The following is a 72,089-nucleotide window of genomic DNA, read 5'->3' on the forward strand; positions in this document are numbered from 1 at the left end:
CACATCCCCAGTGGGAGATGTGCAGGAGGCAGCTGATCAATGTTTCTCTCTCATCGATGTTTCTAACTCTCTATCTCTCTCCCTTCCTCTCTGTAAAAAATCAATAAAATATATTAAAAAAAAAAAAAAAGAAAAACAAAGAGCAGCAGTAAGAGAATTGTGTAACTATAAAAGACAGTATAAATACAGACTTCCTCTCCTTTCTCCTCTTAACTGGTTTAAGGAGCAATTTATATATATATTTAATTTGTTCATTAGATTCCACATATAAGTAAAATCATATGCTATTTGTCTTCCTCTGACTGGCTTACTTAACTTAGCATAATACTCTCCAGGACTTCAGAGGGGAAGGGGGATATATATATTTGTATTGCAGGGCCTATTTCAGGTCAGTGGTTGCACAGCCTTTTGAAATAAAGATATGACACATGATATTAACAAAGACAAATAAGAATACAGAGAAGCAGAAATTGTCAGAAAGTTAGTATAACAAGTCCTATAAATTTATTATTTTTCCTGCATTCTCTTTAAAAGACATAAAATCATATAAATTAATAATTATCAAAATGTATTGTTGGGATTGTTACATATATAGATGTAATTTGTAATATATATGTGAAAATAATAGCAATAGGAGAACCAAGATGGCGGCGTAAGGTACAGACCTGTGCGTGCTGCCTCCCACAACATTGAAACTACCAACTATAAGACAAACAGCTATCATTCAGAACCATGGGAAAGCTGGCCCAGTGGAAGTTCTACAACTGGAAGGAAAGAAAGAAGAGTATTGAGACTGAGTAGGATGTGCAGAGGTGCCAAGAACAGAGGTATGGAGTCGTGCGCCAGGCAGGCTGCAACTGGATGTGCAGTCTTTTTCAATCGGAAGGGGTTACAAACTCTAGAATCTACTGAGCTTGCTTGGGGCGGGATTCTGAGGTCCCAGACCCCTATGGGGAGAGGCGGGACGGCCTTGCAGTGGGTTGGAAAGCAAGTATGGCTCTCTCGCGGAGCTGCTAACTGCACTCGGGGACGCGGAGTCGCGGAGAGGCAGGGAGTCTCGGAGACGCCATTGCTGTTTGCTCTGCCCTGGTGATCCCCTGAGATCCCGCCCTACTCAATTTACATCCCCACCCAAGCTGTGCCAGTGGCACAAAAGGAACCACCTGTGCTTTTGCAGCTTAACCCAACAAACTGCAGATTTCAACTCCTCCCATCCACAACAGACACACTCAAGAAGCAGAATCAGGTTTGGAGGAAGCCAGAGCCGGACTTGGCTGGGCCGGCGACATGGAACCACTACACCAGCAAATGTACAAGCAGGTCCACCAGATCCAGTCTCACATGGACGCTGGGAGATGGCAGACAAGCAGTCTGTGCACTTAGTAGAAAACAAAATCCAAGCAAGCATACCAGATATTCAGCCAGCAAGAACTCCTGGAGATTTTGTCCAGCAAGGAGCCACCCAACAAAAGACAGAATGCCAAACTTCGTGTTGACCAGTTAAAGTATGATGTCCAGCACCTGCAGACTACTCTCAGAAACTTCCAGCACCGGAGATATGCAAGGGAGCAGCAGGAGAGACAGCGAGAGGAGTTTCTGTCTCGCACCTTCACCCCCAACATGGGATGTGGAGTCCCCTGTGAGGCTGCGACAGCCCCTGCGAGGCTGTTCCAGCCCTTGCAAGGCTGAGACGGCCCCCGTGAGGCTGTGACAGCCCCAGTGAGGTCGCAACAGCCCCTGTGAGGCCGAGACGCCACTGTGAGGCCAAGACGCCACTGTGAGGCTGAGACGGCCCCTGCAAGGCCGAGATGGTCCCAGTGAGGCCGAGACAGTCCCTGTGAGTCTGAGACGGTCCCTGTGAGGCTGAGACGGCCCCTGTGAGGCTGAGACGGTCCCTGTGGGGCTGAGACAGCACCTGTGAGGCTGCAAAGGCCCCTGTGAGGCTGCACAACTATCAACCGAAGGGGAAGAGGGGTGAGAGCAGCTGTAGTGTTGCTTTCTCCTCACTTTTGGTAGCGAAACCCTCATTTTAAACATAAGAGGACACATTATTTTAAAAAGCCATTACGTGTCTCCATACCCTTCGGAGCAGAGCGTGAATAAGTTGTGAGAGAACTTTCTGAACACAGGGACACATCTCAGATAGAAATAGCTACATTTTCCATGTGTATGACCTTTGACCTGGCAACAAAAAGCGTACACCTATGGATGAGGAGAGTGGGGGGGGGGGGGGGGGCGGTAAGGGCAGAGGGTGGGGTGGGAACTGGGTGGAGGGGAGCTATAGGGGAAAAAGGGGAAAAAAGGGGAACAACTGTAATAATCTGAACAATAAAGATTTATTTAAAAAACACATACACACAACTCTAACTTATATACAATAAAATCCACATATTGTAAAAAAAATAAAAATAAAATAATAGCAATAAATGGAGGTAAGAGGGAATAGAGTTATAGGAGTAATAGTTCTGTATCTCACTGGAATTAATATAGCATAAATTTGAGGTATATTCTTTTTCTTTTTAATTTTATTGAATTCATTGGAGTGACATTGATTAATAAAGTTATATGTGTTTCAAGTGTACAATTCTATAACACATCATCTCTATTTTGTATGTTTACCACCCAAAGTCAAGTCTCCTTCTGTCACCATTGATCCCCCTTTTTTCTCTTCTACCTTCCCACACCCTTTTGCCTCTAGTTATCAACAGACTGTTGTCTATATATGTGAGTAATTTTTTTTTTTTTGCTTAATCTTTTCACCTTTTTTACCCAATTTCTCAATCCCCCTTCCCCTCTGAGATCCTGGAGAGTTTTATGCTAAGTTAAGTAAGCCAGTCAGAGGAAGCATATGATTTTACTTATATGTGGAATCTAATGAACAAATTAAACTAAAAAACAAAAGAAACACTCGTAGATACAGAAAATTGATTGAAGTACATTCTGAGAAATATATATATATATATATGGATGCCCTGGTGCACCACTAAGAAAAGAACATATTTCAATTAATATCATTTCACCTTAAGTCACTGTAAAATAAGAGCAAACTAAATCTAAAGCAAGAAGAAGGAAAAGATAGAGATTTATGTAAATGATATTAATGAAATAGATAATGGGAAAATATAGAAAAAAATCAGTGACAGCAAAAGCTGGTTCTTTGAAAAGTTCATCAATTTTGACAAACTTTTAGCTAAACTAGATAAGAAGAAAAGAAAGGAGACTCAAATTACTAAAATTAGGAATGAAAAAGAGGACATTACTAATGACAGAAATAAAAAATAAAAAAGATTATAAGTCAATACTATGAACAACTGTATGGTAACAAATTAGATTAAAAATGTACTAATTCCTAGAAAGACACAAACTACTGAAACTGCCTCAAGAATATCTCATCTGAATGGACTTGTAACAAATAAAGTTAAAAACTGCCACCAAGAAAAGCTCAGGCCCAAATGACCTCATTGGTGATTTCTACTAAACCCTCAAAGAAGAATTGATATCCATTCCTCACAAACTTGGCCAAAAATTTAAAATCCCTTAATGTTATTTTATTTATTTATTTTATTTTTTTAAATTAAATCTTTATTGTTCAGATTATTACAGTTGTTCCTCTTCCCCCCACCCCCATAGCTCCCCTCCACCCAGTTCCAACCCGACCCTCTGCCCTTACCCCCGCCACCCACTGTTCTCATCCATAGGTGTACAATTTTTGTCCAGTCTCTTCCCACACCCCTCACACCCCTTTAACCCCCGAGAATAGTCAGTCCACTCCCTTTCTATGCCCCTGATTCTATTATAATCACCAGTTTATTCTGTTCATCAGATTATTTATTCACTTGGTTTTTAGATTCACTTGTTGATAGATGTGTATTTGTTGTTCATAATTTGTATCTTTACCTTTTCCTTCTTCTTCTTCTTCTTCTTCTTCTTCTTCTTCTTCTTCTTCTTCTTCTTCTTCTTCTTCTTCTTAAAGAATACCTTTCAGCATTTCATATACTGGTTTGGTGGTGATGAACTCCTTTAGCTTTTTCTTACCTGTGAAGCTCTTTGTCTGACCTTCAATTTTGAATGACAGCTTTGCTGGATAAAGTAATCTAGGTTGTAGGTTCTTGCTATTCATCACTTTGAATATTTCTTGCCACTCCCTTCTGGCCTGCATAGTTTCTGTTGAGAAATCAGCTGACAGTCGTATGGGTACTCCCTTGTAGGTAACTGACTGTTTTTCTCTTGCTGCTTTTAAGATTCTCTCTTTGTCTTTTGCTCTTGGCATTTTAATTATGATGTGTCTCGGTGTGGTCCTCTTTGGATTCCTTTTGTTTGGGATTCTCTGTGCTTCCTGGACTTGTAAGTCTATTTCTTTCACCAGGTAGGGGAAGTTTTCTGTCATGATTTCTTCAAATAGGTTTTGAATATCTTGCTCTCTCTCTTCTTCTGGCACCCCCATAATTTGCATGTTGGTAGGCTTGAAATTGTCCCAGAGGATCCTTACACTATCTTCATATTTTTGGATTCTTTTTACTTTTTGTTTTTCCGGTTGGGTGATTTTTGCTTCTTCATATTTCAAATCTTTGACTTGATACTTGCGATCCTCTAATCTGCTGTTGGAACTCTGCATAATATCCTTTATTTCAGTCAGTGTATGCTTAATTTCTAGTTGGTCTTTTTTCATAACCTCGTGGGTCTCACTAGATTTCTTGAAGGTCTCACTAAATTTATTGGCGGTTTCTAGAAAATTGTTGAAAAACCTTAAAAGTGTGGTTTTGAACTCCATATCCAGTAGTTTGCTTTCCTCAATTTCTGTCATTTGTGACCTGTTTCTTTGTCTCCACATTTTTTATGCTTCCTTGTGTTGATAGAGTGGCTTTCTGTGTTAGGTGTCCTATAGGGCCCAGTGGCTCAGCCTCCCCAATTACCTGAGGTGGACACGCTTGGTGCACCCCTTTGTGGGCTGTGTGCACAGTCTTGTTTTAGTTAAGCCTTGATTGTTGTAGGTATCACTGGGAGGAATTGACCTCCAGGCCAATTGGCTGTGAGAATCAGCTGTGTCTGCAGTGGGAAAACTTCTGAGCTGGAGACACCCTTCTGGGGCAAGACTTGCTTCAGTGAGGCTTTGGTGCTCACTGAGTCTGCCCCCTGAGTGTGTCCCTTATGGATCTGAGGAGTTGTAATCTGGATGGTCCTACTCTGATCACTGGGTACACTTGCTTTTGGATCTCTAAGGAGATGCTAATTCAGCCTCTGTCTGAGGCTACCCAGTTGGAGCTATGGAGAGATTCCTCTTCTTTGTTTGGGGTTTGAAGGTGCCCAGCTGAGGCCCAGCTGTGAAGCCATGCAAGTTGCTGTGGGGCCTTGGACATTCTTTTGGAAGTTCTGGGTCTCTCTGATTCAGCTGCAGTTTGTTAGGTAATTTTCAGGTTGCAAAGGGCCAGGCCTTTCATATACAAAAGCCTCTGGGCACAGCTTGGGTGGGGCGGGGTCTCAGGGGATCAACAGGGCGGAGCAAGCAGCTATGGTTGCTCCCCAGTCCTACCCTAAGAGGCCCCGTGTCTCAGTGTCCCGGTAATCAATAATTGCTGCAAGCACCTCTGAGAGAAAGCCGCCCTTGAGTTCTGCCTGATGCCAGTCTAGTTTCTCCCTGTATTAGTCTGGGTCCCCAGAGACTCACCTGGAACTGGAGTTCAGAGAAGTCGGGAGCTTGAGACTCCCTCCCGATTGAAAAAGATAACCGTGTCCTCAGTTTCCAGCCCTCTCCACGTGTGCCGCGTCCGCAGCTGCCAGCCCTTTTGGCGTGAGCTTCCGTACCTCTCACTTTACTTCCGCACCTCCTCTGAGTCTCGGTGTGCTTTTCTCTTTCCTTCTAGTTGTAGAATTTCCACTCAGTCAGCCTTCCTGTGGTTCTGGATGATGTCTGTTTTGTCTTTTAGTTGTATTTTTGAAGTGGTTGTGCGAGGCAGCAATTTCCGGTGTTTACCTATGCCGCCATCTTGGTTTCTCTCCCTTAATGTTATTTTAACACATACTTTTTTTCTGTCTGAACTACTTGAGAGTTAATTACAGACAGAATGCCTCAATAATCCACTGTATATTTCTTTAAAAAATTACCTTGAAGAGTAATTCTTTAAGGAAATACATCTTCTGCTTCCAATTTCATAGTCCATTTCCTTCTATATTAGCCATTTGCTGATGTCTGTGTAGATAGTTGTCTGTTTGGTTGTATGAAACACATATTTGTGATGGACAAGTTGTTTGTCTCACAGAACTTCATGAGCTGTTTTCCTGCTTTGTGTCTGACCCCCAGTCCATATTTTCCAGTGACATTTGATTCTGCTTTATTTCCTACTTGTGCATTCTAGTCACTGATTGTTATTGGCATGTCTTGTTTTGATGTGTGGTCAATTTCTTCTTGAATACTTGCATAAAAGCATTCAATTTCATTTTATTCAGCTCAGTAAAACAAAAAGGGGAGAGAGGGAGAAAAATAAATAGGTAAATGCAGCAATGGTCTAGCACAGTGATGGCCAAACTTTTGAGCTCGGCATGTCAGCATTTTGAAAAACCCTAACAACTCTGGTGCCATGTCACATATAGAAATTTTTTGATATTTGCAACCATAGTAAAACAAAGACTTATATTTTTGATATTTATTTTATATATTTAAATGCCATTTAACAAAGAAAAATCAACCAAAAAAATGAGTTTGCGTGTCACCTCTGACACGCGTATCATAGCTTCACCATCACTGGCTTGCATTTCCTTCTGCTGTGCAGTGTGTGGGGCCAGACCCCATGTGTGCCCTGGTGTCACAATCACCAAACATGTAATAAATGCAAACACTGCTGTGGTTCTATCTAAACACTTACAGGTGTTATTAACTAAATTCAATTCATTCTTCAACACATGCATATAATGTAGGTTTTATTATTTGCATTTTACACACCAGTAAATACAGTTTAAAGATATTTAATGTTTTTGTTTGTTTGCTTGTTTTTGATTTTTAGAAAGAGAGGAGGGGAGGAGGAGAGAGAAAGAAACATTGACGTGAGTGCAAAACAACCTCCCACAGACCCCATACCAGGGGTCAAGCGCACATCCTGGGCCAATGTCCTGACCTGGAACTGACCCTCAACTTTTTGCTGCACAGGACAATACCTGACCAACTGAGTCACAGTGGCCAGGGCTAATGATTTGTTTATAGCAGTTCCTTGGGGTACAAGGCCCTGATGATTGATTTGGGATTTCTTCAAATGATGAGTCAATGTGTTAAGAGGAAGGTCAAATTAGGTTCATCCATGGCTCTGTGTTTGCAAATGTGGACTGAAATACTGGTGCTGTGTGTCTCCCTTTATCCTCACTGCCTAGGACAGTCTGATCAGCCCTTTAATCAATTCAAAGTCTCTGGCTCTTGTTTTTCCATGAATGAGGAATATCTTGCACTGCGGGCAGGGAGCTGGGCCATGTGTCTCCATTTTGTCTTGCTCTGTTCTCCTGTGTGGGCCAGGCCAGAGGGAAGAAGAGAGCTTCCCAGTTCTTGATTCAAGATCCTTCCCTGTGCAAGCTGCCTAGAGCCGTGGTTGGCAAACTGCGGTTCGTGAGCCACATGTGGCTTTTTGGCCCCTTGAGTGTGGCTCTTCCTAAGCCTTAGGGGTACCCTAATTAAGTTAATAACAATGTACCTACCTATACAGTGTAAGTTTAAAAAATTTGGCTCTCAAAAGAATTTCAATCGTTGTACTGTTGATATTTGTCTCTGTTGACTAATGAGTTTGCCTACCACTGGCCTAGAGCCACCTGCTGGGCAGGACAGCTGGCCAGGGTCACAGCACAACTCATGGAACAGCCAGTTCTCAAGACATTTATCCACTAGAGTCCCCTCAGCTGGATCCCTGAAGATGTGGGCCACCCACACAAGCCTGGCCGTGGTATGTGGAGGGGTCCTTGCAGCTGTGGCTCTACGTCACAGCTGTTTTCTCTTCTGTCTGGCTGGACTCGTCCTTTTGCTCCCCGGGAGATTCTTTGAGGATATCTGTGGAACGCTCTGTTCCTTGTGGCCAGCCAGAGCACCTGCAGATAGGTGCATTTATTGGCTCAGGACCAGGCAGCCTGTGGTTAAGAGGGGTCAGAGGCGACAGGTACACTTTTTCATGTTTACCACTGGCTTTATTTAAAGTGGTAGCTCCAAGATACGGGCTCTGACCCCTACAGACTTTATATAACACTAGAGGCCTGGTGCACAAAAATTTGTGCACTCGTAGGGAAGGGGTTGGGGGGGTCCCTCAGCCCGGCCTGTGCCCTCTCAAAGTCTGGGACCCCTCGGGAGATAACGACCTGCTGGCTTAGGCCTGCTCCCAGGTGGCAGAGGGCAGGCCCAATCCCTAGGTGCAGCCCCTGGTTGGGCTCAGAGCAGGGCCGATTGGGGAGTTGGGGCATCGCCCCCTGTCATGCACAGAGCAGGGCGGATCGGAAGGTTGCGATGCCACCCCTAGTCACGCTCAGGGTACAGCCGATTGGGGCTTTGGGGCACCGCCCCCTGTCACACTCAAGGCAGGGTTGATAGGGAGGTTGCATCGCCACCCCCTGTCACGCACAGAGCAGGGCCCATCATGGGGGTTGGGACTCCGTACCCCGTCACACACAGATCAGGACGGTTTAGGGGGTTGAGGAGCTCCCCCCTGTCATGCACAGAGCAGGGCCAATAGGGGAGTTGGGGACCGCTCCCTGTCACACACAGAGCAGGGCAGATCAGGGGGTTGGGGCGCTGTCCCCTGTCATGCACAGAGCAGGGCCCATCACGGGGGTTGGGGCTCTGTACCCTGTCACACACAGAGCAGGGCCAATCAGGGGGTTGAGGAGCTCCCCCCTGTACACACAGAGCGGGGCAGATCAGGGGGTTGGGGCGCCGCCCTCTATTACCCACAGAGCAGGGCTGATCAGGGGGTTGGGGTGCCGCTACTGTCACACTCAGGGCAGGGCCGATGGGGAGGTTATGACTCTACCCCATCACACACAGAGCAGGGCCCGTGGGGGGGGGGGGGAGTTGGGGTGCCACACCCTGTCACACTCAGGGCAGGGCCAATCAGGGGGTTAGGGCACTGCACCCTGTCACACACAGAACAGGGACAATCAGGAGGTTGGGAAGCTCCCCCCTATCAGGCACAGAGCAGGGCTGATCAGGGGGTTGGGGCGCCTTCCCCTGTCACAAACAGAGCAGGGTGGATAGGGAGGTTGTGGCCCCGCCCCCTGTCACACATAGAGCTGCAGGGCGATCAGGGGGTTTGGGCGCTGCCCCCTGTCATGCTGATCCCAGTGCCGGGAGGCATATTACCCTTTTACTATATAGGACAGAGGCCTGGTGCATGGGTGGGGGCCCACTGGTTTGCCCTGAAGGGTGTCCTGGATCAGGGTGTGGGTCCCCACTGGGGTGCTTGGCCAGTCTGCCTGAGGGGCTGAGGGACTTTTTCAGGCTGGCGGGTGACTGAAGTTCCCAACCGTTCCTTTTTTTCTTTTTTTTTTTTATTCTGGGCCAGCTTTAGCTCTGAGGCCTCAGCTGCTGAAAGCAGGTTTCTGGCCTTTGTTTACCTTCTGTATTTGATACAATGTTGTAGTCTGGCTGGCTGAAGCCTTGCTGACTAAAGCAGGTTTCTGGGTTTTTTTTTAGCTTCTATATTTGCAACATAGTTGCTTAGAGTTGCAGCTGAGAGGCCGGCAAGTCAGGTGGGGAAGTTGGAGTCCTCCATCACTGGAGCAAGCAAGCCTCCCTGTTCAATTCAGTGCATGGTTGCCAGCCGCCATCTTGGTTGGCAGTTAATTTGCATATCTCCCTGATTAGCCAATGGGAAGGGTAGCGGATGTATGGCTAATTACCATGTTTCTCTTTTATTAGATATGATGTTATGATCCGGGGACAGCATCCACTGGCCGTGGACCGTAGCCAGGGGAATGCCATGGTCCTCCAGGGACCTATATATCCACCTCTCCTGGGGACTTGACAAGGGTGCCTCATGCCAAGGGAGGTCACTGACTCCCTATAGGACCCTGACTTTTATTTTGTGGTTCTATAAAAACCATGTTCACACTTTTCACTCTATTGTTACCACAACAGGGCATTTGCATCCGGCATGTCAGTGTCCTGCCCTGGGCAGCTCACCCACCTGGGCACTCGCCCTCTGGTCTGGCGACCCACCAAGAGGGAAGTTCTCATTTTGTTATTAGTGGAAGAGCTTCCAGGGTAAAATCTCTTCATTTTCTTTGGCCAGAAAGTGTATGGTTTGTGTGTTTGTTTGTTTTTAAAAGAATGGAGACTTAATCTCTGAATGGTGTCCATGTTCTGATCCCCATGGGTGGGATAATGGCCTGACATCTCCTCTTTGTCCCACCTTCTGCCTGTTCAGCCCTCCCCTCCTTCCCCCCAGGCAGTGGGCGGCTGGTTCCTTCCCAAAGTGCTTACTTGGAAAGAATGTGGCTGCTGGCCTCTTCTAGAAGAGCCCTTTGAGTCAGGGCCTAGCAGAGACAGGAAGGAGATCTCCATGAAGGTGGACATGTGGGGAAAGGAGTGCTCAGGGAAGTGTGTCTCCTTCCCAGGTCCATGAATCAAGTCCTTTCAGGGGAGGGTTGGTGCCTGCTAGTTTCCATCATGGAATTGGGAGTCTCCTTGACTCTCTCCTGGCCCCTCTCCATTTTGGGGCTGACAGCCAAATACTGAGACTCCTTTGCTCAAATCTTTGACATCTCCAAAAAAAAAAAAACAAAAAACAAAAAAAACTGGAGGCCAGAGGAGCCAAAGTAAATGGCTTTCCGGTGTTTGTGATGGGTTGGGAAGCCCGATCCCTTCCTAAGCGCCCTGTCCTCAGTTTCCTGGCAGCTTTGTTGCAACCTCAGAATAGACAAATCATGAAATAGCTAGAATGATGCAAGAATGTAATACATGTATATCTAGAAACAGAAATACACACACACACACACGCACACACACAGACACACACACTAGTAGCCCGGTCCACAAAATCCGTGTACTGGGATAGGGGGGAAAGGGGCCCCTCAGTCTGGCCTGCACCCTCTCCAATCTGAGACCCCTCAGGGAATGTTCAACTACCTGTTTGTACCCACACTTTTAACAGATAACAGCTCCATTGTTGTTTCTTTCTTCTCATGCTTAAAACCATTGGAATTAGTAGGTATTCAAAGTGTGTATACATTTTGGGGAGAAACCCTGTATATCTCTAGTCAGCAGTGAAAGAAACCAACAGCAGATTTGGAACCCCCAGACAGGGAACCTGGCTCACTCCCCACATGTCTCCCCACTTCACTTTCCACCTTCGTGGGCAGCGGGAGAATCAATGTTTTCTCTCATTAATTCTGAAAAGCACGTCCTGTCATCCATTGCCCGGCAGGAGTGCACTAGGCCCCAAGCAAGCGAGGCTCAGTCAGGGCAGCCTTCGCTCATGGGTGCTGGCACCCAAAGTGCACATTCCTCCTCTACAGTCGCCCCTACTATTCCACTGTTTCACTGAGAGGATGGAATTCCTCTCCGCCTCTGGGTTCTTGACCTTGAACGCTGACTGAAGGCACCTCAGTGAGGGCTGCCTGTGCCCACCAGGTGTGTCTGTCTGCACCTGCTCCCGCCTCAGCACCTGCATTAGCCCCACAGAGGTGATCTCGTTGCTGCACTGGCCTCCTTTGGGAACAGGGCGTCACCACTCCGCCCTCTCACTGTCGTCTCACAGGCACCCAATCTCAGCACCCAGAACACCAAGACACTCTCCAAAGGACGTGAGCATATCAGAGGGGACGTGTGCACATCCTGTGGGGGTGTTAGGCATGCTGGGGTTGATGGAAGTAAGGTGGAGAAGCGGGGGGAACTTGTGTACGCCTGCCTTGGTCTTCGACTCTTGCAGGCGCCCGAGAGTGACAGTGTGCTGGAGGATATTCGCAGGCAAGGAGGGTATGCACACTGGAGGCCTGTGGCTTTGCAGATCTGCAAACCCCCGTGATGTGGCCAGGAGGACGTCAATCTGGCCTGCCACGGTGGCTGTCCCTGGATCCTGCACCTTCTGGGCCAGGAGGTGGGACTTGCACAGCCACTCCTGGGCACTGATGGCCTGCAGGTGCTACTTCAGCTTAGCCTGCAGACTCTGCTTGGCAGGCTCATGGCTGCCACCGCAGCTATGTGGGGAGTATAGCCCGCCCTCAGGTGGCCCGCCTCCCCTGTCCAGAGGCTCTCTACGCGCTGCCTACAGGCCTGGAGCGACCTGGGAAGGGCCAAAAGCCAGTGCACGCTGCTCAACTGCCAGGAGTGACGGGCTGGGTGGTAGCCAGGCGTCCTGCCCTGCCCAACCCCGGCCGCTCCACCCCTGTGCACGCTGCTGCCCACCTCGCTGAGTCAGGGATCCGGGTCCTTGGTCTGGCGGGCAGCCTTGTGCGCTGCCGGCCCTGCCTCTCCAGGTCAGGGATCCGGGTCCCTGGTCCCGTGGGCAGCCTTGCGTGCTGCCGCCCGGCCTCACCAGGTCGCAGATCTGGCCTGAGTCCTGCCAGCAGCTTGGTGGGCTGCAGGCCCCGCCTTCAGTATGCAAATTAGCTGCCATCTTTGTTGGCGGTTAATTTGCATATCGAGATGATTAGCCAATGTGAGGCATAGCAAAGGTATGGTCAATTACGTTTTTTGTCTATTATTAGATAGGATTGAGAGAGCTTTCACAATGGACAGCAACCTGTGAGGACCTTGGTAACTGTTACCCTTGGCCAAAGGTAGGTAGGGGTTTGCTTGTCTGGATCCTGAGTTTGGAGAGGGCACTTAGCAGTGAACCTTGACTGGTAAGTGTCACCCTGCTGAGCGGCTGCTGGGGTGGCTGCAGTCCTCCATCCTGAGGCTGGGTGGTAGGCCTGGGAGCCCACAGAAGAGGGCCTCTTTGTGCTGGGTAGCTCCCTACCCAGGCCCTGCGAGCTCTGCTTCACGTAACACAAAAGGCCAAAAGCTCCTTTATCATCTGTTAATTAAGTGCAATAAATTTTTCTGGAAAATGGCAAAGATGACATCCAGGTGGATGTTGCTATTTTGTGGTGTTGGGGATGCCAGATCACCACTTGGTTTTATTTTTCTAAGTGCATGTGATGTGACAGAGTGTGTGGGGCTCTGCATCCTCCCTTGGGAGCTGGGATTCCAGCGAGACCTTTTTTCTTACCTGTGTTGGGGGAAGGAGGCAAGGAGAAAATTCCTTCTTCCCAGCTGGCAACAGCAGTAGCAGACCACAGCCCATTGGCCTTATATGCATATGTGCATGCGAGTGTGTCACTGCTGGTGGGCAGAGTGATGTGGCAGGGAGGGGAGCTGGGAATGTAACCTTTTCAAAACAAAATTAAATATTTTGAGATGAGAAAAAAAAATATTTTTATTGATTTCAGAAAGGAAGGGAGAGAGAGAAAAAAAAAATAACAATAATGATGAGAGAGAATCATTGATTGGCCATCTCCTGCATGCCCTCCACTGGGGATCAAGACTGGAACCCCAGCATGTGCCCGGACTGGGAACAATCTACCACCTCCTGGTTCATAGGTTGATGCTCCACCTCTAAGCCACACCAGCCAGTCAAGGAAGTTTTTTATATAATCTTTGATTGATATTTGCATTGGAATTATTTTCTCTTAGTTGATGTCTTGCTTTTTGCTTTTCATAAGGGTAGCTAGCTAGCTTAATTAGGCAGACAGGAAGGGAGGGGGTCCAGAGAGGATAGAGGCATCTTGTCCTGAACAATTAAAGCAGCCATAATTTAGATCAAAAGAAGCCCTGGCCTGAGCAGGTGGGAGAGCCATAGTGGTAATAAAACATCTCTGGCCAGGAAAAAAGAGGCTGTTTTACTCTTTGAGCAGAGAAACCAGCGGTTTCAGTCTCAAGGCTTGGCAAGATATTGTTACTAGGTTTTAAAGCAACCATTAGGCAGATCAAAAGCAGCTCCAACCTGAACAGACAAGAGACAGTCTTAGCAATAGAAACTTAGAATTAGGGACTGCTGGAACCTGGAGGTGCTCACTGTCGCTTTAAGACAGATTCTGCCTGTGCCCTCCTGAGCCCTCATTGGGGCCAGGCGGCTAAAGCCAGAGAGGCGGTAGAGGAGCGCGAAGCCAGGCGCAGGGTCGCAAGAAACCGCTGCTGCTGCCACCCTCCTGGCCCCGCAGCCCCAGGCGGTCCATGGGGCAGGCGCAGCAACCTTGCGGGCTCGGGCAGTCCCAGGGGGCGGCCGCTTATCGCAGCCAGGGAGGCCGGGCGCGTCCAGCCCGGCCCCCGAGCGCCAGCCACGGTCCCCACCTCCATGGACGCTTTCAAGTGGGGCATGAGCCTGGAGCGGCTGCTGGAGGGGCTCCGGCCACCGCAGCCACCGCCGCATGACATGGGGCCCGCCTTCCACTTAGCCCGAGCCACGGACCCCCGGGAGCCGCTCGAGAACTCCGCCAGTGAGTCGACAGGGAGCTGCCAGATCTGGTTCAAGAATCCGCGAGCCAAGTGGCCTAAGTGTGAGCGTAACCAGCAGCTGGACCTGGGCAAGGGCGGCTACGTGCTGCAGTTCAGCGGCTTGGTGCAGCCTTACGAGGACGTGTATGCTGCCGGCTACTCCTACAACAACTGGGCTACCAAGAGCCTGGCGCCAGCGCCACTCTCCACCAAGAGCTTCACCTTCTTCAACTCCATGAGCCCGCTGTCGTCGCAGCCCATGTTCTCGGCACCCAGCTCCATCTCCTCCATGACCATGCCATTGAGCATGGTCCCGGATGCCGTGCCTGGCATGCCGAACTTGGGTCTCAACAACATCAACAACCTCACTGGCTCCTCGCTTAACTCGGCCATGTCCCCAGGCGCCTATCCTTACGGCACACCCGCCTCACACTACAGTGTCTACCAGGACACGTGCAACTGGAGCCTAGCCAGCCGGCGGCTCAAGTCCAAGCAGCACTCCTCATTCCGCTACAATGGCCTGCAGGGCCCGGCCTCCAGCCTCAATGCCTGTCAGTACTGTGCTGGGCTGCATATCTGGTGCTTTGGCCAGACGGGTCATCCTGTGCTGTCTGTTCCTAAAACACATAGATAGGAAGGTACTGACATCAGGCCAGGCCTTGAGATATGATCTCATGGCCCCTTCCCAGCAGGCAGGCCTTCTTTCTCAGAAGGCCCGGAAGTCTCATTCCAAATTTGGGAGACAAAGGACTGGGAAAAGTATAAATAAAGAGAGTTTCCTCCATATTGGGAGGCCCAGAATTTGAAAGACACATTTTCTCTGGGCCTCCACAAAATTTAATAATATGTAACTCCTGTAGTCTGCGCTGCAGTTCAGCTTCTGCTTCGGTAGGGTGCTGTAACTGCAGTCAGCTGGCCAGCTTAATAAAGGCTCTTAAATTTAAATTCTGAGTCGGTGGTCTATCTCGCTGAGTGAACCCATAACAAGTACAACAGTTGACCGCCCAGCCGGCCATGAGGGTCGCTGATGCGAAGGGGAGGGGGGGCAGAGGACTCACGCAGGGCCTTGCTCTGTGAGCCAGCCATGTCCCTGCTCAGCCCCTCCTCCCTCGCCCCCCTCCGGGTTGGTTTTGTGTTTGCTTTTCCGGACCCCACTCTGCCCTCCAAAACCAGACAAAACAAAAAGACGTCGGAGCGAAGTGCTGCAAAAAACGGATGAGTTGCAATTTCCCTCAGGATGGCGCGGGTGGCGTCTGTGCACTTTCTCAGGCCTCGGCGGGCGGCCAGGCCCAGTGACACCAAGAGGATGCCCTCGTTGCCCATGTTCCCGCCGCCCTGACCCGGACTGTGCCCCCGTGCCTGTGAACTGGACGCGCTGGAGCCTGGCCTAGGCCCCTACAAACCAAGACGCCCCCTCCGAGCTGGGCCCGGCAGAGCGAACCTTAGCTAGATCCGGATCCGAGTTGGAGCGAGCATTGGGCCGGAGATGAAGGTGTCTAGCCCAGGACCAAGGACTTGCTGAGGAGCTGCATGTGGCCCCGGCGTGCCCCCAGGAACCCTCGCCGGCCTGGCGCCTGGGAAAACTATTTAAAGGCTACAGAGCCACAGATGCGGCAAGAGGATAGGGTGGGCTTGTCTCTGAGCACCCCAGCTTCCCTGCAGGCCCAGGTCCTCTGCTCCACTCCGGGCTAGAAGTTGGCCCCCTGGTCCAGGCTCAGAGCTGCGGTGCAAGAAGAGTGGAGCCAAGCCGGGGAGCTCCGGGCATGGCCACGGCCTCTCGCTGCTCCCACTTTGCACACCAGCTCTCCTGCCTGCGCCCCTGTTTACAGTGTCCTTGTGTATGTCAGACTGACTGTATAGAATTATAAATATGTCTATATTGACTTGTCCATGTATGTCTATTAAAACCATAGTATGAGCATGCTAACCAAAAAAAAAAAAGAAAGAAACTTAGAATTAGGAATTTTAGAGAGTATCTGTTTGCAATAAAGTTTCTGTACTTCTCACCTACTACTTTTGTCCTTGGCTTTATTAATCAAATCCATCTTTACAAGAATCTGGGAAAGAAATCACCCTTGCACACTGTTCACCAAAACACCCCCTGAATCATATTATTATGACATTTTAATGAGTGAAATATTTTAATTCCTTTTTATCGTTATAATTAACATCCTATATAATAAAACCCTAATATGCAAATTGACTGAATGGCTAAATAACCCATCACTATGATGCACACTGACCACTGGGGGCAGACGCTCAACACAGGAGCTACCCCCTGGTGGTCAGTGTGCTCCCACAGGGGGAGCACTGCTCAGCCAGAAGGCTGGGTTCACTGCTGGCAAGCGCAGCAAGGGTGGCAGGAGCCCCTACTGCCTCAGCGGGAGCGCTAAGCATGTCCAACTGCCGACTTAGGCCCACTCCCCATGGGGAGCAGGGCTAAGCTATCATTCAGATATTCCCCCAAGTGCTCCAGGACTGCGAGAAGACACAGGCTGGGCTGAGGGACCCCCCCTGAGTGCACAAATTTTGTGCACCGGGCCTCTAGTATAACATATTAGTCTTAGGTGTACAACATAGTTATTTGATATTTATACAAGGTATATATTGCAAATGATCACTATAACTAAGTCTAGTTAACATTCATCACCATACATGGTTACAGAATATTTTTCTTGTGATCAAAACTTTTAAGATTTGCTATCTTAGCAACTTTAATTGACTAAAGGTGCAATGCTGTATATTACATCCTAATGACTTATTTATTTTATACCTATAAGACTGTACCTTTTGATTTTCCTTTACCAATTTCTGCTACTCCTCTTCCAGTGCCTCTTGCAACCCCCAATCTATCTATAATAATTAAAGTGTAACATGCAAATTGACTGAACAACTGAGCAGCAGAATGACCATCTGGACGACCTTCCGGATGACCATGTTATGAGACTCACTGGTGCCAGGCCAGCCAAGGCAGGTGCAATGCAATTGGTTGGGTGGCCTGGCCATCACCCCATGATCACCCTGCAGAGGAAGGCCGAGGCCACTGGCCGGTGGAGCAATTGATCTGGGCGGGGAGCCCTTCCATGGTCGCCTCAAAGAGGGAGGCCCAGGCTACCTGGCCAGTAGTGCTGCGGTGGGTGGGCAAGGCCTTCCTCTGCAGAGCCATTGATAACAGAGCCCCATGATTGATCACCCCACAAAGGGAGGCCCAAGCCAGTGATACTCTGGTGGATGTGCAGGGCTAGCCAGTGATCGCCCCACAGAGAGAGGTCCAGGCCAGCCAATCGATCACACCATACGCCTGTAGCCCGAAGAGGGAGGTGACCAGTGGTGGGGGAGGGGGAGCAATGCCTCACAAATGGCAAGCACTGAGAGATTTGGGAGGATGCCAGATGCCAGCAGCTGGGGGATGGAAAGCCCTGATAGATCCTGAGCACCGGCCAAGCCTAGGGACCCTACTTGAGGGGTCCCTGATTACAAGAGGGCACAGGCCAAGCTGAGGGACGCCCTCCTCCCCTCATGCACAAATTTTGCGTACAAGGCCTCTAGTTCTGTTTATAAATGGGTGTTTTTTTTAGTTCACATATGACACCATATGGTATTTGACTTTCTCTGTTCTGATTTATTTCACTTAGCATATGCTCTTGAGGTCCATCCATGTTGTTGCAAATGGCATGGTTTCATTTTTTCTTATGGCTGAGTATTATATATATATATGTCACATTTTCTTTATCCATTCAGTTGTTGATGAACCCTTAGAGTGTTTTTATATACTGGTTATTATAGCTAATGCTGCAATGAATATAGTACATATATCTTCCTGAGTTAGTGTTTTCTCTTTTTTTCTGGCTAAATACCCAGAAGTAGAATTGCTGGATCATATAGTACATTTATTTTTTATTTTTAATGGTAATAATCTCCATAATGTTTTTCATGGTGACAACATCAATTTCAGTCTCATCATCAGGGCGCAAGAGTTCACTTTCACACTAAGATGATAAAATATCTTCTATTTTTTTCCAGAAGCTTTCTTTTAAATATTCACTTTAACATTTAAGACTATGATTCATCTCAAATTTAGTTTGCATATCATGTGAGTTGAAGGTCAATATTCTTTTCCCCCCTCAAAATATTGTTCCTACACAAAGCAGAAGGGCAGAGAGAACAATAGAGTCTAGTTTAAGTTTTGCAGGATTATTGTTAGGGTTCTCAGAGGAATGAAAATAAATTTTCTTCAACATTGAATTCAAACTCCCCTTTCTATGACTGTGGAATTTACATTTTGAATTGTGGGAAGAAACAGACTAAAGGAAGAGAGTAGAAGACTGAGAGGTGGGTAGCCTGTGGATGGACAGTAATTACCCAGAAGAATTTTGTAGACAGGGAGGGTGAAGCATCCACACATAAATCCATTTTGCACAGAGGCAAGGACTTCTTCTACCAGAATCCCAGAATCCCATCTGTGCCCACAGACCATTAGCCACCACCCAACCAAGAACTGTACTCTGTCTGCACCTTGCAGTCAATTGTCCCAGGTCTCCCTGATTTTCAGCCAGCCCATGAGCCATAGACTACTTGGCAGGAATGATGATCAGTATGTCCCATGGCTTTGTTCACTTCCATCAGCTTTGTATTAAATTCACAGCACTCCAACCCTATCTCAAAACCAACCAAACCCTTGAGCAATAGCAAGGGGTTTAGGATGTCTAGGAGAGTGAGGTATGTGAGGGGGAGCAAGTCTATACTGAACAGAAGCCACCTGCTATCTCCTCATTGTAAAATCCATCTCATTATATAATTTAATGTGTCTCTAGACTCAGTAACCATTCTTTCAAATAAAGAATCTATGTAAGCATCATACTAATCATTATTACTATATTCAGCAAGAATTGTTTCACTCTTTAGGGAAACATTGTATTTGCAGTTTATTTCGTCTTTGCAGTTTTTTTGGTTCAACAAAATTACAAACATCCTGATTCTAATTTTAGTTTAGTGGCAACTGTGTGACATTCAGAAGTTGCTCAATCAAGTTGTTCCCTGTGGAGGGAGGTAGCCGGTTAGGAAATTATGTTCCTAGCATTTTTAGGATATGGTACATTTTGTTTCTTTCATTTTCTCCTCCAAAACCTTTACTTCATCTTGAAGTTTCTTGATCTCTTCCTTGTATTTCTCCTGAAGACACTGTAAATTTTCCTGAGAGAAAAAATGAAGACTGAACTCACACAAGGTAAAACATTTCCCACCTTAGCCAAATTATTTCCCTTTTCAATAGCTATGTTAATCCTTCATGAGTTTTTTAAACTTATTTGTGAACTAAGTGAACTTCTCAATTTCTAATATTTCACTCTTTCCAGAGCCGTGGTTGGCAAACTGCGGCTCGCGAGCCACATGAGGCTCTTTGGCCCCTTGAGTGTGGCTCTTCCTAAGCCTTAGGAGTACCCTAATTAAGTTAATAACAATGTATCTACCTATACAATTTAAGTTTAAAAAATTTGGCTCTCAAAAGAAATTTCAATCGTTGTACTGTTGATATTTGGCTCTGTTGACTAATGAGTTTGCCGACCACTGCTCCAGAGTATCCTGTTTTTCATTAATATTTCTGAGTTCTATTTAGCTACAGAAATGTTGTTCTTTTCTAGTTTCTAAACTTTTAGCAACCCAGAATCATATTCTTGGCCCTCTTCACCCACATGCACCACACACTTCCTGAAAATTATATCTTTTTTTCCTTCAACTCTGATCTAGGTATGGTGGCCTCTCAAATATCTATCTAAGAAGGTGAGACAGATGAGTGAATTCCATTGGGAAGGCTACTACATGATTCAGAATCATGACAGATGTTTGATCAGGGAACTTAGTACAACTCTCCAAAACTTGGAGGCAAGATAACAGTTAATAAGTTGAGGAGACCACGGCCTGTGCCAGTCCACACTGTATTTCTGGGTGGACATCTACACACAACAATGACTTGGAGTAGAGCCTAAGAACAGGATGATACAAACAGCCTGAGTATGTAATTACATGATTAATAGTGTATATGGTCACGGAGTCTTCCTCCTATTCATTAGGGTTCTTGCAGAGATAAAGTTATACCAGGTCTGGCAGAAAGAGAATCAACTTGAACTCCACTGAGTAGGATAGACAGACAGCTATTCTTCCACAAGGCAGGACTCAGAAACATTACTTATCCCTAATGAAATTACAATTTCCTCATTTGAAAATGAGAATATCATAGTACCTACAACTTAACATAAGGATTTGAAAACATATTGATTGTAAAGCTATTGCACAGTGCTTGGCAGTGGAAAGCTACTATTTATTGTTGATTTAATGATAAAGGATTCCATGAGATTTTACCCTGCAAGTAATACCCTTTAGTAACCAGAGATGGTCACAGGTAGAAGCAGTATGAGAATGAAGTGTCTACTAATGTTTGGGCTAGAAAAATTCTTAATCTTACATAACAATCTAACTTCTAAGCACATTTTTTATTCAGTGTAGAGGAAAATAAAATGGCGATGACAGAGTTGAATGCCTAAAGTTTAAGATTTAGAATTCTCTCTTGCTCTGCCATGAACTGGGAATTCTCCATCTCCATCTTCTCAATCAATTGCTTCATTTTTACCTCATGGATCTCTTTTTCCTCTTCCATCATCTGATCATTTTTCTTTTGCATTCCCTCCAACATTTGTCTTATAGATTCTGAGGAAGAAAAATAAGAGAGAAACATAAGGATTAAATTGTTATAGTCTTATTTTGCCTTTCAACCCATGTTTTTTGTTTTATTCTTACTTCATAGAGAAAACTTCTTGTGAGAATTTTTGAACTGAGTAAACAAAACTGAGTAATTTCAAGTGTAAATTTTAAGTGTAAAAAAATCCCCTAAGACTATGAACTAGACTTGTTATTCTTTGATTTTAGGTCCACTGATATGGCTAACATTAAACAATTATAAGGCTTCAGATTACCTGGAGTGTTTTTGTTTGTTTGTTTGTTTGTTTTTGGAAAAGTTTTGTTGAGGTATAATAATAATGCAATATACTGTCACATAAGTTTTGATCTACCTATCATACATGTATGCACCTGTTAACCACCTAAGTAATGAGCATGCACATCACTCAGAAACATCTACATCTTCACATGCCCTTACGAAACTCCTCCCTCCTGAACATAAACCCTCATCCCCATCACTGACCATGGCCCAGCTTCCTGTCACTATAGAACTGCTTGCATTTTCTGGAATTTTACATAAAAGGAATCATACAGTATGTAGACATTTTTCACTGCCTTCTTTCACGCAACATATTTATTTTCAGATTCATCTAACATTCTTCTATGTATTGATAGTTTATTCCTTTTTATTGTTCAGTAGTATTCGCTTGTATGCATATGTTAAAATTTGTTCATCATTCACCTGTGGATGGACATTGTTTCAGTTATTGGCTATTACCAATAAAGCTGTCGTATGCACAAACTTTCATTTTTCCTGGGGATAGATGTAGAATCAGAATGATTAAATTGCATGTAGGTATTTGTTTAACTTTTTAGGAAACTGACAACCTTTCCCCAGTGATTTGGCATTTTACATTTCCACCAGCAGTGTATAAGGGTTCCAGTTGCTCCACATTGCTACCAATATTTCAGATGTTTTGTCCTTTTAATTCTAGTCATTCTATTAGGTGCATAGTGGTGTTTCATTGTGGTTTGAATTTCTACTTTTCTAATAAGTAATGATGTTACTAACTAATGATGTGGTTTACTGTGCTTATTGCCATCCAAGTTACTTTTGATGAAGTATCTGTTCACATTATATCATTTTTTTTCTTTTTACTTGGGACATTTGCTTTTCCAATTAGTGAGATATTTGTTGAGTTTTAAGAATTCTTTAAATATCTTGGATACAAGTTCTTTATCCAATGTGTGATTTTCAAATAGTTACTTCCAATCTGTGACTTGTCTTTTCACTAAAAGAATGAAAATTCTGATTTTCACAAAAAGTGGAGTTCTTAATTTTGAAGTATAATTTATTATTATGATATCTGGAGTGTTTTCAGCTGTTCTCACCTTCAATCACATTTTTCATCTCTTCCTTTTTCTCTTTGTATTTCTTCTGTATCTCTTCTGCCTAGTGATGCAGAGGAATTTACAATTAAGAAATGACGACTATGGGTTTATGGAAATCCCAGTAATGCATGCACTCAGTTAAATTTAATTTTATTATCCACATAACAATTATTGTAGAATTCAAATAGCTTTTTGACTCTTTTTGTCCAATATTTCCGAACCTCATGATCTGGTAGCAGGAGTATCTTTGTTTTATATCTTCCTAAGTTCCCTTATCAGGATCTCACTGGGGTTGTGAAGGAGTTGGAACTTTCTCTGGCTGGACACCTATGCCAGGAATATGTTTCAGTCCTAAGGATGTTTTTTTGAAAGGATGGAGGTTTAGTTTTAACTATTTCTTAATTCCACTGAGGTAGGATGACCATATACATTATGCATAATGGGAACTACTGACTCTCCAGAGAATATGGGCTATCAAACTCCAGGTAGGGGCAAAAAATAAATTTACTCTGGATGTGTAGAATCAAGCAGGCTGATGTGAACACCAATGTAGCACAATTTAGGGCTTTCATTATCCCATATTTCATATCTGTTACTTTGAGACCAGATGGCTCTATATGAAATGTCTTTGATGGTTCACCAAAGATCCTAAGAACTGAAGTCCTACTCACCTGGGCACAATAGGACCCTGTAATCACCACAAACAGTAGATCATGAGTATGGGCCATGTTATTTGAACCCCCTAATTCTAATACCACAGAAGGTGCTGAGTCCTAAAGACATGGGGCTTTAGAATGATCCCATTTACTTGACATTTCACTGAATCATATGCCTTTAGTGAAGGCATACTTTACAGTTATAGTAAACAGTCATACTTTACAGTTTATGACTTTAGCATTTTGGTCTTCCCTTCACCTGAGGAACTAGGTGACTGTCCTTCAGGCTTTGCCCACATCCCACCCCGACCTACCATCAGCATGTGCTGCAGAATTTTTTCCTGCTCTTGCAGTTTGTTTTTCTGCTCTTTCATCTTCTCATTCATCTGGGCAATGTTTTCCTGGTAGCTTCTCTCTAGAGCCTCCATTTTTTGCTGTGTTTCATTCAGTGTCTGTGTTAGCAACTCCTGTTTTCGTTCCAATTCCTCGGTCTTGGCTTGTTCAGCTGTCCCACAATGGTTTTACAGAGAGGAGAAAATAACAGTTATAACTAGCTGTACCCTTCAGAGGTAACACTAAAATGGTTTTAAAATGGCAGAGAGGAATTGCTGAATATTCTTACTAACAATACCAGCAAAACATGTTTCAGAATATGAAGTAAAAGCACTGGATGCCTGAGGGAGCAATTAAAACTCACCTGGTTATTTTTGGATTTAGCCACATTGTTCTAAACCTTTTGTGGAAGCACCTTGTTTCAAGAAGGACTTGTTCTTGAGGGGCACTGCAGGAACCCCCCTGCCCTCCATGATCACAGCCCTGCCCTGTACCTTCTAGAGCCTTCCCACCAGCAGTGAGGGCCTTATCAATCTGCATGATGGATTCCTTTGTTGCAGCCTGTGACTGCTTGAAGTTCTGGAGGACCTCCATTGCCTGAGGAAACAAGGAGCACAGACTATTCTTGCTGGGAAAGTCATTGTTCAACAAAACCACAAATTTGACCCTGCAAGTTCATCATCTTTCTTAGGATCCAACAGTGGTTCCCTTTCTTCAAGGGCCACAATAGAAAATCCAACATCTTTAGTTGGGGGGAAAAAACCCAACTTGGCAACCCCAGACTCATCTTAATGATGCCACTTATGGCAGTTCTACAAACACTCTTCAATTGTATGCAATCTCTGCACATTCTTTTTCTGCTGACTGGATGCTCATCTACCCTTTCTTTACTCAGATACTACTAATCAATACTTCAACTTATAGCTTCTACCTCCTCTTCCAAGAAACTGTGCTACACTTCCTCCTCAGATTTGACTGGGGTGCCAGGTACACAGACAGGCCCATCTAGCTATACCACTTGCTGGCTGTATGTTCTTGGGTAACTTATGAGGTTCTCAGTGCATCTCATTTCTCTACGGTATTGTGGGTATGACATTAGTTCTTACAGTCATATTATTCTAAAGATTAAAGTGATAATCAATTTAAATGATCAACTTAAAAATATACTTGCTTTAAGAAGTGTGTGCTCAATATAGATCAACCATCACCATCATTCTATCATTATTATCATCACTATTAGTTTTTACTTACATGATAATCATTATCCTACCAATCCACTTGACTATTTATATTTCCTTTTTAGGTAAGATCATAAGCTTGTTGAGAACATTGTTTCATTAATTATGTATCCCTTATACAGAGTGATAAACTATTACATTGTTTCCTAAATGAAAGACATGTTCTCTTTCATCTACATTCCTGATAATAAATCCTATATTTAGGGGGGAAATTCTGGCTTATTTAAGAGTATTTAACTAATTGTAGATGTAAAAGGTAAAAATGTACAGATATCGATATGCTTTGCTATGTCTTCACAAATGGTCCTATTGTCTTAGATTTTCAAAAGAACCCACAAACACTCTTTGACTCTATTGGCTAGTCTTCCCCTTCATTTTATTAATCACCTTCACTCCTTTCCTGGGCACCAATTCATAGGACCTTTCAATCTTATTCATTTCCTCTGAGTAAAGAATGTATCCTCCAGGTACAGAGAAAGTTCCTTTCGAAATGCCTTCCATCAGCCGCTCTGAAAGCTGTGTAAGCTGAGCCTGGCAATATTTAAGAGATTCCTCTTCATTCTTCAGCAAGAATTTTTTCTTCTTTTTCTTTATGATGTCCTGCCACAGAAATGTGGAGAAATACAAAGGAAAGAGGCTGTTAGAAGGGAAGAGCCAAGTGTGATCCTCTTGGAAGAAGCAGTTTTATGGCATTGAGTTGGACTGGAGTATGGAACCATAAACCATGGTTAAGAAGCTCATTTTAGTCACAGTTTAGACCAATTCATTTTGTGACCTGTGGAAAGTTCCTCAGTTCTCTTGGGTTCAGGGTCAACATTTGTGAAATGATGGTGTTGGTAGACATGAACACCAGGGTTCCTTCATTTTTTCAATTGAGATATTACATTATTTTGGCTTCAGGTGTCCAATGTAATGGTTTGATATTTATATACATTGCAAAATGGTCACCACCATGTCTAATTATTGTAGTCACCTTACATAGTCATAAACATTGTTTTTTCTTTGATGGGAACCTTTAAATTGAACTATGTTAGCAAATATCAAATATGCAATACAGTATTATCAAGATTCCTTTATCAGTCATAAGATTAACAGTGGCCCAGCAATGAGCAATGGAAAGTTCAATATAACTGGAAGTAGACTTTCCTCTGCAAACTTGGATTGCTATGGATAAAAATATATACACAGTAAATGAATTGTCCACTAATGAGATAAGTGATCACTGAACAGACTTTTGAACTTCTCATGAACTATTATAATGAGGGCTTGATTGTATCAAAATACAGGAAAATAAACTTTTTGCTATACCTGAAAAATTACAATTTTATTGGTTTTCTTCTGGATTGAAGTGACAGTTTTATAACTCGTAGGATGGTCAATGACAGACTCAAAAACAAGGTGAAGGTGTTTTTATGAGGCAGAATTATGTTGTCCTCAAGAGTTCTCTCTCCTGGCATCCATACATGACAGTCTCTAGGGCTGTGCATATACTAAATATTGATCATCTGATTAGATTTTTTTACGTGGCACTGGCTCATTTTAAGAAATGGAGATTACTCTTGGCAATGTAGCAGGATACAAAATTAACGCCAAGAAATCTATGGTATTTCTATACACCAAGAGTGAACTTACAGAAAGAGAGACTAAAAAAAAAATCCCATTTACCATAGTACCAAAAAAATTAAGATACCTACGAATAAATTTAAAGAGGTAAAAGACCTCTACTCAGAAAACTACAGGATGTTGAAAAAAGAGATAGAGGAAAACATAAACAGATGGAAGAGCATACCATGTTTTTGGATTGGTAGAATCAACATCATTAAAATGTCCATACTACCCAAAGCAATCTATAAATTCAACACACTTCCTATTAAAATACCAATGGCATATTTCACAGACCTAGAACGAACTCTCCAAAAATTCATCTGGAATAAAAAAAGACCCCAAATAGCTGCAGTGATGCTGAGAAAGAACAAAGTAGGTGGGATCTCAATACCAGATATCAAGCTCTATTACAAAACCACTGTTCTCAAAACTGCCTGGTACTGGCACAAAAACAGACATATAGGTCAATGGAATAGAATAGAGAGCCCAGAAATCGACCCGAAACAATATGCTCAATTAATATTTGACAAAGGAGGCAAGAACATACAATGGAGCCAAGATAGTCTCTTCAATAAATGGTGTTGGGAAAATTGGTCAGATACATGCAAAAAATGAAACTAGACCACCAACTTACACCATACACAAAAATAAACTCAAAATGGATAAAAGACTTAAATGTATGACGGGAAACCATAAAAATACTAGAAGAATCCAAAGGCAACAAAATCTCAGACATATGACAAAGCAATTTCTTCACCGATACAGCTCCTAGGGCATTGGAAACTAAAGAGAAAATAAACAAATGGGACTACATCAAAATAAAAAGCTTCTGCACAGCAAAAGGAACCATCAACAAAACAACCAGAAAGCCCACTGCATGGGAGAACATATTTGCCATTGTAATCACCGATAAGGGTTTAATCTCCAACATTTATAGGGAACTTATACAACTTAACAAAAGGAAGATAAACCATCCAATCAAAAAATGGGCAAAGGACCTAAATAGACAATTTTTGAAAGAAGACATAAGGAAGGCCAAGAGACATATGAAAACATGCTCAAAGTCACTAATCAAATCAAAACAACAAGGTACCATCTAACACCTATCAGAATGGCTATCATCAACAAATCAACAAAGGACAAGTGCTGGAGAGGATGTGGAGAAAAAGGAACACTCGTGCACTGCTGGTGGGAATGCAGACTGGTGCAGCCACTATGGAAGACAGTATGGAGTTTCCTCAAAAAACTAAAAAATGGAACTCCCATTTGACCCCGTGATCCCACTTCTAGGAATATATCCCAAGAAACCAGAAACACCAATCAGAAAGGATATATGCACCCATATGTTCATAGCAACACAATTCACCATAGCTAAGATCTGGAAACAGCCTTAGTGCTCATCAGTAGATGAATGGATTAGAAAACTGTGGTACATCTACACGATGGAATACTATGCTGCTGTAAAAAAGAAGGAATTCTTACCATTTGCAACAGCATGGATGGAATTGGAGAGCATTATGCTAAGTGAAATAAGCCAGTCAATGAAGGAAAAATACCACATGATCTCCCTCATTTATGGATAATAAAGACCATTATAAACTTATGAACAAAAATAGATACAGCGCAGGGCAGCCTCGAACAGACTGCGAAACTACAGCGGGAAGGCTGGGGAGGGTTGGGGGGTGGGAGGGGGGGTAAGAGATCAACCGAAGGACTTGTATGCATGCATATAAGCATAACCAATGGACATAAGACAGTGTGGGGTAGGGGAGGCCAGGGGATTGTCAAGGGCAGGAAAAAAAGGAGACATATGTAATACTCTTTGTAATATTTTAAGCAATAAAACAATTAAAAAAAAGAATTTGTGATGCGATATTAACTAAAAAAAATGAGAAATGGAGATTACTCAAGTGGGCATATATAAACACATGAGTCTTTAAAAGTAGTTTTCTCTAGTTGGTAGCAGAGAAGTAGTCAAAGTATTAGAAACAAGACAAGGATACAATGCACCATTGCTGCCTTGAATATGGCAAGGAGGCCAAATGACCCTCCTAATGATATTATATTGGTTTCAGGTGTACAACATCTGAATCTTGTTTTCAGCTCTTGGTAAACAGAGAAGAGCACCCACACATCTTGTGCTAGGAACTCACCTGAAGAATTTTTACAGAATAACTTGAGTGTTTCTATTAATAAGCACATATTAGTTTGCTTTGCCATAATGGAAATAAAGAACCAATCATTCAGAAAAAGGATGAATGGTAGTCTATAGAGCCCAGTCACTCACATGAATCCAAACTTTTTAAAATAAGAAACATATGAACTATGGGGAAAATGGGAATTTGTAGCCATTGATCAAGAAGAACAGAAATTAGGAAGATATATGCTAAGACCTATTACCTGAAGCTTCTTTTGGAACACCTGGTTGTTATCTTTGAAGGAATGCTTCAAGAAGACTGCAATGGCTTTCTTCTCACAGGTTGCGTGCAGGCCCAGCAGTTCCTGCAGAGTGTCTGTGGGGAAGCTCACTCTCTGGGCCATCTGCTTGCTGTAGTGGTCCGCTGCCTTCTGCATGGCTGCTGAATTCTCACGCTGAGCCAGAGTTATCACTGCATTTTCCAAACAAGGCACTGCTCCACTGTTGATGGCATCCACATAGGCCTTTGCCAATGTCCCCAGTCCTGAATGACACATGATATTTGAGGAATGGCAGGAAATTCTTACTCACTGTTTCACAAGCTTTAGAGATCTCTCTTCTAAAAATAACAACAATTTTATTGAAATGAAAATTTCTGTTTTGTCTTTTTTCCTTTCCTTCTCATCTTCTTCCTTGTCCTCATTCTTGTCTCCTCCTCCTTTATATACTATACTAGAGGGCCAGTGCATGAGATTTGTGCACTGCAGGGGGGCTCCTTAGCCTGGCATGTGCCCTTTCGCAGTCCAGGACCCCTTGCTCCTTACTGCTCACCTGCCTGCTGCTCTTTACTGCTCATTCCCTGCTCCTTATCACTGCCTCAGAGGCGGGAGAAGCTCCTGCCACCACTCTTTTTTTAAAAAATATACTTTATTAATTTTTTACAGAGAGAAAGGGAGAGGGATAGAGAGTTAGAAGAAATCAATGAAAGAGAAACATTGATCAGCTGCCTCCTGTACACCCCCCCCCCCACTGGGAATGTACCTGCAACTAAGGTATATTCCCTTGACTGGAACCGAACCCAGGACCCTTGAGTCTGCAGGCCAATGCTCTATCCACTGAGCCAAACTGGTCAGGGCTCCTGCCACCACTCTTGTTCTTGCTAGCCATGAGCCTGGCTTCTGGCTGAGCAGCGCTCCCCTTGTGGGAGCGCACTGACCACCAAGGGGCGGCTCCTGCTTTGAGGGTCTGCTCCCTTGTGGTCAGTGCATGTCATAGTGATCAGTCGTTTTGCAGTTTGATTGATTTGCATATTAGTCTTTTATTATATAGGATAAATCTTCTTCCTTGTAATAACATCATTGTATCTCCTATACACTCTCTCTTTTATGGTTCTCAAATTCATCTCATGATAATTTAAACTTAATGATTTCAACCAATATATTCAAGAGTTTCTTGGAAGCATTTTTCAATAAAAATAAACTTTAAAAGTGTTTATTTTACAGATAAGTAAAGTAGATAATTTGGTGGGCAACATTCCTAGTTAAAATTTGGGCCCATATAAAGAAATCATCAAACATTTCAGGATGGTGACTAAAATATTAAATCAAGCATGGGTACAACTCAGCCCATAACACTGTATCTGTGCTCTAGTTGTATAGATCTATGAATATAGCCCTGTACATAAGGCTATATTTAAATTTTCTTCTCAAGTTATATGAACTTTCAGTGGCTTATGTCCTGCTCTATATTTTTCATAAATGGTGTACATTCACACAATACCTTCTGTATCCTCACCAAGATACACTCATCTCATTGGTCTTGTCATCACCATGCAGATTCCTCTCCTTAACAACAGGTTGCGCTTATGTCATTAGTGTATTAGTTTCATGAGATACATTAGGCTTCAATAATCCCTCATATTGGAAACTTTAATGAAAAACTTAAATGTGTGGCCTGAATCTCTGCATTCCCATATCCCATAGAGCAGGAAACAGAACTACTGACACACCCTGAGCACAGTCACAGCTGCATCACATGAAGTAAAATGCAGGACATGCTGTAACAAAGGAGACTCACGATTTCCAGTGACAATGATTCCTTCTCTGAGAGTCTTGGTTTTTGCAGCTGTGAAGATATAGTTACAGAAATTTTTGGATTGAACCTGGAAACTGCACTCCAGTTGGTTTTCTGACACCCCCTCCATATGTTGTAACAAGTTTTTGTCATTTGTAGGACGTTCAAAAATAAAGCACTTTCGCTTGGGAAAGAACTTCCTGATATACTTTCTAGGCATGTTGGAATGTTGGATTTTGGGATTCTCGCCTGTAGGGAAAAAAATAAATAAAAAAGAACAGTGATTGGTAAGACAGTCTTCAGGAAAGGACATACAGTTCTAGGGTTCTTTGCATCATTGTTTCTCTGGTGCTTTCATATATCCTTCTATTAAGTAATGAAAATGAACACAATGCTAATCTTCCCCAAACAGATTTATTTTTATTTTTTGTGCAAAGCCAGGAATAAAAGAAATACTTCTAAGGAAAAAGAAGAGGCATGGAGGCATTCATCCCATCTCAAGGAACTTATGATTGTATCCTTTAGACCTTCCATTGTGTCCAAAGTTTTTACTATTAATTAGATATTTTTGAATGATAGATTAATCCCCCCATATTGTCAGAAGTACTTTTGATATTATAGTCCTCATGTCGGAAATATAATGTGGGTTCTAAAGTCAGAGTCAAACATTTCCTGGTAGATGTGGCAATTTATGATATTGCCAGGACAGACAATACTCAGAACAGTAAAGAACAACTTCTAAAAATCAAAATAACAAATACAGACAATACCCTATCTAATAATAGACAACATGGTAATTAACAATACCTCTGCTATGCTTCCCATTGGCTAATCAGGGCGATATGCAAATTAACTGCCAACAAAGATGGCGGCCGGCAGCCAGGCAGCTGAAGCAAACATGAGGCTTGGTTGCTTCAGTGATGGAGGGAGCCAAGGTTCCCCGCCTGTTGCAGCCCGGCTCTGAGCTCCAGTCTAAGCAACAATGTTGCAATTATAGAAGCTAAACAAACCCCAGATACCTGCTTTCAGCCAGCAGGACTTGGAGCTGGAGCCGCAACAAAGTTTCAATTACAGAAGGTAAATAAATCCCAGAATAAAAAAGAAAAGAAAAAGAGGAGAGACTGGGAGCTTCAGTTGCAGGCTTGGCCCGCCTGAAAACAGCCATCAGCCCCTCATCCAGGCTGGCCAGGCACCCCAGTGGGGACCCCCACTCTGAAGGGGGTGTGACCAGCTGCAAACAGCCATCAGCCCCTCACCCAGGCTGGCCAGGCACCCCAGAAGGACCCCCACCCTGATCTGGAACACCATTCAGGGCAAACCAGCCAGCACCCATCCGTGCACCAGGCCTCTATCCTATATAGTAAAAGGGTAACAAGCAAACTAACCCTAACAGCAGAAAGACTGGGAATGACTGGTCACTATGACACACACTCACCACCAGGGGGCAGACGCTCAATGCAGGAGCTGCCCTCTGGTGCTCAGTGCGCTCCCACAGGGGGAGCTCTGCTCAGCCACAAGCCAGGCTGATGGCTGCCAGTACAGCAGTGGTTGTAGGAGCCTCTCCTGCCTTCTCAGCAGCGCTAAGGATGTTCGACTGCAGCTTAGGTCTTCTCCCTGCTGGCAAGTGGACATCCCCCGATGGCTGCCGGGCTGCCAGAGGGATGTCTGATTGCCAGCTTAGGCCCAATCCCTTGGGAATAAGGCCTAAACCAGCAAGTGGTCATCCCCTGAGGGGTCCCAGACTGTGAGAGTGCACAGGGTGGGCTAAGAGACCCCCCCACCCCGAGTGCACAAATTTTTGTGCACCGGACCTCTAGTCCTATCTAATAAAAGAGAAACATGGTAATTAGCGTACCACCTCTACCCTTCCCATTGGCTAATCAGGGCGATATGCAAATTAACTGCCAGCCAAGATGGCGGTTAACCGCCAACAAAGATGGTGGCTAATTTGCATACATAGGCGCAATGATGGGAGGCAAAAGGGGAAAGACGGAAGAATGGTGGCAGGCAAGAGCTGGGGGGTGGGCAAAGGCAGCCCTGTGGGCTGCCTTTGCCCACCCCCCAGCCAGTGATCGCCATCAGAAAGCCCAGCAGGCCAGGCAACACCCCAGGCAGGGGTGCCGGTGATCGCCATGGCAATCGGAGGAAGAGAGAGCTGGGGTGTAGGACCACTGGGGCCAGGGGTGCCAACTGGCCTGTGGCCCCCTGATCTGCGATGGTGAAAGGAGGGGCGGCCCCAGGCACAGCGGCACCCTGGCACCGGGTACCCCTGTGCTTGCAGTCCCCTGATCTGTGATCTTGAAGGGAGAGGCGGCCCCAGATATGCGATCACGAAGGGAGGAGCTGGGCAGCAGGCACGGCAGCATCCTGGGCACCGGGTGCAGGCCCAAGGTGCAGCCTGCCTGTGGACGTCTGATCTGCCAGGCGAAGGGAGGGGTGGGGCCACAGGCAGCCCCCGGATCTGCAATGGAGAAGGGAGGGGTGGAGCAGCAGGCATGGCAGCATCCTGGGCACCGGGTGCAGGCCCAGGGTTCAGCCGTGCCTGCAGCCCTCTGATCTGCTATCATGAAGGGAGGGGCGGGGCCACAAGCATAGTGGCACCCAGGGCATCCAGTGCAACCGGGCCTGTGGCCCCTGGATAAGTGATCATGAAGGGAGGGGCGGGGCAGCAGGCACGACAGCACCCTGGGCACCGGGTGCTGAGGTGCCTGTGGTCCCCTGATCTGAGATCAGGAAGTGAGGGGCGGGGCCACAGGCAGGGGAGATCGGGGCTGGTGGGGCAACCGCAGAGGTCAGCCAGCACTCAGCTCCCAACCGGCTCTCCCTGGAAACCCGGAAATCCACCTCCCAGGGCAACTGCACAGAAACCAAGCCTGGCGAGCCATGGAGAGGGTGACCTACCTGGAAGCCACGCAGCTTTTATAGTTGAAGTCACCCTGGATGGAGGACTGGGGGTAGCAGGGATCAGAGTCCGCCAAGTCAGCCATGGAACCCCGGGTCCCCACCAAATGACTAGAGCACATGGACTTCAATGGTCCTTGGTCACTTGCTGAGCAGCAGTCAGCCTGGACCAGGAATCAAACCCAAAACCTGACAGAATGGAACCCAAACCTTGGCTGTGGCAGAGGAGCTCTGACCCACAGCAGGGGCCAGGGCACACCAGAGGGATTTTGTTGAGGAGCCCTGACAGGCAGCACCCTGAGCAGTGGGTTAGAACTTCCTCCTGATACAGCAAGGTTGCGGTTTGGATCCCTGGTCAGGGCACAGACAAGAAGCAACCAAAGAGAGCATAGTAAGTGGAACAACACACTGATGTTTCTCTCGCTCCCTTCCTCTCTCTAAAATAATCAATCAATAAAAATGAAAATAAAAAATAAACCCTCTGGCCCTAACCAGTTTGGCTCAGTGGATAGAGCATCGGCCTGTGGACTGAGGGGTCCCGGGTTCAATTCTGGTCAAGGGCATATACCTTTGTTGCGGGCACATCCCCTGTAGGGGGTGTGCAGGAGGCAGTTGATCGATGTTTCTCACTCTGTATCCCTTTACCTTCCTCTCTGTAAAAATCAATAAAATATATTTAAAAAAAATAAAAATAAACCCTCTGGCTTGCAGAGTTGCTAAAACAGTTAGAAAGCAAAGTCTCATCCCTTCCTGTTCATTCAACAAATACTTCATATGCTCCTTCAATAATCACACTGGGAATGGGTGTTTGTTTGTTTGTTTTGGTTAATCCTCACCTGAGGACATTTTTGCATTGATTTTTTTTGTTTATTTTATTTTTTGCAGAGAGTGGGAGGGAGGGAGAAAGACAGAAACTAAAATGAGAGACATCAAATGGTTGTCTCTTGCTGAATCCCCGACCAGGGCCCTGGATTAAGCCGGCAACCCAGGTATATGCCTTTGATTGGAATCCAACCTGGTACCCTTCAGTCTGCCTGCAGAAGCACTATCCACTGAACCAAACCAGCATTTTTTTTTTCTTTTTAAGTCCTCCTCTAAGGATATGTTCTTTTCATTGATTCTAGAGAGAGAGGAAGGGAGAGGGAAAGAGAAAGAGAAACATCGATCAGTTGCCCAAGCAACCCACAACCTGTGTAGGTGCCCTCACCTGGAATTGAACTCATGACCCTTTGGTGCATGGGAGGACACTCTAACTACTGATCCACACCAACCAGGGCCTGGAGGTACAATGAGTTCCCTCAGGGGGAGTGCTGCTCATCCAGAAGCCGGGCTCATGGCTGGTGAGTGCAGCGGAGGTGGCAGGAACCTCCGCGGCAGCACTGAGGAGCAGCAAGCCAAGTGGTAGGGAGCAGCAAGCAGGTGGGCAGTAAGGAGCGAGGGGTCCCAGACTGTGAGAGGGCACAGGCCGGGCTGAGGGATTCCCCCCACCCCCATCCCCAGTGCACAAATTTCGTGCACCGGGCCTCTAGTATATATATATATATATATATATATATATATATATATATATATATATGCTTAATGTAATGCCACTTAAAGATTTCACCTGTTCTCTATCTCAGATTATATTGGATGTGACAATGTCACACTGAGTAATTCTGGGCATATATCAGTTGTTCAATAAATGATTCTTGAATAAATAAATAAAATATTAAATAAGCAAAAATTGACATTCATCTAGGTACCACCCATTTTTCTCTCTGCTAAATCAATTCTGTGTAATGAATTTATTCTATTAACCTGATAACAGGCTATAGAATGAAGAGAGTGATACTATATGAGAGAGGTAATGAATGTTTTTACAGTCTTACTAGAAGAATATATTAATTTGGGGGCCATTAAAACAGACAACATGAAATACATTTTAAAAATGAGTCATTTGATATCTTTGTGATCCTGTCTTCTATATTGATGGGCATTTTTCTTCAAATAGAAAATAGAGGAGCTCTAAACTTAACCAGAACACAAGTATTTGAGCCCTAGGATATCTTAGCACTGGTTGCTATCCTCAAATTTTTCATGGTGTCAATTTTCCTAAAATCTTTGGTACAATGTTGGATATTGCATTTCCTCAGCCAGCTTAAATTTTAGTCACTTGTGTTTTTTCAGTATTGATAACAATTAAAACCATACCCAACCTGTTATATTCATATCGCCATTAGCACAGGCCTCAATGCAATAAAAAATAAAAATTGACCTTAAGAATTGTATCATAGGGTTCACTGATCACATCCTACATTGGGTTTCACTACTGGCAGAGTTGATCACCTTTGAGGCATTTGCATGTTGCCATGTGTATTTACACCCCAACAAGTCATTTCTGAAAGTCAGAGATTGCCGTATAGAACTTATTTTATAGTCCTCTGGCAAGAAATATAATGTGAGCTCTAAACGAAGAGTCAAATGTTATACTTCCACCTCCCAGACCATCCTCTGATACCTGAAACCAACTCCAAGGCATGCTCCAGGTACTCATCTTCACTGATGGTGCGTCCATCTAACTTCAGCTCCAGCATGAAATCTCGTACAACCCAAACAAAGTCTGGAAAGAAACTCACAAACTCGGCTGAGTCACCTTCACCAGAGCTGGGAGAAGATTTTGCTCTGATTAGCTTTGTTAGCTCAGTCACATAGCTGGGATCTTAGCTAAGGAATGAGAAATGTTTCCTGCCAAAATTTCCAGATCACACCCACAAATAATTTTTTTGAACAGTCACATTCACCCAGTGTCCCTTTCTCCTCAACCATGGTTATTGACATGAGGAAAAAACAATGAAAACAATAACAAAATATTCTCAGTTACATTCCCATAGACTCCATGTCACATGGTGGTTCATTTCCTGGAAGGATACTGCAGCTGCTCCAGGGCCTGGTGGTTGATGTGGTTCATGCTGTTGTAGACAAACATGCTGCTCAGAAGCACGGCCAGGGCAAAGATCCATGAGTCATTTTTTGAGTCGCCCTAGAAAGTTCACAGAAGGGGACTGAGCTGTCTACAGTTCATTCTCTTGTTCAGTTGTTCATGCACTATGCCAGCTCTACTAAAACTGAACAGTAGGGCAAATAACATACACTGTGAAGACAATGCTAAATTCAAACCTCATTTTGGTTATTCACACTGTCACCTCTCATGGCTTGTTTTCTTTAGCAATTAAGAGAAGTGAATGACAATGTAAATGTGTGTCAAATATTTAAAGAGTCCCAAGAACATAGAAGGATGCAATGATAAGTGGGTAATGATTTGTTGCAGCTTTCTCTTGACCATGAGCTTACTAGTGACACAAATGCTAGTCAATTAAATTCACAAACTTCTTATTGTACATCTAAAAAATTCCAGATACCACATTTAGTTTGGGGATATAAAGTTTCATAGGGAAATCTCTCACTTTCAAAGATGACTTGCTGGAGGCGCCAATATACATGGTAACATGTAAATGCATCCAAGGTGATCAGCTCTGCCAGGAGTGCCAGCCAATGTAATAACATAAAAGGCAAATGGGAATACAAAACCCAGAAAAATTACTTTGTGATTTCAGGGCAAGAAGGGATATGTCTCAATGAGATGCAATCCCATTAGTTGAAAATAGTAGGCCTTTGCTTTAAAGAAAGGACAGAATGTGAAATTCTGGAGAGAAAAGGACCAGGTTTGTGGAAGGATCTACAGAAGCCAATCAGAATTGTCAAAGTGTGTTAATACAAAGGTATAGCATGTTATTTTATTTGATTGAAGTAGTGGTTATGTGTGTGGTAGGAATAGATGATAACGCTGAACATAACACACTCAGGGTAAATCATGAGTGACTATGCAATAGAATTGTGTACTGCCAAAGACACTAGAGTTATAAGGACAGCAAGTATTTCTGCTGCTATCAGTTGACAGTTATGTTTTTGGTCCTTTACAAATGTAAACAGCTAAAAAGAAGAAGGTTTAGTAAACTACAATCTGTTAGCAATGAGTAAACCACCTTGGGCTTATACGGAGGTCATTACTGAGTGCTTTAAACCTGAATTATGCTAAATGAAATAAGCCAGTCAGAGAAAGACAAGTATCATATGATTCCATTCATATGTGAAATCTAATGAACATAGTGAACCAGCAAGCAACATAGAGGCAGACTCATAGATAGAGAGCAGGCTGACAATTGCTGGAGGTGGGTGAGGGGATGAGGGCTGGAGGTGGAGGTATTGAGAAAAAAGAAAAAAAAAGAAAGATTTCATGTACAGGGCAACAGTGTGGTGACTACTAGGGAGGGATGAGAGAAGTTGGGGGAAGGAATAGGAGGGATAAATGGTGACGGATAGAGACTTGATTTCTGGTGGTAAATACAATATAGTATACAGATACTGTGCTATAGAATTGTGTACCTGGAACCTGTATAAATTTGTTAACCAGTGCCACCCCAATAAATTTAATTAAAAATTAATATTAAAATTAAAAATATCTAAAATCCTGCCCCTACTCCTTTTTGAGTAATGGAAGCCAAAGATCCATCACTCCTATTCTGACTTCATCCTCTGGCTAATACAAATAAGGATACAAGATTGACTGCAACTAACACAGCAAAGACAGAATACCTAAAATTATCACATTTATCATGCTTTTGGTGGGTCATAGGGGTGGGCAAACTTTTTGGCTCGAGGGCCACAATGGGTTCTTAAACTGGACCGGAGGGCCGGAACAAAAGCATGGATGGAGTGTTTGTGTGAACTAATATAAATTCAAAGTAAACATCATTACATAAAAGGGTACGGTCTTTTTTTTTTTTTTTTTTTTTTTTTTTTTTTTAGTTTTATTCATTTCACGGCTGGCTCTAGCATCAGTGATGGCGAACCTTTTGAGCTCGGCGTGTCAGCATTTTGAAAAACCCTAACTTAACTCTGGTGCCGTGTCACATATAGAAATTTTTTGATGTTTGCAACCATAGTAAAACAAAGATTTATATTTTTGATATTAATTTTATATATTTAAATGCCATTTAACAAAGAAGAATTAACCAAAAAAATGAGTTCGCGTGTCACCTCTGACACGTATGTCATAGGTTCACCATCACTGGTCTAGCTTATGAATGTATAGAAGTCAGGCAGGAATTCATCTGTAAAGCCCAGAGACTTGGACTAAAACCTTAATTAATGTGTATCATGTAGCTGAAGTGGTTTTGGAGATTATTAAATATGTTATTTTAATGAAACTTCATTTTTACGTTTCCTACCTTCAAGACCATCAACCTCAGGCACCTTAACTACTAGAGTGCATTGATCCCATAATTATAGCTTCCTCCAGGATGTTTTTCTTATCTTGACGACCAGTTAAATATGCCACTCCTTGTATCCATTATACCCTGTACTGATAACACTGCTTATTTCATATCTCCCAACTAGGCTCTGGGCCTTTTCCTCAATCATGCATATCTGTACTACTTAACACAAAACCTGATAATTTAGACGCTCATTAAGTATTTGTTATCTTGTAACTTTCAATCAAGAGTAGAAATAAGAAGATATATATCTGATAAGGAAAGTATTGAGTTTCCAAGAATGTAAATTCAAGGAAACAAAATTTAATCTCATTATTCTTAATGGGATTTGCAGTTTATAGAAATAGATTATAGAAGTTGAATTAAGGTTACAAATTAAAGTGAAAGTGGATTATCAAGAACAAAGAAGACTCTTTGCCTTACCTTTTCCACATCGCCCAGGCCCTCAGTATCCAGAAGGACCAGAGTGTGGTTGGGCTTGGAGGGGTGGGGTACACACCACATCCAGATGCCCTTGGTTTCAGACCGCACTGTGGAGCCAAGAGGAAAACCTGCAAAGGAAGAGGAGAAAGTGGTGTACAGTAACAGTAACACAGTAACAGCAGATAGTCCAGGCTGCCCATAGGTTACATTGGTTAAAACTATCAGAATGTGAATGCCAGGCTAGGAGGAAGGTTTCTTTTATTTCAGTAAGAGCATCCTATCCACCCTTTATTCATGTTAAGAACCTTCTCAAGAAACACTTTGTGTTTCCTATTCACTCCATACTATCAATGGCTCAAGCTATGTCACATTACAAAATTAATGTAACCTCTATTGACCTTCATAGTCTTTTTTTGACACTGAAGAGCTCCCTTGTCCTTTAGATTCTAGTGGAGTTCTACCAGTGGGAGGCGCCAGCATGAGACTAGTGAGCCACCCTGTCCCAGTGCTTCTGTTACTGAAGCAGCGGTTCTCAACCTGTGGGTCGCGACCCCTTTGGTGATCGAATGACCCTTTCACAGGGATCGCCTAAGACCATCCTGCATACAAGATATTAGGATTCATAACAGTAGCAACATTACAGTTATGAAGTAGCAACGAAAATAATTTTATGGTTGGTTCACAACATGAGGAACAGTATTTAAAGGGCCAGAAGGTTGAGAACCACTGGTAGTGGGTCACAGCCCTTTCATTTCACTCCATCCAAAAGTGCTGGTCTTTGTCACATTCTGGTTTTCCTTTTTGCTTGGCTGTTCAGGCTATAGGAGTGACTCTAGTTCCCTGGCCATTGTTATTGCCACCCTCTGGGTGATTTATCATCTCCTATTAATTCCCTGTGACATGCTTATGTCCTTGTATGTGTCCCTCTAATAAACACTTGTTAGTTACCCTTTGAGAGGTTCTTGTGTGTCCTGCCAGTAAGTGGACTGATAATCAACTTTGTTCAATTTTTTCTTCCCTTTTCTTCCTGTATTTTTCTCATTTCTTCGCTCTTTTGCAATGAAATGATGATGTGTTTTTGTTTGTTTGTTTTCTCTTGCCTCAGGTGGAGATATAATAGAAGTGAAGACAGAAAACACCTATGAAATGCGGTTGCTCCTCTTTCAAAAGTCTTAAAACTACAGGTGGGGAACATGTGAGGGGTATATCCAAGAACCTGTGTGATATATCTTGTCCAACAGCTTAACATTTTTAACACCCACCATAGGCCAATGTTTCCTTCAATGGGGACTAAAAATGGAAATGATGGAATGTGTAGGGGAGGTTAGTTCAGCTTGTCTCAAGCCACTCAATTTTGAGGCTTGGGACTTTCTCAGCAATCCACTAAAGTCTCTACAGAGAGGGTATAAAGCCTGAGATAGTCTGCATACTTCTACTCTTGATAGTATTTGACTGTTTGCTAATTAATATAGAGTAATCTGAACTCCCAGTGCCCCAGGGATAAATGGTAGGTGTAATTGGAGATCATCATTCTCAGTTATGAGTTAAAAACCCTCAAAGAAAGTTGTGAACAAGGAGAAAGTGAAGTGACCTGGTATTCCTCCTGGACCTTGATTGGGCACGAATCTTTTTTTGTCTTTTTCTGTTGGGTGGTAGAATCACAATTCAGGTATTGTAGTTTATTAGATTACAGTATACTTTCAACATTATTTTGTATTAGTTTTAGTTGTACAGCATAGTGGTTAGGCAATCACATATTTTGCAAAGTGTTCCTACTAATATTTCAAAGACCAAGCTGGCACAGTACATAGTTCTTACAATATTATTGACTACCAGAGGCCTGGTGCACAAAAATTTGTGCACTGAGGAAGGAGGAAGGTCCCTCAGCCAAGCCTATGGCCTCTTAAAGTCTGGGACCCCTCGGAGGATGTCCACCTGCTGGCTTAGGCTCACTCCCTGGGGTATTGGGCCCAAGCTGGCAGTCAGACATCCCTCTGGCAGCCCGGCAGCCCTCAGGGGATGTTCACTTGCCAGCATGGAGCAGACCTAAGCTGCAGTTGGACATCCTTAGCGCTGCTGAGGAGGCGGGAGAGGCTCCCACCACCACTGCTGTACAGGCAGCTGGCAGCCTGGCTTGTGGCTGAGCAGAGCTCCCCCATATGGGAGCGCACTGACCACCAGGGGGCATCTCCTGCATTGAGCGTCTGTCCCCTGGTGGTCAGTGTGTGTCATAGTGACCAGTCATTCCCAGTCATTCTGCTGTTAGGGTGAGTTTGCATATTTCCCTTTTATTATATAGGATAGAGGCCTGGTATATGGGTGGGGACCGGCTGGTTTTCCCTGACGGTTGTCCCGGATCAGGGTGGGGGTGCCTGGCCAGCCTGGGTGAGGGGCTGATGGGTGTTTGCAGGCTGGTCACACCCCCTTCAAGGTGGGGGTCCCCACTGGGGTGCCTGGCCAGCCTGGGTGAGGGGCTGATGGCTTTTTGCAGGCTGGTCAAGCCCCCCCATCAGTGGGGACCCTTACCCCCATGGAGGTTTGGCCGGCCTGGGTGAAGGGCTGATGGCTGTTTTCAGGCTGGCTACACCCCTTTTAGGGTCGGGGGCCCACTGGAGTGCCTGGCCAGTTTGGGTGACAGGCTGAGGGCCATTTTAAGGCTGGCCAAGCCCCCCCAGCAACGGAAGCTCCCAGCCTCTCCTTTTTTTCTTTCTTTTTTTTATTCTGGGATTTATTTACCTTCTATAATTGAAACTTTGTAGACTAGAGAGGAGCCCAGAGCCAGCCAGGGTGGGTGGGAGGGAAGCCTCCTGCTCAATCCAGTTCCATGGCCACAGCCAGCTGAAAGCAGGTATCTGGGGTTTATTTACCTTCTATAATTGAAACTTTGTTGCTTTGAGTAGAGCTCAGAGCTGCAGCAGCAGGTGGAAAGCTTGGCTTCCTCCATCTTTGGGGCAACCAAGCCTCCTGCTTGCTCAAGCTCTGTGGCTGCTGGCCGCCATCTTGGTTGGGTTAATTTGCATATAGTTGCTCTTATTGGCTGGTGGGCATGACTTAAGGCATAGTGAAGGTACGGTCAATTTGCATGTTTGTCTTTTATTAGTGTAGATACCTAGGTGTGCTAAAATATTTCAAGGTGTGGGACTTTCTCAGCAATGAAACACAACCTCGTTACCACCTGATGTTATCTTGTGTAGAATTTAACTGATATCTCTCCCTTAGGGTTCTCAAAAAAGAACTTTTCATTAATTTAAGACAGGCAAGGCAAAGTGTTCTTCCCCTGAGAGGTGGTCTAGAATTTCTCTACAGGAAAGACGGAGAAAAAATGTTTTGTTGGAAGCAAATGAGAAAGATTATGAAGCAAAAAGAAGAAATGGAGAAAGGGAGGAAAGGGAGAGAAGGAGAGAGACAGAAAGAGACTCAGGGAGAGGACAATGAGAGTTATTGCTATTAATCATTGCAGTTCAGTGTATTGGGGTTTAACTCTTAATGGTGCTGAGCTGATGAGACACAGAGGAAGACATTTGAAGAAAAAATGATGTGTGGTCTTCATAGAGAGAAATGAGTTACAGGACATAGGCAGATTGTTCTAAAGATCAGTAAGAACAAAAAAAGACAACCCAATATAAAAGAAAAATGACCTCAGGAAATAGAAAACACAAAGAGAAAATTAATATGTGAAAAAATGCTCAAACTTATTTGTAATGAAGAAAATATATGCACCTATACAGACATCAGATCATTAACTTTTAAAAGACTTTTACCAAAGTTTTATGAGGATGTGGAGAATTTTCAATTACAGCTAATAAACATATACATTGCATGTAAAGTTTGAAAAGCTGTTTGAGAGCATCTAGAAAGGCTGACAACATATATACTTCATGACCCAGCAATTTTATGTCTGGGCCTGTCACACAAGGTAAATTGTGTACATGTGCACCAGGATATACAAACAAGAATATTTATATCAGCATCATTCATAAAAGTAGAAAACCAGAAACAAAATCATTATTCATCAACAACAAATGGGTAAATAAATGATGGTATCTTCTCACAATAGCATACTATAAAATCCTATCTAATAAAAGACAAAAAGGGTAATTAACCATACCTCCACTATGCTTCCCATCAGCTAATCAGGGTGATATGCAAATTAACTGCCAACTAAGATGGCGGCTGGCAGCCACGCAGCTGAAGTGAGCATGAGGCTTGCTTGCTCCAGTGATGGAGGAAGCCAAGGTTCCCCACCTGCCACGGCCTAGCTCTGAGCTCCAAAAGCAACAGAGTTTCAATTATAGAAGCTAAACAAACCCCAGATACCTGCTTTCAGCAGGCCGTGGGCCTCAGAGCTGGAGCTGGCACTCAGTTCCAGTGACAGCAACAATGTTTCAATTATAGAAGGTAAATAAATCCCAGAATAAAAAAATAAAGAAAAAAATGAGAGACTGGGAGCTTCAGTCGCCGGCCAGCCTGAAAACGGCCCTCAGCCCCTCACCCAGACTGGCCAGGCACCCCAGTCGAGACCCCCACCCTGAAAGGGGTGTGGCCAGCCTGAAAACAGCCATCAGCCCCTCACCCAGGCTGGCCAGGCACCCAAGCGGGACCCTCGCCCTGATCCTGGGCACTGATCAAGGCAAACCAGCTGGCCCCCACCCGTGCGCCAGGCCTCTATCCTATATAGTAAAAGGGTAATAAGTAAACTGACCCTAACAGCAGAAACACTGGGAATGAATGGTCACTATGACACACACTCACCACCAGGGGGCAGACGCTTAATGCAAGAGCTGCCCTCTGGTGGTCAGTGCACTCCCACTGCAGGGAGCTCTGCTCAGCCACAAGCCAGGCTGATGGCTGCCAGTACAGTGGTGGTGGTGGGAGCCTCTCCTGCCTCCTCAGCTGTGCTAAGGATGTTCGACTGCAGCTTACGTCTGCTCCCCGCTGGCAAGTGGAAATCCCCCGAGGGCTGCCAAGCTCCCAGCGGGATGTCTGATTGTCATCTTAGGCCCAATCCCCTAGGGAGCAGGTCTAAGCCAGCAGGTGGTCATCCCCCGAGGGGTCCCAGACTGCAAGAGGGCACAGGCCGGGCTGAGGGACCGCACTCCCCCCCCCCCCCCCCCCGCAGTGCACAAATTTTTGTGCACCAGGCTTCTAGTAGTGAAAATAAGTAAACTACAGATACATATGACAAACTAGGTAAAACTTAAACTTTTTGTTGAGCAAAAGAAGCAAGACTCCAAAGAATACCTGAATGGACTTCCCTTTATATAATATTTAAGCTATTCTTACATATACATACACAGCTTGTAAAACCACTTTTGAAAGGAAGAGTGAAAGCATGCTCCATGAAAATCAAAACATTGGTGAGCTCTATTGAGGTGTCAGAGGGTACATCTAGGGCTTTTGGGTGCTGGTGATGTTTTATTTTTTGATATGGACAGTGTTTACACAGAGGATCAGTTTATGTTTATTAACTTTTTATATGTGTATGTTTTGTGCACTCTTCTGTGTTATAGTTCACATATTGGAAAAGATTAGATACAGAAAGGAGGGTATAATTTAGCAAAGTTTTACTCAGAAATGAAGCAAATAATTGGACGGTAGTCCCATTTAGCTATGGAATATATAGAATATACTGTTGTCCAGTGTTCTTTCCATCCCTTTTTAAAAACAGGACATGTTGAACATTATTTGTGTCCTAGTTTAAAAGGCCCTGACGTTTAAGGCAAAAGTGATGGGAGAGAAAGGAATGGAGCAATTGCTGGAGCCAAGCTCCTCAAAGTGGATGGGATCAAGAATAATGGGTAGATCTTTGGGTAAAGTTGGGAACCCCTTGTTACTTGCTCAAAGAATGAGGTTTTGTGGAACAATGGGGTTGAAGGTATCTATTTGGTGGTGACAGAACTTTTTTTCAGGAAATGAGTTAGGCTCTCTTTTATGATGACCCTGAAGGAGGTGTGATAAGTCTGTGTTACCATTGTCTCCAAGCATATGGCCCTGCCCCAGAACAACACTCACCATGGTTCTGTCCTGCCAGGCGGTTCATCAGGTAGGATTTTCCTGTTCGATACAGACCTGCAATGGCCACCACCACCACAGGCTGAGAGATCTTGTCTAGAATCTCCAGTGCTGTTGGATTTACTGTCAGCTGATTATTCTGATTTTCCACCAGACAGATGGGGTCCATCATGGTGTATCCAGAGGCCATGGTGAGCTGTAACCCAGAGGAACAACTCAGTACAATACAAGATCCAGAAGTCATATCTAATGGTTATAGAAGTCACATGCATGTCAGTTTTCTGTGTGTAGAACTTACAAGTCAGATTTGTACTTTTTGTATGCTTCTAAAGGATAAGTATTTAGCCTAGTGTGTCAAGGACTGGTACAGATTCCTTATGTACATTATCACATTGATCTTTAAATAAACCTTGATACAACCTTGCCCATGTGATGCATAAAAGGAATAGATTGGAGCCTTGGAAATATTAACATATTGAGCTTAGGAAGATGAAGAATGGTGCCAGAAACCAATTCTAGCATGTTCAGCAGGGCTGAATCTAGGAATGACTGATGGCATTTCCCCAAACCTGAATAGAATACATCAAATTGATTGCGTGGTTGCCAGACAGCTCAGGGCATCTTAATCTACATGTTATTGCCTCCTACTAGCCAAACACATGAACAGCCTTAGACTAATTCCCCCATTCTGACAATGCTTGTGTATACCCTTTGAAGTGTATATCTCTGCCTAGCCTCAGGACAATTTGTGTTAATAAAAAACATGGGGTCCTGAGATGAGGAGATCTGAGAACTTAGAACTGAGATCTTAGTTTCCTTTAAACTAGGCTCCTCTTACCCTCAAATGCCTTTCAAAATTATATTTCATCTCTGGACTCCTATTTAATCTACGCACAGCTTTCCCCAGATTTCCTGAACCTTTCTTGATGCCGGAACAAGAAACCCGGCAGAATGGGACATGCAGGTGATGAGGAGTGACCACAGAAGATATCTGGAGTTCCAGAGTGATTTGGTTTCTCTTTAACTGCATATATTTTCTGAGCATCTACCAAGTGCAGGGCACTGTTCTCAGTGCTCAGTATCAAGAAGTGAACAAACTGGATACCAATTCCTGCCTTGTGGAGCTCTATTCCAGTGGAAGGAAACAGACAATACAGCAAGAAAATAAGCAGCATGCATAGTATATGTGTATTAGATGATGGAAAGTGCTCAGGAGAAATCAAGCAGGAACTGAGCTAGGGAGCATGGGGGCTGAATTTAAATAGAGGATGTTCAGAATAGGACTCTCAGGAAAAGATAAATGTGCCCTGTGACCTTGAGGAAGACAAATGTAGTGAATCCTGGGAGCTGTAGCAGTTGGAGGAGGGGAGACTTTCAGAGGAAGAATCAAAGAATGAGACTAGCTCTGAAAACACGATAGGAAAGATCTTTATTGGACCCAGATACAGTTATGAATGCAGGAATTCATTTACTTAAACTTGAATAAAGGACATTTTTTGTTTCTGGGCTGGCAGGGAAGAGAGGCTGTAGCCAGGGTGTTTTAGGGTGTGCCCAGAGCTGCCAGAGTCCCACAGCTGGGAGAGGTACTACTTTACTGTATTCATCACAGTGGGCATTTCATCCAATCAAGGGACAGAAAGTAGTCAAAGTGCTTTGACTGTCTCTTCACTCTCTCAAAGACAATCCTAAACAACATTTATGTGCTTCCTGCTCTCCTAGCTGTATGCTCTGGAAAGAGTAATTTCTCTGTGTCTCAGTTTGTTCTTCCATAAAATGGCTACACTATAAAAAACAATCTATTAGTGATTAAGGTCATTAGGAAGGTTAAATATATGATGAAATTTTTAATGCTCTTAAAATCATGTGGTGTATACTTAATCCTATGTTAGTATTGATTAAAAATTGAGTGTCTAAGGGGGCAGAGAGGTTAAGTTCTAAATGAAGGTGAAGATTTGGCTTTGGACTGAACAGTGACATCTCTTTATCCAGTTGTGAGCATGTGGAGGACACATCCCATGAGTAGGACTCCGACAGGACAGGAGCAGCAGGAACAGCTGGGAGGGGGACATTGAAGGGGGTGAGTCCTGTAGGAGGAACCCAGAGCAGTCCTGGGATGTTGGAGCACAGATTCTGGAGTGGCTACCAGCCTTCAATTACTTCCTGTCAATGAGACCTTGAAAAGGAAACTTACCTCTGTGAGCCTGCATTTTTTTATCAGTGTGATAGACAAAGCAAGAATTCCTGCCTGACTCATTACTGTATGATCTGGTAACCCACAGACTCTCAATAATTAATGATTAATGTAGTGTTTAAGAGCAAGTTAGGCAACGTGCTGAAATGTGTTAATATATCCAGTAAGTTTCAAATTGCCAACAAATAATTAAGTGTCTAAAATCTCTTTCTCAGAAAATAACCATTTCTTTTTTTTTTTTTTACCACATTTTCTCTGTACCATTTCTCTCTCTTTTTTTTCTAAAGGTGATTGGGAGCAGAGGTGGGGAGTAAACATTAGTCTTCTACTGCTGGGTTATAAGCAGGAGAAATTGCAGAGTTTATTTCTTCGACTGAATACTTAAAATTTTGGTAGGAATAGATGACTTAACAAACAATTTTTAAAACATGTCCTTAAAATGAAATACCCAATCCAAAAGCTATTAAGTAAAAATAAACAAGTAGCCCTAGCTGGTTTGGCTCAGTGGATAGAGTATCGTGCTGAAGACTGAAGGGTCCTGAGTTTGATTCTGGTCAGGGGCACAAGCCCAGGTTTCAGGGTTGATCTCCATTATGGGGAGTGGAGGAGGCAGCCAATCAATGATTCTCTTTCATTATTGATGTTTCTATCTCTCTCTCCCTCTCCCTTCCTCTCTGAAATCAATAAAAATATATTTAAATAAGTAAATACATACATACATACATACATACATACAAATAAAATGAAATAGTTTTGCATGGAGTTATATGGTTTCCAAAGTTTACTCCTCAGGAGAGTCAGTCGTCTAAAGTGATGGTGAAAACTACCCCAAGCCTTGACTTCTCAGCAAGTAGGACTGGATATTCTCATATGGCTCTTGTATGGACCATATGCTAGAAACAATGCCTGGTAAACAAGCACTATTAGATCTTATAGGTATGTCTAACAATTGTTCAGTGAGCATAAAATTGAATTATTCTATATCACACAGCATTGCACTATCTTTGATTATTAAGTACGAGAAGCCCGGTGCACGAAATTCATGCACTGGGGGAGGGGGGGGGGGGTGGATGTCCCTCAACCCAGTCTATACCCTCTCCAATCTGAAAGCCCTCAGGGGATATCTGACTGCTGGTAGTTGGATATCCCTCTCACAATTTGAGACTGCTGGCTCCCAATTGCTCGCCTGCCTGCCAGCCTGATTTCCCCTAACCGCTTCTGCTTGCCAGCCTGATCACCCCCCAATCACTCCCCAGCCAGCCTGATCGATGCCTAAACTGCTCCCCTGCTGGCCCTATCTCCCCCAACTGCCCTCCCCTAGTGGCCCGGTCACCCCTAACTGCCCTCCCCTGCAGGCCTGGTTGCCCCAATGCCCTCCCCTGCAGGCTAGATCTCCCACAACTGCCCTTCCCTACCTGCCTGGTTGCCAACAACTGCCCTTCCTGAAGGCCTGGTATCCCCAACTGCCCTGCCCTGCTGTCCTGGTCACCCCTAACTGCTCTCCCCTGCTGGTCTCCCCTAACTGTACTCTCTTGCTGGCTTGGTCACCCCCAACTGCCCTCCCCTGCAGGCCTGTCCCCTGCCACCACCACCAACTGCCCTCCCCTGCAGGCCTGGTCCCTTCCAAATCCCTCCCATGCAGGCTTGGTCCCTCCCAACTGTCCTCCCCTGCCAGCCTGGTCACCCCTAACTGCCCTTCCTGCAGGCCTGGTTCCCCCCAACTGCCCTTTCTCCCCTGCAGTCTCAGTCATCCCCAACTGCCTTCCCCTGTCGGCCTGGTTTCCCCTCACTGCCCTCCCCTGCCACCTATCTTGTGTTGGCCATCTTGTGACCACATGGGGCAGCCATCTTGTGCACTGGTGTGATGGTCAATTTGCATATTACCTCTTTATTATATAGGATTGTTAATTCAAAAAGAATCAGAGTCAATCTTTCAGGATTAAAATTATCTGTAAATTAAGGATCACCTTTTCTTTCAGTTTTTCCAATGCATGGAGGTGGGCAGGGGGTGGGGGGAGGTGGTGGTTGTGCTGCAGGGACAGTCTGAGGAGGGACAGGGAGATGGATGGGGAGATAACCCACCCAGATCTTCTGCAAGAGGATGGGGTTTACTCCATCAATCCCAGGAAAGATTAGGCCCTTTTGGCATTTGAGGGAGGATGCGTTCCTCATCCCCCCATGGAGGGTTGTTTGTGCAGCCCTGGGAGGGTGCCAGAGGTACATCTTACCCTGGTGGCAAGGTGGATATGCACTGGTTGCCTCCCAGAGGCCTCTGATCCACACAGAGACCTCATGCTGCTGGTAGCCGGGCCCCAGTACTAGCCTCCAGCTGTCCCCCTGCCCTTCAGTGCCAAGTCTGCACTTCCAGCATGAGGCTTGTATTTGGGCTCCTGTTGTTGTTGTTAATGAACATGGGCCTGGAAGAGCTAGTCTAAGAGGGAACCTAGTTGTCTTGGGTGCTGCAGACAGGGGACAAGTTCTCAGCTGTCCTAGCTCTTCCTTCCTGTGCTCCTCCTGCATCTGGCTCCTCTGAATACTGGCTGTTCTCTTTGGAGGCTAAAAATAATGAAAATATTACAGCCAAGCAGTTATTTGTCGGGTTGATAAGAACCCAAGTCAAAATTGAAAGGATACCTGCTTTTTTGCGGTTAGAGGAGTAGGTGAGGAATAAAATTCATTCCAAGCCAAGGAGTTCAGAGGCACAGTTTCCAGAAAGCAGGCACAAAACTTCTTGAGAGCACAGAGAGGTCAGGTAAACAAAATGTTGGCTTTAGTGATGCACTACAGTAGGTTCTTTAAAGAGAAAATTTTTAGTAACATAGTGGGGCCAAATACTACTTGTAAGGGTAGAAAAAGAAGTTGGCATTAAGAAATTGGATCTAGTAAACCTGGGCTATGTTTTATTTTATTTTTTAGAGTTTATTTTTAATTATAGTTGGCATTCAATATTATATGAGTTTCAGCATACTACATAGTGGTTAGACATTTCTACAAGTTAGGAAGTGAAACCCCCAATAGTTGTAGTACCCACCTGGCAGCCTGAATAATTATTACAATGTTATTGACTACATTCCTAGGCTGTACTTTACATCTCTATGACAGTTTTTTTAAATATCTTTTAAATATATTTTATTGATTTTTACAGAGAGGAAGGGAGAAGGATAGAGAGCCAGAAACATCGATGAGCAAGAAACATCGATCAGGTACCTCCTGCACGCCCCCTAATGGGGATGTGCCCTCAGCCAAGGTACATGCCCTTGACCAGAATCAAACCTGGGACCCTTGAGTCCGTAGGCCAACGCTCTATCCACTGAGCCAAACTGGTTATAAAACTGCTAATTTGTACTCCTTAATCCCTTCCCCATTTTCACCCAGCCCCCATCCTTCCTCCCACCTGGCAACCAGACCTAGGTTACTTCTAAACCAAGAAATCCATTCTGAAACAAAGCTCATATGTATGACTAAAATGTATAGTGTTTTCAAATTAAAGTTCTTACCTGTTTTTTCTCCTCAGTGTAGGTTACCTCTGTGTCTTTCACTGGATGGTTGGGTTTTTATTCACCTGTCCAATGTCATGTGACTTTCCAGAATTCCTAAAGAACCATTAATTAGAAGTGAAGGACTTATAGTAATGTGAAACTTAGAGCACTGAGTACAAAGCAGTGACTCAACAACCATAAAAGGAATTTCTGAAAGCTGTAAAATCAGGAGGGTACCTGGATTTCACAACTAGTCCGTTTGACAAAAGCTCTGCTCCGGGTCGGTGTGGCTTCCTCTTCCCTTTTTCAAGCAGGGTAAGGTATGTCACTGGGAGAGGCAGGCCACCAGTATTTCTCATCTCCTCCAACACTGAGTTGCAGAGACCAAATTTTTGGAGGCTGGGGCTCCCAATGAAGGATAAGATAAGAAATCTGAATCTGTGCCAGTAATCTCCCTTCTGATGTACACCCTTGCTTGCCAATAAATTCCATTCTTATCTGTAATGCCTGTCCTGACTTTCAAAACCTGTTTCCCAGAATACTCCCATTTTATAGAGGCCATAAACCATGAACCATATACAATCCCCAGAAGGGCTGGCACCATTGCTGGCAGGCCTCTGGGTGTGGTCTCATTTCCCCCATCCCAACTCATGGGGGGCTGCAAAGCCCAAGAAGGGTCCGGAAGCCTGACCCATTATTTTGGGGACAAAGGAACAAAAGGGTATAAAGAGAAAGTTTTGTCCATATTCATCACTCAGGATTTAGAGACTGACTCCTCTGAGTCACGGCACTAAGTGCAATCTGCAATAAAGGCTACTTTTCTGAAAATATCCTCTTGAGTGCCTGGCAGCTTATCTTCAACACCAACCTGCACCCAGGCCCACTCATAGCATGAAGATTCTTGCTGATGCACAGCAGGCTGACATCCCCTGGCCTGATCACCCTCCCTCTGGCTGACTTGTAGGAAGGAGTTTCCAAGCTGGGAGAGACAAGTGTGAAAAACCAGAGGCTACCAGCCCTGCCTAGAGAGGAGCAGTGGCTCAGAGATATTTGTCCAGGAGAGAGGTAGTCCATAATCACAGAGATCTCTGAAGTTCTCCCCCAAAGGACTGATTTCATTTCAAACAGTGTGTGGACTTGAAGAAACTTTATTGATAGCAAATTGACTTTAGAAAAAACACAAAAGGAGGTTTTCAAGCAGGAAGCAAGTGACCCCAGATGGTAATACAAATCCATATAGAAAAACAAAGAGCAGCAGTAAGGGAATTGTGTAATTATAAAAGACAGTATAAATGCAGATTTCCTCTCCTTTCTCTTCTTAACTGATTTAAGAAGCAATTGTATACAACAATCTATATATATAAAGAGCCAGGGGCCATTGCAACAAAATGGACAACTGAATGGCCTACTGAACAGGCTGAGTGGGGCAACAAGGCTGGCAGGGGGCTTAGTGAGCGACAACCAAATGACTGAACAGCAGGCTTTGTGGGGCAACCAGGCCAGCAGGGGAGGGCAGTTGGGGGTGACCAGGTTGGCTGGGGAGGGCAGTTAAGGGCGCCTGGGCTGCCAGGGGAGGGCACTTGGGGGGGACCAGGCCTACAGGGGAGGGCAGTTGGAGGCAACCAGGCCTACATGGGAAAGCAGTTGGGAGTGACCAGGTCGGCAGGGGAGGGCACTGGGGGGCAACCAGGACAGGAGGGGAAGGCAGTTGGTGGTGACTGGGCCAGCAGGGGAGGGTAGTTGGGGGCAATGGGAGCAATTGGGCTGGCAGGTTAGTAGTTTGGCATCGATCAAGCTAGCAGGGGAGTGATTAGGGCAGCCTTGGGCAAACTACGGCCCGCGGGCCGGATCTGGAATGTTTGAAATGAATAAAACTAAAAAAAAAAAAAAAAAAGACCGTACCTTTTTATGTAATGATGTTTACTTTGAATTTATATTGGTTTACACAAACACTCCATCCATGCTTTTGTTCCGGCCCTCCGGTCCAGTTTAAGAACCCATTGTGGCCCTCGAGTCAAAAAGTTTGCCCACCCCTGGATTAGGGGGTGATCAGACAGGCAGGCAGGTGAGTGGTTGGGAGCCAGCAGTCCCGGATTGTGAGAGGGATGTCTGATTGGAGAGGGTGTAGGCTAGGCTGAGGGACGCCCCCTCTGTGCACAAAATTCAAGCACTAGTCCTCTAGTCCTCTAATCCTATCTAATAATAGAGAAACATGGTAATTAACCATAACTTCACTACCCTTCCCATTGGCTAATCAGCGAGATATGCAAATTAACTGCCAGCCAAGATGGCGGCCAGCAGCCAGGCAACTGAAGCGAACATGAGGATTGCTTACTCCAGTGATGGAGGAAGCCAACGTTCCCCCCCTGCCACAGCTCAGCTCTGAGCTCCGGATGAAATAATGTTGCAATTATAGAACCTAAACAAACCCCAGAAACCTGTTTTCAGCCAGTGCGGCCTCAGAGCTTAGAGCAGCCAGTGATGGCAACAGAGTTTCAATTATAGAATCTAAACAAACCCAGGTACCTGCTTTCAGCCGGCAATGGCTTCAGAGCTGGAGCTGGCTCTCAGCTCCAGTGACAGCTAGAAGGTAAATAAATCCCAGAATAAAAAAAAAAGAAAAAAGGAGAGGCTGGGAGCTTCAGTCACCCACCAGCCTGAAAACAGCCCTCAGCCCCTCACCCAGACTGGTCAGGCACCCCAGTGGGGACCCCCACCCTGAAGGGGGTGTGACCAGCTGCAAACAGCCATCATCCCCTCATCCAGGCTGGCCAGGCACCTAAGCGGGACCCCCACCATGATCCGGGACACCCTTCAGGGCAAACCAGCCAGCCCCCACCCATGCACCAGGCCTCTATCCTATATAGTAAATGGGTAATGTGGAAACTGACCCTAACAGCAGAAGGACTGGGAATGACTGATCACTATGACACACACTGACCACCAGGGGGCAGACACTCAATGCAGAAGCTGCCCTCTGGTGGTCAGGGCTCTCTCACATGGGAGGAGCTCTGCTCAGCCACAAGCCAGGCTGATGGCTGTCAGTACAGCGGTGGTGGTGGGAGCCTCTCCTGCCTCCTCAGCAGCGCTAAGGATGTCTGACTGCAGTTTAGGCCTGCTCCCCGCTGGCAAGTGGACATCCCCCGAGGGCTGCCGGGCTGCCAGAGGGATGTCTGATTGCCATCTTAGGCCCAATCCCCTGGGGAGTATATATATATATATATATATATATATATATATATATATATATACTAGAGGCCCATGCACAAAAATTCACGCACTGGAGGGGGGGGGTCCCTCAGCCCAGCTTGCCTCCTATCATATACTGGGAGCCCTCAGGGGATGTCCTATTCCCTGCTCCCTGCTCCCCTTGGGGAGCGGGCCTAAACCACAGTGTCTGGCCTCCCTTTTTGGGAGGCGACCAGGCTAGTCAGGGGAAGGCACCAGCCTCATCACCCCGCTGCTGCAGCCACTGCCAGTCACCACAGCCACCAAGGTGTTTTCATCAACACGGACTCCAGTCCCTTTACCGTGAAAAAATGACAACTTTCTTTAGGCATTTTCAAGATGTGTCTTTCATAGGATATGACATTTCTTTATTATATTTTTTATCCTCACCTGAGAATATGTTCCCATTGATTTTTAGAGAATGTGGAAAAGAAAGTGAAAGACAGAGAGTAACATCAAAGTGAGAGGAAGACTTTGATTGGTTGCCTCCTGCATGAGCCCTGACCTGGGCCCAGGCCAGGGAGAAGCCTGCAACCTAGGTACATGCTCTTAGTCAGAATTGAACCCAGACCGAGCAGTGGGCAGGCCGAGGCATTATCCACTGAGCAAAACCAGCTAGGACAGGATATGACATTTCTTAACCCTCCAGCAGCAGACCTTCCTTTTTTTCTCCAGGAGTGTGGTAAAAAACCCTAGATTACCTATTTTGATTCTTATTACCCAAGTTACTAAGAATATTACCAGTGGCATACAGGGAGCTAAGCCAATGAGCGGTCAGAAAAGGTGTTTCCTCTGTAGTTCACACCAATTGCCGGCTTGGCCCCTGCCCAGGCCTAAAGCCTCTGGCCAAGGCATTAGGCCTGGGCAGGGGACCCCCAGCTCCCCACGATTGCCGGCTCCGCCCATGCCCAGGCCTAACGCCTCTGACCGAGGCATTAGGCCTGGGAAGGAGACCCCCAGCTGCACACGATTGCTGACTCCGCCCCTGCTCCCCGTGATGGCTGGTTCCACCCCTGCCCCGGCCTAATGCCTCTGACCAAGGCGTTAGCTCTGGGCAGGGGACCCCCAGCTGCCCACGATCTCTGACTCCGCCCCTGCTTCCCGCTATCACTGGCCTGGGGCGGGCAAAGGCACCTGGTTCTCCGATCACGGGGCAGGGCAAAGGGGGCCCTGCCCCCTGGCTTTTGGCTGCCTCCTCGGTTTCTGATCACCAGCAGCGGCAGGCGGCTTCTTCTGTCCTTCCCCTTTTTCCTCCCAGCATTGCGCCTATGTATGCAAATTAACCACCATCTTAGTTGGCAGTTAATTTGCATATCGCCCTGATTAGCCAATGGGAAGGGTAGTGAAGTTATGGTTAATTAACATGTTTGTCTATTATTAGATAGGATATGCTCTGTAGCACCACTGAGCAAACACAAATCCCAAATTAAAATCCTTTTATCTTGGGACACTGTAACATAAGAGCAAACTAAATCCAAAGTAAGCAGAAAGAAAAAATAGAGATTTATGTAAATGAATGTTGTGACATTATTGAATTAGGTAATGGGGAAAAAAATCAGTGAAAGCAAAGGCTGGTTTTTTGAAAAGATCAGTAATTTTGACAAACTTTTAGCTAAACTGGCCAAGAAATAAAGAAAAGCGACTCAAATTACTAAAATCAGGAATAAAAGAGGGGACATTATTGAAATAAAAAGGATTATAAGGCAATACTATGAACAACTGTATGGCAACAAGCCAGATTAAAAAATGGACAAATTCCTAAAAAGAAACAAACTACTCAAACTGTCTCAAGAAGAAATAGCTCATCTGAATAGACTTGTACCAATAAAGAGTTTGAAAACTGACACCAAGAAAAGCTCAGGTCCAAATGGCTTCACTGGTGATTTCTACCAAGCTTTCAGAGAAGAATTAATACCCATTCCTCACAAACTTGGCCAAAAATAGAAAAGGAAATTTACCCCAATTCCTTTAATGTTATTTTACGACATATTTTCTTTCTATGTCTGAACTGTTTGAGAATTAGTTACAGAATACACAATAATCCACTGGTTATCTTCTATAATAAAAGCCTAGTTGGCGTTGTATGATGTCATCACAAGATGGTCACCACAAAGATGGCCACCACAAGATGGCCATGCAGACAGCGGAGGAGAGGCCTGGAGGTCACTCTAGGTGATGAGGCATGGGGGTCTTGCTGCTCCACACTGCACGGAGAAGTCCAGTCCTGGAGTCTCCACCACCTTGCTCAGAGGAGGCAGGTCCTGGCGGAAGAGGCTGGTCATGGAAGGGGAAAGCAGTTGTGGGTGGTCAGACCAGCAGGGGAGGACAGTTGGGGGCAAAGGTGCCAGCAGGGGAGGGCAGTTGGGGGCTATCAGGCTGGCAGGGAAGGTCAGTTGGGGGCGATCGGGCCAGAAGGGGAGGGCAGTTGTGGGTGATCGGGCTGGCAGGGGAGGGCAGGTGGGGGTGATCAAGCCAGCAGGGGAGCAGTTTGGCTTCAATCAGGCTGGCAGGTAAGAGGTTAGGGGGCAATTAGGCTGGCAGGCAGAAGCTGTTAGGGGCAATCAGGCAGGCTGGCAGGCGAGCGGTTAGGAGCCAGCGGTCCCAGATTGGGCCTAAACCAGCAATCAGACACCCCCCAAGGGGTCCCAGATTGGAGAGAGTGCTGGCCAGACTGAGGGCCTCCTCCCACCCCCATGCACGAATTTCATGCACCGGGCCTCTAGTTTCCTTATAAATTTACCTAGAAGAGAGACTACAGCTTCTCCATCTTCTGCTGCTAATTACATAGTCCATTTCCTTCTATAGTGGCCATATGCTGATGTCCATGTAGACAGTTGACTGGATGTGTAAATTACATGTTTGTGATGGACAAGTTGTTTGTCTCACAGAACTTCATGAGCTGTTTTCCTGCTTTGTGTCTGACTCCCAGTACGAATTTTCCAATGACATTTGATTCTGCTTTATTTCTTACTTTTACATTCTAGTCACTGATTGTTATCAGCATGTCTTGTTCTGATGTATGGTCAATTTCTTCTTGAATACTGGCATAAAAGAATTCAATTTCATTTTACTCAGTAAAAAGGAAAAGTGAAGGAGGGAAAAGCAGAATAGGAAAATACTGCAATGGTCTAGCACTTCCTTCTGCTATGTCGTTTGTGGGTCCAAACCCCACATATGCTGGGTCCCTGGTGTCACCATCACCAAACATCTATTAAATGTATGCACCCTTGTGGTTCTAAATTCTTTATAGGTGTTATTAACTAAATATAATTTATTCCTCAGCATATGTTTGTAATGTAGGTATTATTATTTCCCTTCTTTTTGGATAGAGGTGATGTTTTAATTACACATGACTCTTCAGATAACTTGATCTTGGGACTAGACTTTGTACAGAATCAAACAACACATATAAGTGCACAAGTTATGCAGGCAAGACTCTTACTTCTAGCGAGGAGACAAGATATCTACATCTCATGCTCAAAGCACCGTTTTATTATTCTTAAATAAAAAGCTTAATTTGCTCTGGCCTTCAGAAGGGCTTTAATTCAGGCCTGCATTTCTTTTCAAGGGATGTTCTCTTCATCTGGGAAACCTACAAGAGCAGCTGCTGGATTTAAAGACATTCAGTCTTATCACTATTGGGATGCAGCGAAGAGAGGACTCAACCTCCAGGGTTTCTTGAAGGATCTGGAGAATGGTCCTGAGTGTTCATCTTTGTCCTCCATGCCCATGCACACAACTCACTGGAACCCACCCAACTCCAGAACAGTGCGGGGGGGATCACCTCCACCATAAAGCGCAGGTTTCCGTTTCCTTTCTTTGACTCAGCCTATCAGGGCTTTGTGTCTGGAAACCCAGAGAAAGATGCCTGGGCCAAACCTTTCAGTCTTGCAATAGTTTAACCTGTGATGTATACTAGACTTGTGGAGGCAGGGACACACACGAGAGAGGGATGCTTTGGTGGTGCTGGTTTCGGTGGTACCTCTTTACTGGATTTTGGTGACTGCGTCATGGATGGAGGTGACCACATAATCTAGGTTGTTGGTGGTCATGTCACACATATTGATTTGACCACTTGGCAGCAGATAGATGTGTTTTTCACTGACCATATAATCAACCTGCTTGGTCTTCAACCCCAGGAAGCTGAACATTCCAGTTTACTCCATGATATGGTTCCAGGGGTCTGGAGGGCTTATAATTGTGCCCAGAGTTCAGATCTCATGGTCAGAATCTGGTAAGCCATTGTCTTCACATTACTTGTCCATTCCTTAAGGAGCTCAGGGTTAGAGAGGGTAGTGGCCATAATTCATGTTCCCTGAGCAGGGGGATTGGTCCAGGTAATTTGCACATTTTTCTCCATCTGGGAAAGGGCCCGCTGCATGCTGTCAGGTTCTTTTGCAACCATGGTCAGATTCCCCATGCGCTCATTGTAGAGCCCAAAGTTTTTGGAGAAGGACTGGGCACAGAAGAGCTCAAATTCTTCAGACACAAAATAGCGAATGGCCCAGGCATCTTTCTCTGGGTTTCCAGACACGAAGCCCTGATAGGCTGAGTCAAAGAAGGGAAACAGAAACCTGCGCTTTATGGTGGAGGTGATCCCCCCCACACTGTTCTGGAGTTGGGTCGGTTCCAGTGAGTTCTGTGCATGGGCATGGAGGACAAAGATGAACACTCAGGACCATTTTCCAGATCCTTCAGGAAACCCTGGAGGTTGAGTCCTCTCTTCGCTGCATCCCAATAGTGATAGGACCGAATGTCTTTAATTCCAGCAGCAGTAAACACAGCATTGTGATTCTCCCAGTGTTGTGGCAGAATGCACAGGACAACAATCAGCCAGCACTCTGAGGGAGGAAAGTTTAACCTTTATTTCACAGATCTGCTAGTCCAGGGGAATTCCAGATTCAAAGCCTGAACTGAACTCATGGGGAGGCTCTGACTTATATATCTCCTCCTGTGCGGGCACCTGAGGGTTCCACAGCTCCCCCCAAGTCAGTCTTGGCAGGACCCTGGGGTTAGGTTCTGCAGCTCTGCCCAATTTAGTCAGAGTGAGGAAGTAAGACTACAGTTTTAATTAGATTGCAAGCCCCCCCTACCTCCCCCCCCCCCAACACACACACATTTTCCTTTCATTCTTCCCTCTTCTTCCTCAAGCTATTCTTAGTCTTGGGGATTACAAAAGACTCAGGAATTGGGGATAAGGTCAACGCTCTAGCTACTTCCTACTGAAGGGGGTGATGGAAAAGGGGGTTCAGTATCCCGAGTTTCACCATCTTCCTCAAGGGAATTGTCAGTAACAAGAGCAGAAAAGTTCTCCCGGTACCAGTCTGGGGTTCCGGTGACACTTAAATGAACACAGAATAAAACTGTTAGAAAAAAACAATAATTATCCAGATAGGAGAGGATAAGGAGATTTAGGTCAGTCAGCCAGATCCGCCATCTTCTTGAAGTTGATCTACAGGGGGTGGTTCAGGTCAGAGGTCACCTTCCACTCTGGATGTTGATTGTCCAGCTGGTGGGCTGCTTTTCCCTGGGAGTGGTGGATCAGATGTTCAGTCCTGCAACTTTGAGAGCTGAGGGGGTGGTTAACACAACTGGATAAGTGCCGGAAGCGGTCCATCCTTGCTGCTTGACACAGTTGCTGCAGGAAAGAAACATCTACACAGCATATGTTTCAATGGACCTGGCATATATAGCATACTGTTCTTAATATGTTTGCTCCCTTTAGCGCCATGTGTTTTAACCAAGGTCACCTCTCCGAGAAAGGTTGTTTCCCCAGGTGGGGATCTTTCCCTGAGGTTAGGGAGGGGATACAACCCCTTAATTAAGTGCCAGGCGGGTAGTTAAGCTACATAATCTTTACTCCCTGGAATGGAGATAAGAAACGCCCTAACCGTTGTAATAGAAATTGACAGGATTAAAATCGGCTGGTATAAATACGGATGTAACAAGACAATAAACATCAGATCCTCATCAGTTCCTAACCAGAACTCCGACCAGAACTTTGGCTGGAGATCCTGGCTATAGGTCCTGACTAGGCTGCTGATCAACTGAAGGCTGTCTTCGTGTGATTCCTTCTTCGCCGACTCCGTCCACACCTTTGGGGACCCCTGGACCCGCTGGGATTGGACCCCAGCAGATAAGGACCTTTACAGGTTGGCTTAAGGGGTTTCTTTATCCAATATTTTACATAAACCTGGTCCCCAGGCTTGCGAAGGTGCACAGCTGTTCCTAGAGAGATGGGCAATCTATCAGTAACCCATCTGTGAACTTCAAGGATACTTTTCCCAGGTCCTTGTAGCTATTTCTGAATTTCTAAGTTCCCTATTTCCCCCAAATCTCCCTTTGGCAGAATTAAGGGTGGGGAGTCTGCTATAAAGAATTTAAAATGGAGAGAACCATACCCTGGCTCTCAGGGCACAGCACACCCACAGGAGCACAAGTGGTAAGATATCTGTCCAGGGTAAGTTCGTCTCCTGGCATAGCTTAGCCATAGCCTGCTTGAAAGTCCGGTTCATGCATTCTAGTTTCTCTGAACTCTGGGGCCTGTAGGTTGTATGTAAGTTTAACTTCATTTCTAAGGCCTTAGCTACCTGCTGTACTACTTCAGCTGTAAAGGCTGGGCCATTATCTGACTTTATGGTTAATGGCATTCCATACTGCGGAATTATGTCCTTCAGTATCGCCTTAGTGACTTTTCTCACTTTCTCTGTGTGGGTAGGATATGCCTCAACCCAGCCTGAAAAGATACAGACAAAAACTAAAAGATTTATTTCCACTACTAGGCCATATTTCTGTAAGGTCTACCTCTAGATCAGTGACAGCGAACCTTTTGAGCTCGGCGTGTCAGCATTTTGAAAAACCCTAACTTAACTCTGGTGCCGTGTCACATATAGAAATTTTTTGACATTTGCAACCATAGTAAAACAAAGACTTATATTTTTGATATTTATTTTATATATTTAAATACCATTTAACAAAGAAAAATCAACCAAAAAAAATGAGTTCACGTGTCATCTCTGACACGCGTGTCATAGGTTCACCATCACTGCTCTAGATTTTCAAAGGGAGCCTTCTCACAGTGCTGAATTCCTATCGGTTTTACAGGACCCTGCCTTGCATTGTTCTGTGCACAGAGGAGGCAATGCTGAGAGACTGAGGCACATAAGGATGGGAGATGGGCAATTAGATAGTATCTGTTTACCAAGGCTTCTAGAGCTGTCTTCCCTAAATGGGTAAGTTCATGCTGCTGGAGGACTATTCTATGAGCTAACTGTTTTGGAACATAAACCCTGTGATCTGAGAGTATCCAGCAACCTTCCTTATTCCTCTTACCCCCTTCTCGCTGGGCCCATTCTTCTTCTTGATGGGTGTATTTCAGAGGTTCAGGTAACTCAGGAACCAGCATGACCCATGATGGTGCTGCCTATTCCTTAGCATATGGCCTTGCTGCTGCATCTATGCAATGGTTCCCTTCTGACACTGAGTCTTTTCCTTTTTGGTGTCCTTTAAAATGGATGGCTCCCAGATTTCTTCTAGTAACTTCAAGATCTCATACTGATATTTTATTCCTTTTCCTCTGGCCATCAGGAGCCCCCTTTCCTTGTATATGGCCCATGGATATGCCGGGTAGCGAAGGCATAGTGAAAGTCAGTGTAGATATTGATGCTCTTATCCTTACTGAGATTTAAGGCTCTGAATAGGGCCCAAAGTTCTGCCCTCTGCGCTGACCATCCTTCAGGCCTGTGCCTCTATTATCTCAAAGTTTGATACCACTGCATTCCTGGCTCATCTTTTTCCTTCATCTAGGAAGCTACTGTCATCCATAAACATTACTAAGCCCAGATCCTGTAGAGGCCCGTCTGTTAGCTCTGGCTGGCTGTAGTAAACCTCCTCTAGGACTTCTAGACAATCATGCTCAGGGGTTTCCGCTGGATGGGTAGGAAAGTGTCAGGATTAAGAGTTCTAACAGCCTCTAATCTTATTTGTGGATTTTCACAAAGATGCCCTTGGTATTGAGTCATCTGAGCATGAGTCAGCCAATGTTACAGCTTAGCTTCCATTAGGGTGACAACAAGATGAGCTTGTCTGCCACTTTGACTAATAAGGCCGTGGCTGCAAGGACCCTGAGGCATGAGGGCCACCCAGAGGCAACACGTTCAATCTGTTTGGAGAGGTAGGCTATTGGCCTCTGTCAGGGTCCCAACTCTGAGTCAGAATGCCTAGGGCTACCTAGTTGTTCTTGTGAATGAAAAGGTTAAAGTCCAGTGTCACATCTGGGAGCGCCAGGGCCAGCACCTTGGTGAGCTTTGTCTTTATGGTTTTGAAGGCTTTTTCCTGTTCAGGACCCCAGTTAATGGGTGCCTTTCCTCCTCCTTTTAATGCTTCATAGAGGGGCTTAGCTAGATCTGAGAATCTTGGGATCCAAATTCGACAGAACCTTGCTGCCCCTAGAAATTCCCAAATCTGTCACCGGGTTCTGGGGACTGGTATGGCACATACTGCCTGTTTTCTTTCAGTCCCTAGTCTTCGTTTCCCTTGGGTAATTCAGAAACCTAGGTATTTGACTTCCCTTTGACAGACTTGAGCCTTCCTTTTGGACACCTGGCAACCTGTTTCAGTTAAGAGTGTTGGAAGGGTTTGTGTTCCTTCCCAACACTGAGTTCGCATGGAGCTAGCCAGTAGGAGGTCATCTACATATTGGAGTAGAATGCACCCCAGGTCCTGTCCGGAAATTTGGACAAATCTGCTGCTAGTGCACCACTAAAAAGAGTTGGGGAGTTCTTGAACCCTTGTAGCAGTCTGGTTTCTTAGTCCCTGTGCTTGGGTTTCCCCATTCAGAGGCAAACAGGGGCTAACTGGAGGGTGCTAGCTGAAGGCTAGAAAAAGACATCTTTTAGATCTAGACATGTAAACCATTCCGCTTCTGACGGAATGAGTCCCAGGAGGGTGTATGGATTCGGCAGAGCCAAATGCAAGGTTATAATGGCCTCATTAACAGCCCACAGGTCTTGTACTGGGTGGTAATCATTCGTCCCAGGCTTCTTGACAGATAAGAGAGGACTGATCTGTCCCCATTGAAGCAGTCATTCTAGGTGGCCCTGCATCCCTAGGTGTGTGTTCCTTGGAATTGAATACTGACAAAGTTTTACAGGCTGTGCCCCTGGCTTTAAGTCAATTACTACTGGGGCGTGGCTCTTAGGTCCTGGGGATTTCCTTCTGCCCAGTCCAGTGGGAATTCCTTCTCTAGTTCAGTCTCTAATGGTGAGTCCTTTGACTGGGTGATATAAAGTCTCCATTCTTCCTCCCTAGGCACTGCTAAAGACAGGATCATTGAAGAGGTATCCTCACCTAAACGCAGTTGTGCTGAGCTGTCCGGGGTGAAGGTGATTTCTGCTCCCATTCTTGGCTAAAAGGTCTCTGCCCATTAGAGGTTCCAGGCAACCTGGTTAGCACAGGAATTTATGAACTACCTGGTGGCTACCTAACTGATGTCAATGAGGGTGGCAGAATGGTCTGCGGGTGTGGTCTCCAGTAGCTCCGATAAATGGTGACTTCCGTCCTGAGAAGGGAGCTACTTTCTGAGTAACTCCCAAGTGCTCTACCCATGTATCAACCATAAAGTTCACAGTCTGGCCCCCGATTTTCATTTTGACCATGGGCTCATTGGGGCCCAGTTGGGAAGAGTTTGTTCTGTCCTAGTCAGAGTTGGCTGCCGCCAGTCCCATGAGGTATGCCTCAGGAGGCTCTAGCCAATCGGTTGTCAACCTGTGGGTCACGACACCTTTGGGGGGTCGAACGACCCTTTCACAGGGGTCACCTAAGACCATCGGAAAACACATATATAATTACATATTGTTTTTGTAATTAATCACTATGCTTTAATTATGTTCAATTTGTAACAGTGAAAATACATCCTGCATATCAGATATTTACATTACAATTCATAACAGTAGCAAAATTACAGTTATGAAGTAGCAACAAAAATAATTTTATGGTTGGGGGTCACCACAACATGAGGAAGTGTATTAAAGGGTTACAGCATTAGGAAGGTTGAGAACCACTGCTCTAGCCTATAGCGGCTTGGTGGTTTGTATGGTCTTGCCTGCTTCTTCTGGCGGCTCAGACATTCATTCTTCCAGTGTCCTAATTCTTTACAATAGGCATACTGGTGCCATTTAAAATCTGTCCTTCTTTTTCCTAACTTGGCTCCTTGCTGTCTCCCTTTCCTTTAATGGGAGCTAGCTTCTATAATAGCCATAGCAATCAGAATCACTTTCCTTTTTAGTTTCTCCTCAGCCTCCTTTTTAGCCACATTGTCCCGATTAATGAAAATCTTATTTGCTATTTCTAGTAGCTTGGTTGCATTCTTTCCCTCATATCCTTCAAGCTTCTGTAGCTTTCTTCTTATGTTGGCTGGGCCTGACTAATGAAGGCTGCATTGACCACAGTTTAATTCTCTGAGGCCTCTGGGTCAAAGGGAATATAAACTCGATATGCTTCACAGAGTCTCTCATAAAAAGCTGCTGGATTTTCATCAGGCTTCTGGAAAACCTCAGAGTTCTTGGCCATATTAGTGAGCTTCTTGGCCCCAGCCCGGAGCCCCTGGAGGAAGGCCAGCTGATATCTCTCTAATCTGGCCCTCCTGTCCTCCAAATTCGGGTCCCATCTGAGTTCCACATCTAGGAGAGCCTCCCTGACCCATCTGTCTGTGTCTATGTCCCTGGTGGGGCCTGGGTCTGGAGCCATTTCTGAACTTCTGTTATTATTCTCATGTGCTCCTCAGTGTTAAAGAGCATGAAGAGTTGCTTGCAGTCAACCCAGGTGGGCTTATGGGTCTTAAAAATTGACTCCAGAAGGTCAACCATGGCTTGAGGTTTTCTGGCATAAGTGGGAGTGTGATGCTTCCAATTTAAGAGATTGGTCATAGGGAAAGTTTTGTAGTAAAAGACCAATTTCTCCTTCTTGTGGGGTCACATTTTCTCCAATTATATGAGGACCCTGCATCTCTCAGAGAGGCATCTAGAAAGCCAGGAGTAGTTTGGGTCCCTGATCAGCTGAGCACAAATGTTGTTCAACTGGTTCTGGAGAGTCTAGGGGCAGGGAGGGGGGCGGAGGATGGAAGAAGGTAGTGTATCTAAGCTTCCCTGGCTAGTCAAAGGGGCACTGGGTACCCTTTGAGGTATGTATGGAGGTGGTAGAACTGGCAGGGCTTCCTCAGGGGGTTCCTGCAGAATAGGTGGCTTATTCTCCTTCTGAGGGGCCTGCCCTTTTTCCTTATATACACAAAACCAGATCCGAAGAAGCTTAAGCTCTGCTATTTCTAGTCACTGGTCAATATAAGGGAACTGGTGAGGATGACCTGGGTCTCCTGTGATAATTCTGTGAACATGCCTGATCATGGGGACATCCAATGTGCCCTCCAGTTGCCATCCTACTCCAAAATATCACCAGTCTATTTCACACATCCTATTTTAACTCCCAGGGGACTAGATTTACCCTGTAGTCCCCAATAAACCCATTATAAAAATTTCTTAACATACATTCTAAGACAGTAGAGTTTGAGGAGGAGCTATTATCAATGTTGCAGGGGGGAACCAGGCTGTCTCCTTTAAAAAAAAAATACCTGAATAAAAGAACTAATCAAAATAAGACTTATTTTCTAACTTCATTTATCCTTGAGTGGAGATAGCAAATGACACTAATCAGATTTCTGCTATCAGTCTCCCTGAGTACATTGACATTAGCTATTTAATCTCTGTTTAGGGAGGCAAAATGCAAATTATTTACTCCCAACTGTTCTTTGTTTAGGGAAGACAGAATTTACAAGATGTCTCCAATTTGCTATTTAGCCTCTCAGTTTCCCTGTTCTACTTGTCCTGGCTTACTGGCCTGCCATTTATTCAACTTTCTTTCAACATTTCTCTTTACCTTCCTCCATTACACCAAAGCCATACTTTCTTTCCAATTAGTGAGAACTCTTAGCCTTAATTTTAGGTGACATGCAAATACTTAATATTTCTCAGATTAGCAATACATTCATACTTTTTAAGAGACACAACCAGAAGATCAAGCAGGCAGGCAGAGGCAGTTAGGGGCTATTAGGCAGGCAGGCAGGCAGGCAGAGGGGTTAGGGGCAATCAGGCAGGCAGGCAGAGGCATTTAGGGGCGATCAGGCAGGCAGCAGGTAAGCGGTTAGGAGCCACCGGTCCCAGGTTTAGGTCCCTTGGGATCGGACCTAAACCTGCAGTCGGACATCCCCCGAGGGGTCCTAGATTGGAAAGGATGCAGGCTGGGCTGAGGGACATCCCCCCTCCAGTGCATGAATTTTGTGCATAGAGCCTCTAGTTTAAACAATAAAGACAGATAATATTCTCCACTAAAAACTTTGAATCATCACGGACACACAGGAGAGGTTTTGAAGGTTTTTTTTAAAGCAAACAAGCAAACAAACCACAAAATAGAAACAAATAAACATAAAACCCCAACAGTAAATAAACACTTTTACACCGGACCTTGCATTCACCAAATCAGTTTCAATTGCGCAGAGATATAGAACAAGTCTCTGAACAGAGGCAGTAGAAAACTGCCTAGGAATGTTTCTCTTCTACCTTTTTCAAAGGCAGGCCAGACTCGTACCCTTAGCCAGTCCGAATTTTGACCTCCCTCCTGGGAAGTCCCAGAATGGTGTTTCCTGCCTCTTTTGAGTCCAACAGAGTACAGAGTCACCACAGTCCCTCTGGGCCCTGCAAGTTCAGGAACTGGTGAATGTGCTGGTGGCACACCTCCCTTGGGTCTCAAAGCCCGAAGCAAGTGCCCCGAAACCCGCTCTTGTCAGCAGTGGCCTAAGAGTGAGCTCAACTGACATTTTTCCCAGTCAATGTACCAAATGTGGCAGAATGCACAGGCGAACTATCAGCCAGCTCTCTGAGGGAGGAAAGTTTAACTTTTATTTTGAAGATCTGCTAGTCCAGGGGAATTCTGGATTCAAAGCCTGAACTAAACTTGTGGGGAGGTTCGAACCTATATATTTCCTCCTATGGTGAGCCCCTGAGGGTCACCACAGCTCCACCCAAGTCAGTTGTGGTGGAGCCCAAGGGTTAGGCTCTAAAGCTCAGCCCAAGTCAGTCAGAGTGGGGAAGTAAGACTACAGGTTTAACCAGATACTGAACTAGGTTGCAAGCCCACTCCCCCCGCCTCCCCCCACGCCGCCCATTTTCCTTTTCACCAGGTTGGTGAAGATATGTAGACAGGTATGTTTTTGTATGTTCCATTGTACCATTGTGCTGAGAAAGCGGCTCCGATTCAAAGTCCACCTCTTTCCCCCAAAGACTGCACACCTCCTACCTGCCTCTCCTGGATTGCTGTCCTGTCATCCCCAAGGGCAAGGCAGGAAGCATGGGTTATTGTAGTTAGCAATCTTCTGCTCCACTTTCCTCACTACAGGCAATACCCAGGGCTGGTAGTCATCCATGAGATAAGCTCCCACTCCCAGGTTGACCTTGTGGGGGCTGCATCCTTCCGGAAGCCTGCAGTGAGCTTACAGACAAGGACCATGATGCCTGTGGAACTTCTGTAAACACTGATGGAGGAGCCATAGAGAGAAGCTGCAATCTGTCTGGTGGTGCCACCAGGAGCCTGGAGTTGCTCGGTAGTTCTGGTTCAGTTGTGCCAGCTGGAGGAGACTCTCACCTTCCTATTACTTGCATTTTAAACATCAATAAATACAGTTTTAAAATGTTTAATGTGTTTTTTTAATATATTTTTATTTATTTCAGAGAGGAAGGGAGAGGGAGAGAGAGAAACATCAATGATGAGAGAGAATCATTGATTGGCTACCTCCCCGAGGACTCCTACTTGGGATCAAGCCCCCAACCAGGCATGTGCCCTCACCAGAATCAAACCATTACCTCCCAGTTCATAGGCTCAAACTCAATCACTGAGTCATACCACCAGGCTGTTTAATGGTTTGTTAATACCATTACTACAATGAATTCTGTGTAGTTTTCCTGCTTTTTGTTTGCATGTGAGGCTGTTTGAAAACTTTCTAGGGACTTTTAAAAATGCTGGGTATGAGAAAGGTATATTTCTTCTCTTTCCAATGTACTTGAAGTGCAGTCTCTAGAATACTTGTATTATTCTAAAAGATAGCCACAGATCAAATTAATTTGCATGTTAGTTTTGTTACTTTGAAAATTCATGGGATTATACATGCTTAGTGATTTCAAATGTTGTCCAGACAGACTCTGAATTTCAGATGTCGGATGTTTTCACACTAAGCTGCTTTTCACATGAAGCCCTCCATGCAGGATGTTCTAGGGCACTCAGCAGCAGGAAGTCATTGCTTCAACTGGGGTCCCTGAGTCTCATATACAATGGAGGCAGGACCAGCAAGTTAGAAAAACAATCTCAACATGTGTGTATAGAGAATGTATGTGCTGTGTGCACAGCACTGTGCTAGGTGCTCAGGGGTGGATGAAAATTAATTTCACATAGCCATTGCCCTAAAAGTGACTTAATCTGGTGGGTGACACTGACTTGCAACCAAATAATAAAAGCAAATGAATGAATGAGAGAGGGAAGGAGGAGCCCTCCTTACTGAAGTAGCAAGTCTCCAAATCTCAAATGGTAACATTTAAAATTTTATCCTCGAGGAATTTATTTTGAGGTCAATGAGAGGAAATAGATTGAATTTTAGTTTAAGGGAAAAAAATGGCCTGACAGTTGTTCTTATTCATATTTAAATTTATTTCTTAACCACCTATTCTGTTCTGTTGTCTATTCTAGTAAACTCAGTACAGCACTTTAAATGACTATTATTTATATTTTGTTTTAATAATAGAGTACATTATTTTCCAGTGCATTGTTTTGGTTCCCCTTACCAACCAATTCTTCTCAGTGAAAATCAGGGGCAATTTGTGAAGTTCCTCCAGAATTGGGATTATATAGGATATAACAAGCAAATATAAACTGGTTTGTAGATACCATTTTTAGCTAATTGCTTTCATTTTGGAGTATGGATTGTTGCTCTACTTATTTAAAACCCTATTTAGGGTTTTATTTGTTTAGCGTATTATTGCATTATTATTTCCTTTTTTCTGTTTAATTGTAATTAAAAGAAAAATAACAAAATTTACCATCTTAACTATTTTTATATGTATAGATTAAAAATACCTACATGTTAGTTATATTCACATTGTCGTGCAATGGATCGCTGGAGCTTTTCCATCCTGCAAAACTGAAACTCTGTATCCATTAAAGAACTCGTTAACTTTCTTCCCCTGCCTTTGGCAACCACTATTCTATTTTCTGCTTTTATCAGTATGACAACCTGAGGTACCTCTTGTAAGTGGAATCATAAAGTATTTGTCTTTCTGTAACTAGATTATTTCACTTAAAATAATGTCTTCCTGGTTAATCCATATTGTGGCATGTGACACGATGTTCTTTTCCCTAAGGCTGAGTACAACATTGAAAAAACACACAAATCTATTCATCCATTGGTATGGACAAATGGGTTGCTGCTACCTCTTCACTATTGTGAATAATGCTGCAGTGAACAGGGGTGAGCAAATATTTCTCCAAAATCCTGCCTTTTCTTCTTTTGTAAATTACCCAATAGTAGAATTTCTAGATCATACGGTAAGTCTGTCGCAGGATATTAAGAAGCTAGAAAAATTCTGGGCAGAAGGAAGAGGGAAACTGAGACAAGAAAGTTAAAGTAAGACCAAACAGTGTGGGCAATTTGCAGCTGGCCTGCAGATAACAAGCCATTATCTTCCCCAGCCAAGGACAGGAGAGCAGATGGTTAAATACCTCCCTAAGCAGAGAATGCAGGAAAGGGGGAGAGGAATGGGGAGTCTTTCTCATCCAGTAAACAAAGAAATCAGCCAGTTCAGAAAGGGGAAGGAAAAAATAAAGGGCATTTTTTTTTCTCCCTAAGCAGGAAAGCCAGCAGGGTTATGGCTTGACAAGATAAAATTGTCAGGTGCTTTTCATGAATTCTGGGAAGGCCACAACAAAGTAAAAAGGGAGCATGAGAATTAATCTGTACCAGGATACTCAGCAGAGAAATTTTGAAACCTAAAGACACAGGAGGGCATATCACACCTTGGACCCAAACTCAACTCACTCTTCAGATTAGCTGAGAGCCCCTCTGTGCTTCATAAGCCAGATGCATAGATTTGCCTGCCTTGCTTCTCTAATAAAGGTGCATGCTTTAATAAATTGGCAACCACCTGGAGTTTTCTCATTTAAATTCATTTGTAAGAGATGACAAGAACGGAGGTTGGGGACAGACCTCTCCCTCTGACTCAGGGTTCTTTGGTGTCTGTGAGAGGTATCTGTCATGACTCTTTTTAATTTTTTGATGAGCTATCATGCAGTTTTCCATAGCAGCTGCACCATTTTCATTCCTACTTACATTTCACAACAGTTCTAATAACTCCATATCCTTACCAATATTTGTTATTTTTTTACTTTTTGGATAGTGGCCGTCCTAATAGGTGTGAGGTGATATTTGATTTGCATTTCTGTAATAATTAATTATATCGAGCATTTTTTCATAAGTATATTTTCTTTGAAGAAATATCTGACCAACGGATGAATAGTCAATACCTTGACTATTTTTAAGCTTTGAACTTTAGGAGTTCTTTATATATCTAAATATCAGATGTGTAATTTTTAAATATTTTCTCTCATTCTGTGAATTGCCTTTTTTTAAAAAAATTTTTATTGCTTAAAGTATTACAGTGAATTGCCTTTTGACTCTGTTGATTGTTTCCTTTAATGCATGCTCGACCTGCACGGTGGGTTCAGGAGGACTTGTAGGAGGGCTGATGCACAATGAAGACACTGCAGAAGAAATAAATTTTAGGCATGGGGGCCAGGTGGAATCTCTTTTTTGGGAAGAGGAACCAGGAGCCCCAATCTTACCAGATTACAGGTAATAGGGGCAAAGGGTTGTAAAGAGCAGGTGCCTCCAGATCTAGGTGCCATGAGGTTATAAATCTTCCCATAATGATAGGCAGTTCTCAGAAGGAGGACAGACTGCATTCCCTTGTTAGCTCCCATGTCCCAGGGTTATAGATTTCAGCGAGCTTAGAATGTGCTTTCTCTAATTGGAACAGAACCATCATGGATAACAGAGCATGATTAATATTTCTTACACTTGTAGCTGGTCCCCAATATATTCTATTTCTGCCCCTAACAAATGCACCTTGCCATGTAATGTCTTGGGCAGGGTTCCTTTCAAGATGACTCAAATCTAGGCAATGGGCAAAAATGAGTGAAAGTGGTCAAATGGTACAAACTTCCAGTTTCCTAGAAGTAGAACTTTTATGAGCTACTTTTTTAGTACAGTATTGTATATTTGAAAGTTGCCTAAAAAGTCAATAATAAAAGTTCTCATTGCAAGAAAAAAAAAATAATGTGGAACTGTGTGAGGTAACAGATGTTGATCAAATTTATTGTGGTAATTATGTACATTATCTTGTACATCTTAATCTAATACAATGTTATATATCAACTAGAGGCCTGGTGCAAAAAATTTGTGCACTCAGGGGAGGGCAGGGGGGGTCCCCCAGCCCGGCCTGTGCCCTCTCGCAGTCTGGGACCCCTCGGGAGATAATGACCTGCTGGCTTAGGCCTGCTCCTGGGTGGTAGAGGGCATGCCCAATCCCTAGGTGCAGCCCCTGGTCGGGCTCAGAGCAGGGCTGATTGGGGAGTTGGGGTGCTGCCCCCTGTCATGCACAGAGCAGGGCGGATCAGGAGGTTGTGATGCCACCCTCAGTCACGCTCAGGGAAGGGCCGATTGGGGGGTTGGGGCACCGCCCCCTGTCACACTCAAGGCAGGGTCGATGGAGAGGTTGTGGTGCCACCCCCTGTCATGCACAGAGCAGGGCCAATCAGGGGGTTGGGGCGCTGCCCCCTGTCACTCACAGAGCAGGGCCGATCAGGGGGTTGGGTCGCTGCCTCCTGTCACTCACAAAGCAGGGC

The 72,089-nt window shown here is 44.7% G+C and overlaps 1 protein-coding gene and 2 pseudogenes across 1 annotated transcript; 1 reads left to right on the forward strand and 2 right to left on the reverse strand.

Annotated features, from left to right (window-relative positions):
* Positions 1–14,300: 14,300 nt before the first annotated feature.
* Positions 14,301–15,779, forward strand: LOC139002430 (pituitary homeobox 1 pseudogene; annotated as a pseudogene).
* A 2,614-nt stretch (positions 15,780–18,393) lies between these two features.
* LOC139003537 (guanylate-binding protein 4-like) lies at positions 18,394–50,951 on the reverse strand. The gene is made up of 13 exons (XM_070405541.1): positions 50,886–50,951; positions 45,198–45,393; positions 39,186–39,313; positions 36,360–36,469; positions 35,948–36,141; positions 30,550–30,795; positions 28,737–29,017; positions 25,119–25,331; positions 23,988–24,090; positions 23,475–23,665; positions 22,505–22,565; positions 21,066–21,142; positions 18,394–19,633 (listed from the first exon to the last, which is right to left on the reverse strand). Exons 2-13 carry the CDS (start codon positions 45,385–45,387, stop codon positions 19,523–19,525), a joined length of 1,905 nt encoding a protein of 634 aa, XP_070261642.1. The 5' UTR covers positions 45,388–45,393; positions 50,886–50,951; the 3' UTR covers positions 18,394–19,522.
* A 7,130-nt stretch (positions 50,952–58,081) lies between these two features.
* LOC139001884 (aspartate aminotransferase, cytoplasmic-like) lies at positions 58,082–67,690 on the reverse strand (annotated as a pseudogene).
* Between the last annotated feature and the right edge of the window lie 4,399 nt (positions 67,691–72,089).

This window comes from Myotis yumanensis, unplaced genomic scaffold (genome assembly GCF_028538775.1).
Source record: "Myotis yumanensis isolate MYYU_CA2020_CCGP unplaced genomic scaffold, mMyoYum1.0.hap1 SCAF_2, whole genome shotgun sequence".
NCBI classification, from domain to species: Eukaryota; Metazoa; Chordata; class Mammalia; order Chiroptera; family Vespertilionidae; genus Myotis; species Myotis yumanensis.

What these genes read in the sequence shown, in the direction of transcription:
- LOC139003537 (XM_070405541.1), bottom strand. Translation starts at nt 45,387, where the DNA reads ATGGCCTCTGGATACACCATGATGGACCCCATCTGTCTGGTGGAAAAT. An exon ending in GCCTGGGCGATGTGGAAAAG is followed by an intron (nt 36,470 to 39,185) that starts GTAAGGCAAAGA and finishes TGAACTTTCTAG; the next exon opens with GGCGACTCAAAAAATGACTC. An exon ending in AATCATTGTCACTGGAAATC is followed by an intron (nt 29,018 to 30,549) that starts GTGAGTCTCCTT and finishes TGTGTCATTCAG; the next exon opens with GACTGGGGACATTGGCAAAG.